The following is a 72,089-nucleotide window of genomic DNA, read 5'->3' as shown; positions in this document are numbered from 1 at the left end:
AGCATCATCAATTCTGAGTTTCTAAATAAAGAATTCACTATTTTCCCTGAGCTTCTCTGAACAAGAAAAAAAAAAAAGGCAAGGTTTTTTTTTCTACTTTCTGTGAAACTATTTTCAAGCTTTAGCAACAACAAAAAAAAATAAACTTGTTTTAAATTCCAGTTAGAAAATGGATATGGGGTCAACAGACAAGTTCCCTTAATAGATAAAATGTTATAATGAAAGAATAATTTCATGACAGCCTCATCCTTCACATGCAAGAAAAAGAAAACTACACTAAAATTAAATTCGGTAAAGTTCAGCTACAAGCTTCTTGGCCTTTACTTCCAAATCCATTCCACCATATGTACTGTAAATGGAAAAGTAGCAGGGGAAGTAATACTGAACAGCTGTCCTGCTATTAGAAAAAATTGTTGGAATGAGATTAACTCTAGCTTATGATTCCATCACACTGATGATGACGGGCACTGTGGTATATGAGAAAAATATAAATTCTTCATCGCAGAAAGGTGTCCCTTTCTCCTGCCTTTTTAGGGGATTTAGGGGATGGATGAAGTTACCTTGCAAGTGAAATGCCCTGTGCATTTATGAGATGACCACTTTGGGGATATATTTTAGCGGAGATTGTTGCTTCAAAATGAAATATGTTAAATGTCCTCTTGGCCTCTTCCCAGCTCTGAGATCCTTCTTTTCAGAGCCTGTAAAGCTATTGCCTTGTGCAAGTCATTATCTACCTCCCTACTTCCCTTCATATCTGTCTGTCTGCCTGTTGTCTTTCTTTCTCTCTGTCCATCTATTCATGTATTCATCTGTCTCTCTATCTTGTTTCTGTGTGTCATCTATCTATCTATCTATCTATCTATCTATCATTTATCTATCTATCTGTCTGTGTGTAAGTTGAGAGACATTAAAAAGCTATTGGCTAGCAATTGTCTTTCACCAGTCTAGAATGGTGCCTGGCATTTCCATTGTTCCTTCTCTTGGGCTAAAGCATCATGTATTGACAAGTTCCCTATTAAGATGAAATTGTATTAAAGTCTAACATTTATATAACTGTATTTATTATTGTGACATAGTCTATTTTGTATTTATATAGATTTTCATTGTTGGCAGAGGGATTTCATACCCATTGTTTCATTTGCTGCTCGCACCTTTGGGATGTGTATAGGGCTGGCATTATTACCCTTGTTTTGGAGAGTCGAGGTGGGGAGATGATACCTGTGATTTCTTTGGAGTTAGGGAATTCTCCATAGGAAATATCCTCTACTTATTCAGGTTGCAACTTATTGAGCAACTCAAAATTTTAGAGAGGCCTTTGGGGGTACTGAGAGGTTAAGTGACCTGTCTAGGGTCACACATCCAAGATGACCAAGGCTGAGTGAGATTAAAGAGAAAAATGGCTAACAAGCTCTGGTAGATTTGTGTGTGAGTAACATATACTATAGACCTTGAGTTAAAAGTGCCCTCACAAGCCACATAATCCAGGCTTCTTCTTTAACAAATGGAGCAACTGAGACCCAGAGAGGGAAAATAACTTGTACAAGGTCACACAAGTGATAAGGAACATGGGAAGGACTCCAACTCCAGAGCTAGAGATTTTCTCACTAAAACAAGCCCCAGGATTCCAGGGAACATGGCAAGGGCATTGAAATCCTGGTAAGGAGTTATCAAATAAGCTGAAGGTCCTTAAAACAAACTGTAATCTTCAAATCATTTCTCAAACCAGCCCTAAGTATTTGTGAATTTGTGTGTGCACACTCATCATTTCCTTATGCCCATGGTTTAGAAATCTTATTTTTATCCTAAAAGAAAATGAAGGAGATGGGGAAAAATTCTTGGTGATTTTTTTTTCCTCTCAGGAGAAGAAAAAATAATCTGCCCTTGGTATTTCTCTCTCTCTCTCTCTCTCTCTCTCTCTCTCTCTCTCTCTCTCTCTCTCTCTCTCTCTCTCTCTCCTCTCTCTCTCTCTCTCTCTCTCTCTTTCTCTCTCTCTCAGACAATTGGGGTTAAGTGAATTGCCCAGGGTCACACAGCTAGTAAGTGTCAAGTGTCTGAGGCCAGATTTGAACTTAGGTTCTCCTGACTCCAAGGCCAGAGGTCTATTCCTTGTGCAACTTAGCTGCCCCATTAGTATTTCCCTCAAGGATAAGCAAAAGTAAAATTTATCCTAATGATAAAAAAGAAACAAAAAAAGTTTTAAGTGGGAATGGAGGCAGTCATAGGTGGGATATATCTTCCCTAAGGAAAATATTGCAATAATTTTACTTGAAATCACTTTTGTCTCTATCTATTCATTTGCACTGAATAGCTTTTGGGTGCACACCCATGTCTCCTTCCTGAAATTGTAATATATCTTTCTCTACTTCCAGGCTACCATTGGCCATTTAGAGTGTTGAATATGTAACTGGATAGATTTTTTTCTAACTCAGTATAAATGAATGAAGACTTTTTCAGATTAAATTACTTGTTCATGAGTAACAGCAAGTAAATAAAAACAAAACAAAATTTTTGTCTATTTTGTGAACTCATCATTTCTGGCAGAAAAAGTCATCCTTTTCCAACAGATTCTCCATAGTACTTGCCAACAGTCTGGTGAAGATTATGGTGACACTGCTCAGTAAGTAGTTGGATGATTGATCACGATGGGACTAGGTCTGCAATAGCCATGTAGGATGTGCTTCTAAAATAAAATATGCAGTGGATAGAGCATCAGCCCTGGAATCAGGAGGACCTGAGTTCAAATCCGGCCTCAGACACATAACACTTACTAGCTGTGTGACCTTAAGCAAGTCACTTAACCCCATTGCCTACCCCCCCCAAGAAAAAAAAAGAGTTCCCAAATAAAATAAAATGTGGGTTTTTCTTCCTTTTGGTCTCAATGTTTGCTATCTCTATCAACATGCCTTTGTCCCAGATCTGGCCTCGGTGATACATCTTTCTCTTTTTATGTCATTAATAAGAAATTAGAACTGTGACACCTGAAGTCCTGTGAAAATCATCTTTTCTATATACATTTCATCAGAATTGTCTGTTTCTGAATATAAACACACATGACTGCAATCCTGTTCCTAAGAGAACAATGCATATATTTTCCATCTATGTTTATTGTAAATTCTCAAAAGCAAGAGACCACGCCTTATTTGTTTTTAATATCTCCCCCTTCCTCCCAGCAGCTCAGGTAGCTAGGTTGCTCAGTAGATAGAGCTGTTGATACCACAGTTCAAATCTAGTCTCAGACACTGACTAATGGTGTGGCCCTAGTCACATCACTTTTCTTTGTTTGCCTCAATTTCCTCATTGTAAAATGAAGTGGAAAAGGAAATGGCAAATCATTTCAGTACCTTTGCCAGGAAAAACTCAAATGAAGTCATGAAGAGTCAGATATGACTGAAAAATATCTGGATAATGGCAATAAATTCCTCCCACAGTCCTTGACACATACTGTCTCTTTGAAAGAATCAAAAAGTGTTAGATCTGCAAGGGCTCTTAGAAATCATCTATTCCAATCCCCTCATTTCCAGTAAGATGCATAAGAAATAGTTTAGTTTTTTTTTCTCACTATTCCATCTCTGATCTTCCTTTCTCTGGATTGTTACCCTGACTAGCTTTCAATGTTAGAACATACTGAGTGGAATTATAGTCAGATTTCAGGAGCATAAGGGAACAAAATCCTAAATGCCGTTAGATTGTGAAGTCCTTGAAAACAAGAACTGTCTTTTGCCTTTTCATAATAGGAACATCATAAATGTTTCCTGACTGAATGAATGACATACATACTTTTGTATTTTGTTTTGTTATTATTTCTAGAGGTAGTGTGCCATGGTGGAAAAAAAATGATGAGCTGGTCATGTTGAAGTTGGTGTCACTGGACTCAAATGCTTTCGCTGGACCTGCCACTCACTGACTTTGTTATTTTAAACAATAGTCACTTAATCTCTTTGAGTCTTTGGTTGCTCATCTCTAAACTGGCATATTTGGAGTGGATGTCGCATATAGTCTTTTCTGAGTCAAGACTGATGATTTGATGATCTGTTTATTTGTGTGTTTAAGAAGCAGTGTGGCATAGTAGAGAGCTGGCCTTAGACACAGGAAAACCCGAGTTTAAGTCCTAGTCTGAACCATACAGTCTAATTGACTCTAGGCAGTCAATGAATCTCTTAGAGCTTTAGGCAACTCTTTAAATCAAGGGTGGGGAACCTGCCACCTCAAGGCTACATGTGACCCTCTTGGTTCTCAAGTGAGGCCCTTTGCCTGAATCCAAACTCCACAGAGTATTTTATCAAGGGGATTTGTTCTGTGAAGTTTGGACTCAGTCAAAGGACCGCACTTGAGGACCTAGAGGGTCATATATGGCCTCAGGGCTGCAGGTTCCCTACCCCAGCTCTAAATACTATACATTTTAGAGAAGGTGCTAAATATCCTTGGTAGAAGGACTTACCTTGAGCCGAAGCATCTTATGCCAGTGAAGTCACAGATGCAATACCATCCTTATCTTTATATCAAGATTCCTGGGAAGTAATAGCTAAGCTAACACTTGTCCACATTTGGTACACATTCAATCAGGGTTTTTTTTTTCCTTTTCAATGTTTTATTGATGTGTTTTTTTTTACGTCACTGTCACTCCCTAGTGACTCCTTCCCTCAACAGAATCATTTTTGGTGACTACTAAGCATAGCCAAGCAAACCAAATTGACACATTGGCCATTTCTGGGGGGAAAAGGGCCCCTATAGTCTATGGTCCCTCTGTTCAGAGGCAAGAGACATGCTTCAACATCAGTCCTTTGAAATTGTTGTTTAACACTGAATAGACCTGAACTCTGAAGTCTTTTAGTGCTATTTTCCTTTACATCAGTCATTGTGATGACCATGTAGATGATTCTCCTTGCATTAGCTGCTGTTACATTCATACTGCATACCAGAGTTTTCAATAGGTGCTCATTTCCCTTCAATTTCTTTGCTAGTATAAAAAGTGCCACTAAAATTGTATCCACTTTTTATATCTCTGGCACCTCTCCTTCTGTCTTAAAATCTTGGAAGTATGTGACTAAAAGCAATATTTCTGTGTCAAAGGGTATTTACTCATTTATGACTTTTTTTTAAATCTAACTCCAAAATGTTTTCTCTAATATTTAGATCAATGTCCAGCTTCATCAATAGTGAAAAATCATGCCTATAGTCTCTCATAGTCCCTCCAAAATAGATAAGTTTTGTTTTCTTTTTAGGCTAGTTTATGATAGTTCAGAGTTATTTTAATTTATATCTAAAATATTCTTAGTGATTTGGAGAATTACACGATTTGTCTTTTCATTACTTGTATTTCTTCTATCATTTCTTTTCTATAATTTTGACAATTTCAGTCTCATGATCCAAACAATAGGCAACACATCATTTTAAATCACAGGACTAAAAAAGTAGAAATGGAAAGGAGAGCAGAAGTCACCTTGGCCATTCCTCAAATTTTACAGATAAAAAAAACCTGGGGCTCAAAGAACTAAAATGACTTGATGAAGTTTATAACTCCAGAGTTCAAATTCATCATCAGACTAAATGCCAGTCTCCTATCATTTGCATGACTTCAGTGTGTTCTTGTTTAACATAATATGGTGGATTTTATACTTAAAATTTGATTCATAAGTGGAATAAAGTTCATCTCATTTTAGGTTCTGAGAAATACAAGCTTTTTTGAGCAAACTTTATGAGTAAATGAATGCTTAAGAGAGGATAGACATTTTAATTATATGCCTCCTTCATATATCTCACTTTAATTGACTGAGAAAAGACTGAAACATTTATCCTAATGCTATTCTAGCATATTGATGTATATGGACGCCTTTATCAGAGATTTACGAAGTTTCAAAGACAATTGATTCTAGCCTAGCACATCTGATTCAGGGGGAAAATATAGATAGATAGATAGATAGATAGATAGATAGATAGATAGATAGATAGATAGATAGATAGATAGAAAGCTGGATGGATGATATATATCTTGTGAAATCACATATATATATTCTATATATAGTACAAAATTTATTTTATTTAAAAATATGCATATGTGCATAAACACACACACATATATAAATAAAAACTTATACGTATATGTGTGTGTGTATGTGTGTGTGTGTGTGTGTGTGTGTGTGCATCTAAAAAACTGACTTATCTTTCAGGTAACTGGGTGGCTCAGTGGATAGAGTGCTGGGCCTGGAATCAGGAAGACCTGAGTTCAGATTTAGTCTCAGACACTTACCAGCTCTGTGACCCTGGACAAGTTACTCAACCCTGTTTTCCTCAGTTTCCATATTTGTAAAATGAGCCGGAGAAGGTAATAGCAAACCACTCCAATGTCTTTGTTAAGAAAACCCTAAATGGGGTCATGAAATGTCAGACATAACTGAAAATTGACTGAACAACAGCAAATCATCTTTATATGATACTTAAGAGAAACTTTGAAAAGGAGATATTTTGTAAAGAAAACAGAAACAAAAATTTCAAATATATTTCAGTGTGTGCTGTTCCTAATTTCACAACTGTCTGAAGTGAGTTGATCTAAAATTCTTGACCCACTTTTAAAACCAGAATTTGGGAGAATTTTCTACTTTAAATGACTAAGTAAAAGCAAAAAAGAACCACTAAATTCTATTATAGCCTATCAGATAATCTAAGTTTAAATAATACAGATGATGCTTAAAAAAATGACTCCATCAGCAATAGTGCCTTAGCAACATACCTTATATAAATGTTATATAAATTCATAGTATAGGTTTCTGAATATTAATTTCTACTCAAGTTATAACTACAAGTTCTATTTCTTTCCTCCATTCTTCCATTTTTAAAACAAGGAAATATAAAATAGATCTAAAAGCCATAGAGAAATTTGTGAACAACAGTATGTAATAGAATTAAAGCCTTCTGCTGTTACATATGTCTACATTATTAGATTTCATAAATTTGCTTGAAATGTAACTTTTGCTTTTCTTTCTTTTATAGTAGATAGGTCAATTATTCTTTGTCTCTTTGACTCCTTCCTAATTATGTCAATATATATAATTACCACTAATAATAATAGTGATTATGATAATAATGATAATATGATTATTATGTTACTATGTCATACATTCTCTTAAACATTGGGAATACTAGAAGAAAATTACAGTAGTCACGGCTCTCAAGAGATCATATTCTAACTCAGAGAGAAATAATTCATGGAAAGGCCTAGTGATCCTTCAGTTGTAATAGAGTAAACAATAATGCCTAGAAGTTTTAGGGGCCAGGGACAGGGAAAGTGGTAAGTCCTAGTGATGTTGTATCTTTCTATGAGGTGGGTAGATGGTGACTCTTCCTGTAATAACTAATGGGGTATTATTGGCCATGTCTCTACTTTAGCTGATAGCCTATAGGTACCTAAGGTTTCACCATTGGGAAGAGGTAATACAGGTGGGCTTTTGTGAGTACAAGTTAGTTTGAGGTAGTTGAGAGAAGAATTCTCACTCCAGGCTGGTCAGCTCTGCCCTTTGGAGTGGATTTTTTTTTTCATTGATATTCTTTGTTTGTACCTTACCACAATTTTTCAAATATATGTGCTCTTCCCCTGAGAACATCATCTTGTTACAAAGGATATAAAAGAGGAGGGACAAAGAATTTCAGTAAAAGTAACTGAAATCAACTCTATGTGGAAGCATATATTATTTTCCATATCTATAACTTCCCTTGTCTCCACAATCTCTTCAAAGAAGCTAGGAAGGTTTATGTTCTGCTCTATTCTTCAACACCAAGTTTGATCATTAGAATTCCACAGATTGTTTTCTTTTGTCATTGTTCTTATTCTTGTTATTCTGTATGGTCATTATGTATATAGCGTTTTCCTGCTTACTTTACTTGTCATTAATTCACATAATTCCCTCCCCGTATTTATCTGTATACTTCATATTTATTTTTATTATGGTGTAGTAATATTCCACAATTTCTTTTAGGCATTCCCTGCTTGTTGGACATTTCTTTTTTCCACGTTCTTTTCCACTACAAAGATCATTGCTACAAATATTTTGGTATGTATGATACCTTTCTTTTTTGTACTTTTCTAATTTATCATAAAAGGAGATAATTAACTCCAGGCCAACCTAGGGGATGTAAGCACTTTACTCATATGTCTGAATTGTTACAGTTGCAGAGGCTACTGGGTTCTTAATACTTTGGGCCAGAATGATGGCAGAATCTTCCTTCAAATATATGCCCAGATTTTTGTAGTATGCTGTGCAACAAATTCTGTCAAATATCACTCAACATATAATCAACATAGAGCTGCTAGAGACCTGATAGATACTTTTCTCCAAAATCCTCAGAGGTGAAGTCAGTTGGTCATACATAAAAAACGTACCTCATTTTATTATGCTTTGTTTGATTGTTCGCAGATGTTCAAGGTTTGTTTGTTTGTTTGTTTGTTTTGTTTTTGTAATAAATTGACAGTTCATGGAAACTCTGCTTGGAGATAGATGCCTTTTTTTTCCAACAAAGTGAGCTCTTATTGTGTCTCTGTGTCACATTTGGGTGATTCTCACGATATTTCAAACATTTTCATTATTATATCTGTTATCGTGATCTTTGATATCACTATTGTAATTGTTTAAGAACATCATGATTCACACCTCTATAAGATAGTTAAATTAATCAATAAATGTATATATTCTGACTACTCCACTGACCAATTGTTCCCTATCTCTCCCCATCTCTTCAAACTTTCCTATTCCTTGAGATAGAATAATATTGAAATTGGGCCAATACATAACTCTACAATGGCCTCTAAATATTCAAGTGAAAAGAAGAGGCAATAGATGCAGCAAATTTCATTTTTGTCTTATTTTTAAAAATTCCTCATCCATCCCAACCTTTAGTAATAGCCAACCTAACCCTCTACCAGCAAAAGAATTATGACTTGCTGAACATTCAGATGATGGTTAACATTTTTAGCAACATAGTATTTTTAATTATGTACATTTTTAGAATAATAACCATCATACACATAATAAACTACAGTTTAGTGTAAATATAACTTTTATATGTACTGGAAAGCCAAAAAGTCCATGTGGCTCACTTTATTGCAAAATTCATTTTATTGCAGTGGTCTGGACCTCACCAACAATATATCTGAGGTATGTCTGTACTAGAAAGTGGCAAAGCTGGGATTACAATTCCAAATTCATTGATCTTTCTATTAAAATAAACTGATAATATCTGTTGGTATCTATCCTTTCATCCATCAAAGACATTTTTTAATTCAAATTCTATTAATTTATTTTGATTTATCAACAATCACTTCCACATGTTTTTGAGTTGAAAATTTTTCTCCCCCCTCTTCCCCCCCACCTTCCCCAAGACCGCACACAATCTGATATAGGCTTTACATTTACATTCCTATTAAACATATTTTCACATTAGTGAAGTTGTAAGTAAACATTAAAACCAATAGGAGGAACCATCAGAAAGATGAAACAAAACTCAAGAGAAGCTAAAAATAAGTGATAGCAATTAGACTTCCATAGTTCTTTCTTTAGATGTGGACAGCATTTTCTATCCCAAGGCCTCTGGAGATGTCCCAGATCCTTGCAATGCTGAGAAGGGTTCAGTTTAATAATATTAGGCATCACATAATGTGGCTATTATTGTGTATAAAGTCCTCTTGGTTCTGCTCACTTCACTCAGCATCAGACCATATAAGTCTTTCCAGGTTTTTCTGAACTCAGCCTGTTCATCATTTCTTATAGCACAATAGTATTCCATTACATTCATATACCATAACTTGCTCAGCCATTCCCCAATTGATGGGCATCCTCTCAATTTCCAATTCTTTGCCACCACAAAAAGAGCTGCTATGAATATTTTTGTTCATGTGGGTCCTTTTCCCATTTGTTTGATCTCTTTGAGATATAGCCCTAGAAGTGCTATTGCTGGATCAAAGGGTATGCACATTTTTGTAGCCCTTTGGGCGTAGTTCAAAATTGTTCTTCAAAATGGTTGGATCATTTCACAACTCCACCAACAATGAATTAGTGTTCCAATTTTCCCACAACTCCCAACATTTATCATTTTCCTGTTTTGTTATGTTGGCCAATCTGATAGGTGTGATGTGGTACCTCAGAGTTGTTTTGATTTGCATTTCTCTAATCAATAATGATTTAGAGCATTTTTTTGTATGACTATAGATGGCTTTAATTTCTTCATCTGAGAACTGTCTGTTCATATCCTTTGACCATTTATCAATTGGGAATGGCTTGTGTTCTTATAAATTTGTCTTAATTCTCTTATATTTTAGAAATGAGGCCTTTATCAGAGAGACTGGTTGTAAAAATTCTTTCCCAATTTTCTACCTTCCTTCTAATCTTAGTTGCATTGGCTTTGTGCAAAAACTTTTCAATTTAATGTAATCAAAATTATCCATTTTCCTTTTCATAATGTTCTCTATCTTCTGTTTGGTCATGAATTCTTCTGTTCTCCATAGATCTGGTAGGTAAACTATTCCTTGTTCTCCCAGTTTACTTATGGTATCAGTCTTTATATGTAAGTCATGAACCCATTTTGACTTTATTTTGGTATATGGTGTGAGATTTGGGTCTATGCCTAGTTTCTGCCATACTCTTTTCCAGTTTTCCCAGCAGTTTTTTTCAAAGAGTGGGTTCTTATCCCAGAATCTGGGGTCTTTGGGTTTATCAAATAATAGATTTCTATAGTCATTGACTACTGTGTCTTGCATATTTAACCTATTCCACTGATCCACCTCCCTATTTCTTAGCCAGTACCAAGCAGTTTCATCAAAGATATTTATTACAAAATCAAAAGGCACATCCCTTGGTATACAAAGATGAGTATGAAAAGTTTCCTACCCCCAGGATGCGTTCAGTCTACTAAGATATCAGAATCATTTCCTTAGAGCCCAAAGTGACCTCAGAGGTCATTTACTAAATCATTATACAAATGAGGAAAAAGACTAAGAGTCATTTGCCCAATATTACATAGCTAGTAACTGAATTGAAGTTTGAACCAAGGTCCTCTGACTACAGACCCATTTCTCTTTTGATAATGTCATACTACAGTGGACAAAATTTGTATCCCCATATGTCAGTGGATTGATAATCTCACTAAAGTTGATACTACCTCTGACAAACTAGATTGCAACCAGTCCATGCCAAAATGTCCATTATCTCCTGTAAATCTGCCACAAGGGGTCAATTGAACCTGATGGAGTTCTTGCTATTTTTCTGCTGATGTGCTTTTTCGACCACTTAATTATATAGATATGATAGCACACTGGTTGTTACCCAGTTATCTATCCTCTATTCTATAATTGACCCATCTTTTTTTTACTTTGTACGTTTCTTTCTCAGCATCTTTTACATCACTCACCTTGCCTTATTCCTCATTTGGAATACGTTGCAACATGCTTAGGTTCACCATACACCTCTCCATTGCACTTTGGATGAACCTACAAGTCAGTTCTTTGGAAACTGTAGCATTTCATTATTCACAGTCATACAACATCCCTTAAAGAATATTACTATTAAAAGAATCATGTTTATTTCAAGAAGAAACTTGGGGTTAAAAGAATTATGCAGTTTTCTAAAGATAATACAGCCTGTCATTCTCCTATTCAGTTCTGGATCCAATTTATTAGCCACTTACTATGTGTTTCTAAGATGTATGCACAGATAGAACAGCTTAGTGGATTGTTCTTCAAACTATATAACATAATCTTAAAGGGAAAAAAAAAGATATTCTTCGTCCCTGGCTTTTCCTATATGGATAGTTACATCAGTAACTCAAGGAACACCTCCTATTTGTAGCCTTTCTTCATTTCACCATTTTTACTCTCCTAGTACACACACCCATACATATACACACACACAACTTTATTCACCTCATATATTTTTGTATCTATGTATGTTTGTATATATAATAAACCTATACATGTGTGCATATACACCCCTACATATGTGTGTATGCCTATATATGTGTGGTATATGCATATGTGAGGTACCTGTATATATAAGATATTATATATGTATGTATACATACCTCTATATATGTATATAAACATACACATGTATACCTATATATATATATATACATATATATATATATATGTGTGTGTGTGTGTATATGATATACACACACATATGTAAATTATTTTCCATAGAGTTTAAGCTTTCTGTGAGCTGGGATTGTTTCATTTTTGTCTTTGTATTCCTAGTGTTTGATCCAGTGCTTGTCACTGAAAAGACACTGTTTGAGTGAATGAGGGATTATGCATCTCATTTAAGAAATACAGCAATGTTCCATGGAAGTTTAAAAATCCTTACAAATAGGAATACCTGAAGGACCGCAAGGTCCATAAAGAAGCTCTAGTTTTTCAGAGTAACACTGGACATCCTCTGGAACACTGGCAAATATCTTTGACATGCAAAAATTTCTTTGTTTTGTACCTTACTCAATTGCAGTGATCAAAGAATAGATAATAAAATGCTTGTGCAATTCTCTATAAAATATGACAAGTAACAAAAAATGTTCTAAGTATTTCCTTGTGTATTTTTTTCCAGAGGATGTTAATTGTTTTGAAGCTTTTTCTGATATAATTTCCAAGACAGGAAAAAAAATTTTTTTTTAGTCTAATTACTTCCAGGAGTCTGTTTTTAGTGCAGTTCAGAGAAAGAATAGATCTTGATCACTTCCAAATGATCTTTATTTCAGGAGCATTTTCTTAAACGAGCAAAATCAATTTGATTATTTTAACATAGGTGATTGTAGGGTTTTGGTATAGATCCAAAAACATTAGTAGGAAATTGTATCACTATAACAGTTTAGGGGAAATGTCGGAAGTAATATGCATATGTATATTTTATACCTGGGTAACTCATTTTTGGTGCACCATTTTAGGGTAGGCTATCCCTGCAAACATCTCCTCATATCACTGAATTTGTTTCTCTAAAACAACACCTGAGGGAAAGATTGGTCATGTTTTGTCTGTTAAAACCAATTTTCAGGTTCTAGATTGGATTGATACATAACAACAATTGTCTTCTAAATTTATTATTTCTAGCCTGGGCAGAAAACATTTGTCATAAGTTCTTTCTGAATCTTGTCACTCCAAAGACATAATGACCCTTGGCTAGCCCATCCTGTTTTTTTTTTTCTCACACCTGTTTATCATACTTTAAACTGCAAGGCAAGCCTATATCCACATAAGATTAGAAGGCATACTTGGAAGTAACTTAGGGGTTCCCCAAAGCTCTTCTATCTCTTTTGGTGAGTTAGTGAAACTCCAGTGTCAATGAATAAAGCTTTGCAGAATATCTGTCTTACTTTTAGGACATAATATATAAAGAACTCTGGCAGCTGGCCATATCTTAGGAAACCTAAGGTTTTGGAGCTGAGACTCATAGTCAACTAGGCTTCGGGGTAGGGGATCATTGGAGAGCTAAAAACATTCTTCCTACCTACAAGGCACCCTGACTCAGAGCCTTGACTATGATTTATTTGTACTTAGGGCAAGTAGCACAAAACATCTGGGGGAGTGCAACATGAAATCTTGGAACTTCAAATGAAAGAGGATGGACGAGGATCCTGACTCATGGTTTTGTTAAATTCTGCTTTTTTTTTTTTTCTGAAACATTGCCAGTGCTATCAGTGGCTTGTAAATTTGGTACCCTAGAGCAAATCCTCAATTGTTCTGTCTTTGTTAAAGCTTTCTTCTGACCTGTACCTTGTCCTACCCCCACCCTCCTTAACCCATAGGTACACATGTGTTATGGGGAGGTTCTAGTGCAGTGATTCTTAACTTTTTTTTTTTGTCATGGACCCCTTTGGCAGTCTGATGAAGCCTATGGCCTTCTCCTAGAATAATGTCTGTTACCTACTGTCCTAAATAAAGGAAATGATAAATTTAAGTGAGATATTAGTGAAAGTAAAGATGCATTTTTTTCCCCATCTGAATTAATGGAACCTCTGAAATGTGTCCGTGGACTCCTTGGTAAGGGATATGGTTAATGGACCTCAGGAGAAGAATTCATACTTCTGTAATTCCTAGGATCACTGGAGAGTTCCTAGTATAGAATAAGGCAAAATTAGAGAAGCTTTTATCCAGTTTAAGTATCACAGCTTCACGCCTCCTTGACCTCTCCTGAATCTCCCTTGAGATTGGAACTGTGGGTTAGTGAATAAGGTGGTAGGTGGGGATATGCTCATGGTGTTTGGCACCCTCATAAGCGTCAGAGAAATGTTCATAAATCATCACCCACACCATAAAAGAAAGAGGTTTATTGTATTACCAATAAAAATATAGATGTAGAATATCTGTATTTTCATTTAATAACCATTTGATTGATCTGTGAATTTGTGTTGTGTCCAATCGAATGCAATAAATATTATCAACAAAGGAAACAAGGTACACTTTCAGGTTACCATTCTGACCACTGATTTACATAATCTAGAATTAAAATAAGAGAAAAGTTGCATCTACATGATTTTAAAACAACTGCTTGATACTAAAAATAGAGAGAGCAAAAAAAAATGCTAAATAGCTAAAACTCCTATTGGCTGTTGCAAACAAAAGAATCTGGTGATTGATGATATTTTCAACAGCAATGTGTTTGACATTATTTGAGTAGAATTCAAATATGAATATGTATATCATAGCCTTTGGCATCAGTCTGAAGATTTCTGAGTATGACCAAATTTATAATCAACCATTTTACTGGGAATTCTGAAGGACACATTCATATGTTCATTTGCACACAAGAACTATTAACATTGGCAGATCATCTGAAGACATATTTTAAAAGAAAGATGGTTAATAAATAGATGCAGCTTCGTTAAAAGTGAGAAGATTCATTGAGATCCTCCAATACCATATTTTCCAAGGGAGAAAAGTGACTTTCGTAGTCAACTTTCTCAAATTTCATTCTCTTCATGCTCTGCCTTCACTGCAATTCATACAATTTCCTGGAAAATGTTCAGGGGGTGTTACTGTGGAAAGCTGCTAGCACTCTCCCCTAAAGACTTGGAATGACACTAAATTAATATGAGAGAGGGAAGGAAGAATTAATTAATGTGTGATAGCATAGTATTTAGATTTTGATTTATTAGCTAGAGCCAACATTAGCCCAGTTTACTTTATCAACCTCAAACCATAACCTCTATAGATTCATTCTCATTGCTAGTATGAATTGTCTATACTTAAATTGATAATAATTTGTCAAGATAAACCAATGTCTTGAATAAATCTATAGCTCCCAAAGATTTTTGGAAATGGTGAGCTTATCTCTTTGCATGGAGATGATTAGAACAAATTTTATTTACAGTTTATTATTTGAAATATAACCACTACTAATGAAGATTTGGTGGTAGTAGAGGTAGGTAGGAAGGTGTTCCCCTGTGCCAAGGGAGAAAGTAGGTCATACTGAAATCTTGGTCAAGTAGATTTGTAGAGGTTGATTAAGGGATTGAGGAAAACTGCTTTGTAACAAGGTCATTTTTGTAATTCTAAAGTTAATGTTCTTTGTTGTTGGCAAATGGCTTCCAGATATTAAATGTGATGAGGTGAACTGATATCCAAATTCATTCTAACTGATATGTGATGGTACTTACATGGTATAGAGTGTAAAGTAAGTATAACTGATACTTCAAGTTTTCTGTGATTAGATCTACTGGTCTGGTAAATTGGTTGATCAATCCACTCTTCCCATCTCCTCCCTGCTTCACTGCATGGATAAAGTTCCAAGTGACTATATCTGAGCAGTATGACCAGATTCTGTTTCAAATTTTTTCTGATTACCCAACTGTTGTTGCCTCTCCATCAAATTAACTTCTATATACATTGCATCTGTTTTATATGTTCTTATGTGTATACGTGTTGTTTTCCCATATTGAATGTAAACTCCTTGAATGTAGAGACTGTTTTGTTTTTGTTTTTATATCCTCAGCACTTGCCCACTTCCTATCACATTTATTATTGTTCAGTCATTTTTCAATCCTGACTCTTCATGACCTTATTTGGGATTTTCTTGGCAAGGATACTGAAGTGGCTGGCCATTTCCTTTTCCAGCTTACTTTACAGATGAGGAAACTGAGGCAAACAGGATTAAGGGACTTGCTTAGGGTTATAAATCTAATAAGTGTCTGAGGCCAGATTTGAATTCAGGAAGAGGAGTTTTCCTGACTCCAGCACTAGCACTCTATCCACTGTGCCATATAGCTGCCCTTCCTATCACATAGTGATTGCTTAACAAATGATTACAAATTAATTGGTTTGAGAAATTAATTAAATGAAGAGAAGTAGCATTCAACCTATTCAATAACAATACTGGATGTTAAGTTTACTGGAATTAGAAGGAAGCAGAAAAGACCCAAATGTAAACTATATATTACCTCTGCCAAAAGATTGGTTAAGAAATGCCACTGAACAGTGAGGAGAAGAATAATCATAAAAATGCAATTTATTTGTTCATCTAACACACAACAACAAAAATTGAAATTATCCCTGATCTCAAAAAACTTAGGTTCCATTGGAGAAAAAGAAAATGTAAACGTAAATGCAAAATTCATAAAAGATAAATACAAAATTTCCCAAGGAAAAGGTAGTCACAACTTCTGGAATTAGGATAAACCTATAGTAGGCAACACTTGATCTAGATCTTGAAGGCAGCTTGGAATTACAATAAGTGGAGATGATGAGGCAATTTATTGCAGGCATTCGGGGCAACCTGAACAATAACCTGAAGAGCTGACGTAGAACTCTGTGGCAATAACACATTGGCCAGTTTGGCGGGAACTTAGAGTACAGAAAGGGAAGTAATGTTCAATAAACCAGGAAGAAAGTCTAGAATCAGGTTATAGAATATTTTAAATCTCAAACAGAAGAAAAAAAACATTTATGTGGAGTAGTTTGTATTTTAGGCTTGAGTAAATAGGGAGCCACTGGAGCTTCTTGAGTGAGGGAATGATATATTCAAGCCTTTGCTTTAGGAATATTATTGTAAATTATACAGGGCAGAGCCAAGATGGCTGAGTGAAAGCAGTGACTTGCTTGAGCTCTCCCCCAAACCCCTCCAAATACCTATAAAAAATGGCTCTAAACAAATTATAAAGCAACAGAACCTGCAAAAAGACAGAGTGAAACAAATTTCCAGCCCAAGACACCCTGGATGGTTGATCAGAAAGGTATATTGCACAAGGCTGGTGGAGGAGCGCAGTGTGGCGTGGGAGTGCAAGCCACAGAAAACCTGGAGCAGGCCTCAGAGGACTGAATCATGGGCAGCTGTGGTGGTTTCTCAATCCACAAATGCCAAAGACAATTAGAAGGTCAGTGGGAAAAGTCTGTTTTGCAGTGCTGAGAGAGGAATGCAGGTCTCAGATCCAGTTCCCCAAGAGCGCGGCCCTAGGGGAGAAGCTGCCTCCTAAGCTTCCAGCCAGCAGACTGAGGGGGAATCCAGTGGCTGATCAGAGAAGGACTGCAGGGATCTCTTTCCCAGTGCTGAGGTAGGAATCTCTTGCTTTGTCCATGCTTGGATCTCAGTTACAGTTTTGGGCAGTGATCCTGGGGTGAGGAGGAGCACTGGCATGGTGGAGCTTGTAGTGGGGGTGCATAGAAAACCCTCCTCACAGTTACAGGACAGAAAGGAGTACTTGTGGTCACTAATAGACCAGAGCACAGGCCAGGAAAGCAGTAAACACCTCTCCCCTCATCATACCACCTTGGAAGAATTGAAAATTTACAGGTCCCTACGAGTATTTCTGAAAACAGCTGTACAAATCCCTGAAGCTTGGGACAGTACATTCTCCACATTGAAAGCAGACTCTTACCTTAACAAAGAGTTTAAAGCTGAAGTAATTGGCTAGGATCATGAGCAAGCAGCACAAAAAGAGTCAGACTATATTTCTTACTTTGGTGAAAAAGATCAAAATATACAACCAGAAGAAGACAACAAAATCAAAGCTCCTCCATCCAAAGCCTCCAAGAAAAATCCAAATCACTCCCAGGCCTTGGAAGAGCTCAACAGGGATTTTGAGAAGCAAGTAAGGGAAGTAGAGGAAAAACTGGGAAGAGAAATGAGAGTGATGCAAGAAAATCATGAAAAACAAGTCAACAGCTCGCTAAAGGAGACCCAAAAAAGTACTGAAGAAAATAACACTTGAAAAAATAGCCTAACCCAAATGGCAAAAGAGATCCAAAAAGCCAATGAGGAGAAGAATGCCCTAAAAAGAAAAATTGGCTAAATGGAAAAGGAAGTCCAAAAGATTACTGAAGAAAATACTTCCTTAAAAATTAGAATAGAGGGGCAGCTAGGTGGCGCAGTGGATACAGCACCAGCCCTGAAGTCAGGAGGACCTGAGTTCAAATCCAGTCTCAGACCAAACACTTGACACTTACTAGCTGTGTGACCCTGGGCAAGTCACTTAACCCGATTTGCCTTGATAATAAGAAAAAATAAAATTAAAAAAAATAAAAAAATAAAAAAATTAGAATAGAGCAATTGGAAGCTAGTGATTTTATGAGAAATCAAGACACTGTAAAACAAATCCAAAAGAATGAAAAATTAGAAAACAATGTGAAATATCTCATTGGAAAAACAACTGACCTGGAAAATAGATCCAGGAGAGAGAATTTTAAAATTATTAGACTATCTGAAAGCCATGATCAAAAAAAGAGCCTAGACATCATCTTTCAAGAAATTATCAAGGAAAACTGCCCTGATATATTAGAACCAGAGGGCAAAATAGAAATTGAAAGAATCCATCGATCTCCTCCTGAAAGAGATCCCCAAAGGAAAACTCCTAGGAATATTGTAACCAAATTCCAGAGTTGCCAGGTCAAGGAGAAAATATTACAAGCTGCCAGAAAGAAACAATTCAAATTCTGTGGAAACACAATCAGGATAACACAAATTTAGCAGCTTCTACATTAAAGGACCAGGGCATGGAATATAATATTCCAGAGGCCAAAGGAGATAGGATTACAACCAAGAATCACCTACCCAGCAAAACTGAGTATAATCCTTCCGGGGAAAAATGGTCATTCAGTGAAATAGAGGACTTTCAAGCATTCTTGATGAAAAGACCAGAGCTGAATAGAAAATTTGACTTTCAAATACAAGACTCAAGTGGAACATGAAGAGGTAAACAGGAAAGAGAAATCATAAGAGACTTATTAAGGTTGAACTGTTTACATTCCTGCATGGAAAGATGATATTTATAACTCATGAGACCTTTGTCAGTATTAGGGTAGTTGGAGGGAAAAATTATGTATATGTATGTATGTATAGATAGATAGATAGATAGATAGGTGGATTGATGGATAGATAGAGGGTACAGGGTGAGTTGAACATTAAGGAGTCATATCTGGAGAATAAAATTAAGGGATGAGGGAGATTATATCAAGAGAAGAAAGGGAGAGGTAGAATGGGGTAAATTATCTCACAAAAAAAAAAAACAGAAAAGAAAGGCTCTTACAGTGGAGGGGAAACAGGGAAGGTGAGAGGGAATGAATGAATCTTATTCTTGTAGGATTTGGCTTAAGGAGGGAATAACATACACATTCAATTGGGTATGGAAATCTGTCTTACCCTACAGGAAAATAGGGGGAGAAGGGGACAAGAGAGCAGGGGGATGATAGAGAGGAGGGCAGATTGGGAAAGGGGGTAATCAGAAGCAAATACTTCTGAGGAGGGACAGGGTCAAAAGAAAGAATAGAATAAATGGGAGGGCAGGATAGGATTAAGGGAAATAGAGTTAGTTTTTCACAACATGTCTACTATGGAAGTGTTTTGCATAACTGCACATGTATAACCTATATTGAGTTGCTTGCCTTTTCAATGAGGGTGGGTGGGGAGGGAGGAAGGGAGAAAATTTGAAACCTAAAGTTTTAAAAACATATGTTTAAAAAAATGTTTTCACATGCTACTGGGAAATAAGAAATACAGGAAATGGGGTATGGAAGTCTATCCTGGCCTACAGGCAAGGGGATGGGGATAAGAGAAGGGGGTGGGGAGAAATAGAGTTGAGGACAGACTAGGGGAAGGGATATTCAGAATGCATGCCATCTTGGGGTTGAGGGAGGGGTGAGATGGGGTGAAAATTTGGAACTTAAAATCTTGTGGAAGTAAATATTGAAAACTAAAAATAAATAAATTTATATTAAAAATGAATATTAGTTGTATTTTTTGAATTAAAATTAGATAATTAGAGTAATGAGAGATTATTTTCTACTGTATTTATGCACTTTCTCTTTCTCATTGAAGAGTTGAAAACTATCAGGAAACTAAATAGGGAAAGGAGAAGAAATTAAGTATGAGAATTAATCAATATCATTTTGGCAAAAAGCGCCTATGTTATAACTAAGTGTTGGTGAGAAAATACAGAGAATAGAAAACTGGGAGGAGAGGAGACTTTTTTCTGGGAATTTATGCATCTCAGAAGATCTTTCAAATTTATTACTTGATCTTTTCTGTGACCTCTTTTTATTGGAATTTTGCTTTTTCCTTTGAATCATAGGGAATTCAGCTTCCCAAGATTTTGATCCTAGAGAACTTTTTTCTGTATTTCTTTCCATTTTTAAGTAATTTCAATGCAGAAACTCCAAGAGCCAAGCTTGGAAAGGTATACCTTCATCCACATTTTATCTTCTCTATTCTATTTATGAATATGCTTTTTGAGTGGTAATTAGGGTTTTATTAAAACTGTTTCTCATTAAAAAAAAAAACCTTGGCATTCTTGCATATCAGTGTTTTAGTTAGACTTGATCAAAGACATACATACATCTTTTAGTCACAGTTCCTAGGTTAAGAGACATCATTCTTTCAAAGAGAAATATGGGATTATGTGAGCTGTTGCCAACATATAGAAAATCCTGAGAACACAATACAGTAAAAAATGTATGTAATAGTTGAACAAACTGGTATATGAATATAGTGGAATATTCATGCCATAAGAAATAAGGAAAAAATATAGCTTCAAAGGAAAATGGAAAGACTTATTCAAACTGATAGGGAGTGAACTTAGAAGAATTAGAGGAACAATTTATAATATTGTATCCATATTATAGAAACAATTTTGAAAGTCAAGAACTAGAGGACTGAAAAAGAAGAAAGACACCTATATCATAAGACAGATGATGGTCTAATACGCAGAATGAGAAATATATGAGAATTTATTTTGCATGACTGTAATTAAGGAATACCACAGTTTGTTCATTTCTTCCTTCCATTTCCTTCCTTCCTTCCTTCCTTCCTTCCTTCCTTCCTTCCTTCCTTCCTTCCTTCCTTCCTTCCTTCCTTCCTTCCTTCCTTCCCTCTTTCTTCATTTGTAGAGGGAAATGAGGGTTAGAAACAAAAATGCTTGATAATTGAAAAAAATAAAATAAAATTTTAAAAGAATGAATATAAACAGAACATACATCAATAGAAGGGCAGTCTTGTTAATAGTTTTATTGAGAGTGCAATTAGAGCTAATACAGAAACCACTTTTTTATGAAATTTTGTTCTAGCAAGGTATCTACATATTCAAGTAAATATATATATATATACATATATGCGTGTACATGTATATATGTGTGTGTGTATATTTATATGAATTAATTATTGGAATGAATCATGAGATAATAGATCTAGAATTGAAAGGGAAATCAGAGGATATCTAATCCAAGCACTTTATTTTTATACAAAAAAATTGAGATCTAAGGAGATCAAATGACTTCCCACGATCATGCAGGTAATGAACTTATAGAAACAGAATGTGAGGACAAGCCCTTTGACTTTAGAGCAAGGACCATTGCACTATAATGCATTCTTTATGTGCCATGAATAAAAAAATGAATGCAGTGACAATATTTGACATTAGTAGGCTATATTTCTCATCTCACTACAATTGCAAAAATTTTTTGAAAATATGATTTTTCCTAACTTCTAGTGAATATTAGACATTAAAAGATTAAATGTAAATTATTTAGGAGTTGCAGGCCAAATCCTACAGGTAAATTAGCTACTTACTAGGAATAGGTCAGTTATGATAGGGAATATGCACTCTCTTTTGAAACACTGCAGAATCATGTAGAGGACTGAATAATTCACAAAATTTCAAATAATTGAGCAGTAATATACTAAATGATAAGCTTTTTCATGTAATTGCCAACATTAATGACTAACTGTGGAATAACCAGAGATCATATAAATAATTCATGGTATTGGGCCTATTATATACCAGTAATGAACTATTTAAAAAAAATAACCTTAACAATACTAGAAATTAGAAAAAATCATTTTAGTTCAAATTATATAGCAATATTATGCATATACATATCATATTTCTGAACTATAATTCTTTTAAAATCCATTACAGGTTGAGGCAAGTATTACCCAACCTAAAAATTAAGGAATAGAACCACAGGAAGGAGGTTGCCTATAATAAATTTAAACTAACTTTTAATCTGCTAAAAGAAGAATTAAAATTTTATTCAATAGCATATATTTCATATATGAGACAACATATATGCAACACTTTGCAAATCTTAAATGACTATATTTATGCTATTATTATTATTGATGCTACTGTCATTGTTACATATTATTTTAAGCAAATAAACAGTATGCTTCATATTTTGATAAAATATTATGCAGGTGCATTCATTCTTTTTTTTTTTAATAATAAATACCTGAGAATTTTAACGGCACTATGATCTTTACAATGAATACATCCCTTCAGTGGGATAATCCATCCCTGCCCTGTTACATTCATCCTGTTCAATTCTTGTACTTATCCTCCCATAACTCCCCCAACAGGATGGTCTGGACGCCCTGGAAATATTCCTTGAGGTCTTTTAAAATTCTCTGAATAGTGGACAGCAGCACCCAGACTGTCTATGCCTTGTCTGTCCTTTATTCTTGCTAGATGACCAGCCTACATCCATTTCAAATATTTCCTGCACAATTTTTCCTGCCTTTTGCTGTGTTCATAAAATGCTGCTAATTACTTATTCTCCCTATTGATCTTCCAATTGCCTTTTGAGTTACTTGTAATTTTAATTTTTCAGTAAGTGGGGTAATATAAAACCACAGTGAAAATATTTTTGTTAAAAGTATAGTTTCTCCAGCTCATCCTGTTTGCCGATAACTCTGTGTGAATTGATGACTTTTCATCTAGGCCATATTGGAGTTTCTTGCTTATGTATGGGTTGGACTAGCCATTCCCTCAGGTCCCTTCCATCTCTTAGATTCCTTATTTTATTGTTTTTTTTCCTTTGTTTTGTGATTGTATGAATTCCCATGATACTATAAAACATCCTCAACAAGATCCTCATCTATTTAAAAGAGGTTGAGCTAACAATTCACATGGTAAAAACACACACATGCCGATTGCATGTTGTCCAGTCTATAATATGGGCAGCCCCTGAATTAGTCCATCCCTATATTTTTCTTGAATTGACACTCCTGATAGACAGGTAGGTGTAGAATTGGATAAGAGAAAATAATTAAGCCAGGTTCAATTCAGAAGAATATTTGGCTTTTCCAGAAACCAAGTTGTTTATAGATACTATGGGTAAATGTTGCTGAAATTCTCTTCATTTATTTTATCTTCTTGATATTATTTACTATTATGTTATATAAGATAAATCTGATATTAACACATTGGGTAACTATACCTATTTACAGCTATTATTGGACTATTCCCCAGAACTCAAACACCAAAACTCAAATACACACTATATAAAAGAAATAAAAAAAAAAACATATCATATTGAAACAAATTCAAAGAAAGAAAAGAAAAACAGAAGCATGTCATGTGTACAGCAGAAGATAAGAGAGGATTCAAAATATGTAGCAATGAATTCCCATATCAAGAAAGCCTGTGCCACAGATTGTAGTGAGAGCTGTCCATCTTTTTTTTTGTTTGTTTGTTTCCTTGTAAGTTTTGTTGTTGTTGTTGTTGTTCTCTGCTTTGCACTTTTTACTTTGTTCTTTTTTCCCCTTTCCTCTTCCCACCCACCAAGGCTACAATTAAGTGTGGATATATTTATATATAAATATAGATGTAGAATATACATATACATATACATACATTTATATATACATACATAAATACACATATACTTTCCCTAACAAATTCTACTTCTCATCTTTGATTTTGTATCTGTGCATACCTCTTATTTCCTATCCCTCCCAACTCTTCTTCTTTACTTCTATCTGCTACCTTGCTGTTCTATTACTAAGTCTACTCCCCCTCCAAGGATCCCTGCCCTATTCTCCAATGGCCATAAATATAAACACCCTTCTCTAACCTACCCTTAACTTATTCTCTCACTCTCACCTCTAAAAATACCTCCTTTATCCTAAGATCCCTCCCTTGTCTACCCATCCCATTACCATTCTACCCATAGCCCCCTTTAACCTATTCCCTTACTCTCCCTCTAGAAATACCTCCCTTATCATCTCCCCCTTCCCTATTCCCTTAGCAATTTATTTCTTCTAAATTTAGAAGACTTTTATACTTTTCTAGATACATATGTATTGTTCCCTCTTGAACCCATTCCCAATGAAAATAGGTTACCAGAACTACCCACCCTCTTCCCCCATCTAATTCCCCTGTGCAGTTTCTTCCTTTTGAACCTCTTTCATATAATATAATTACTCTTTTTAGCTATTTTGTATGGTTTTACTTTTTAAAGTCATATCATATTCAGGTCTATCCCAATCTTTCTTATGAACTACCCAATTACTAATGACATTTTTAGACATATATTTTATATTTTACACACACAAAAGGTAAATAGTGTCTGTTATTGAGTTGCTTGTAATTGGTCTTTGTTATATGTCTGATATTTCTCTTGGCTCTTGTATGTCAAATAATCTATTAAGTTTAGAGTTGTTGCATTTTTTTTAACAAAGTCCTTGAAGTCTAACTGTTGATCAAATATACATTTTTTTTCCATTCAGAATTCTACTGAACTTTGCTAGGTATGATACCTTTGGCTGGAACCCCAGTTCTTTTGCTCTTTGATGTGTAGTGTTCGAAGACCTACAGTCCTTTATTGTTGCCACTTCTAGGTCTTGCGTGATTCTAATTATGGTACCACCACATTTAAATATTTTTTCTAGTTCCTTTCAATATTTTATCCTTGATCTGGGAGTATCTCTTTCAAGTGGTGATTGATGGATTTTTTCTATTTCTACTTTCACCTCTTGTTCTAAATTCCTCAGTTTTCTTTAATTATTTCTTATAGTGTCAAGATTATATTATACTATATTATATTATATTATATATTATATTATATTATATTATATTATATTATATTATATTACATTACATTACATTACATTACATTACATTATATTATATTATATTATATTATATTAATTATCAAGATTCTCTTTTGGTCACAGCTTTCAGAAAGTCTGATTATTCTTATGTTTTCTCTTCTTGATCTGTTCTGCAGACCAGTTGCTTTTCTTATGTTTCATTTTCTCTTCTATTTTTTCATTCTTTATATTTTATTTTATTTTATTATTTCTTGGTCTCTTATAACTTCACTGGCTTCCCCTTGCCTAATTCTCATTTTCAAAGTGTTGTTTTCTACCTTAAGATCCTGGATCACTTTTTTGTAATTGGTTGACTTTCTTTTCATAATCTTCTTGTTTTTCTTGGATTGCTTTTATTTTTTTATTTATTTTAGTTTTTCCTCAATCTCTCTCATTTGATTTTTAAAGTCGTTTTAAGTTCTTCTATAAATTCTTTTTGGGGCAGGTGACCATTTGATATTGCTTTTTGGGGTAGAAGAGAGTTGCTTTGTTTTAATATCATTCTCTGAAGATGAACCCCAATCTTCTCTATTCCCATAATAATTTTCTATGGTTTGATTCTTTCTCCTTTCCCTATGCTTTTTTGGTGGTAGAAATGTAATTTTTGTAATTACCTCTAGTCCTGGGATACGGGGGATGGTGCCTCTCACCTCAGATCTTCAGTTCTCCCCTGTGGCCTGGAATAAAAGCCAAACCTCCAGCCTCCTGTGAGTGACCACAGCCAGCCCAGTGGTCAAACTGCTTTCACCAGGCATGTGCTGGTTCTTTGTCTCCCTGCCCCTCTCCAAAGCACAGCTGGGTCTGGCTGTTTTTGTCAGCAGAGATTCCCTAGATCTTCCCCAATTCGGATGCCCAGCTCCCCTCACTGTCCAGGGGGTAAAAGTTCCTTTGGCTGTGGTGGAGGTAGCCTCCCAAACCAGCTAGCTCCAGGACTTCCTGCTTCTTGTTAAAGCAGATCCTAGCCTGGAGGTGTTTAATCTTCACAGGAGCAAACCTCATCCTGGGATTTTTCTTCAAATATTCTCTGATTGTCCCAGGAGGACCCCCGTTGTTTCCCTAGTCTTATTTATTTTTTAACACTTTTTGTTTGCCCGGAGCCACTATTGTATCTCTTTTGTGGGGGAAAATCTTGAGAGCTTGGAATTTTCTGATCTACTCAGCTATCTTCCCAGAATGTTTTTGACTTTCGACCATTCTTAATGAAAACATGAGAGCTGAATAGAAAATTTGACTTTCAAATACAAGATTCAAGAAAAGCATAGCAAGGTAAACAGGAAAAGGAAATTATAAGGGATTTAATAAGGTTAAACTGTTTCCATTCCTACCTGGGAAGATAATATTTGTAACTCTATAAGACCTTTCTCATTATTAGGGTAGTTAGAAGGAGTATATATATATATATATATATATATATATATATATATATATATATATATATATATATATATATATATATATATATATATATATATATATATATATATAATATGACAGAGAGCATGGGTGTGAGCTATGAAGGAATTTTATCTAAAAAATAAAGTTAAGGGGTGAAAGAAGAATGTACTGGGAGAAAGAGAAAAGGAGAGGTAGAACGGAGCAAATTATCTCACATAAAAGAGGCAAGAAAAAGCTTTTACGATGGAGGGGAAGATAGGGAATGTGGTGAACCATACTATCATCAGAATTAGCTCAAAGAGGGAATAACATATACTCAGAGGGAATAACATGCTCAGTTGGGCATAGAAATCTAACTCACTCTACAGGAAAGTAGGAAGGGAAGGGGTTTAGACAAGAGGGAGTTGATAGAAGGGAGGACAGATTGGGGGAGGGAGTACTGAGTGACTTTTGAGGAGGGACAGGGTGAAAGGAAAGATAGAATAGAACAAACAGGGGAGGGGGAGGGAATAGGATGGAGGAAAATACAGTAAGCAATAGTAACTGCGAAAAAAATTTTGAAGCAAGTTTCTCTGATAAAGGCTTCAGTTCTCAGACATATAGAGAATGGAGTCAAATTTAAAAAAAAATAAGAGCCATTCCCCTGTTGATAAATGACCAAATGATATGATCAGCTTTCAGATAAAGTAATCAAAGCTATCTGGAGCTGTATAAAAAATACTTTCACTCACTATTGACTGGAGAAATGCAAATTAAAACCATTCTAAGGTACTACCTCCCAACTATTAGATTAGATAATAGGACAGAAAAGGTAAATGACAAATTTTGGAGGGGATGCAGGAAAAAATGAGACTTTAATGAATTGTTAGTGGAGTTGTGACCTGATTCAACCATTTTGTAGTGCAATTTGGAACTATGCCCAAAGGCTTATAAAGCCATGTATACCCTTTGACCTAGCAATACCACTACTAGGTCTGTGTCCCAAAAGAGATAAAAAACAAAAAGGAAAAGTACCTCTACATACAAAAATATTTATAGCAGCTCTTTTCCAGGGGTAAAGAATTAGAAGTTGAAGGGATGCCTTAGATACTTTCAGCAATGCAATGATCCGAGACAGCTCTGAAGAACATATGATGAAAAATGCTATCTATCCCCAGAGAAAGAACTGATGGTGTCTGAATACAGATTGAAATATACTTTTTAAACTTTATTTTTCTTGAGTTTTTTTTTGGGGGGTCTATCTTTTTTCACAATGTGGCTATTATGGATATATTTTGCATAATTACATATATATAATTATATATATGTTATATATATATATAACCTATATCAAATTGCTTGCCTTCTCAATGTGGTAGGTTGGGGAAGGAGGAAAGGAGAGAACTTGGGACTCGAAGTTTTAAAAACTGATGTTAAAAATTGTTTTTACATGTAACTGGGGAAAATGAAATACTAAATAAAAGCTAAAAAAATGAATATACTTAAGTTATCTACACCAACCAAAGGACAGAGTACAATAGTGTTGTAAATAATGTGGTTAAAATACAAGTCCACCTTAAACTAAATTCTAAAGCCCACTTAAATTTGGAATTTTAAATCATGTGCATTCTACCATTTACTCTTTGCCTAACTTCTATCCATTCCATCCAAATCCAACAAGCATTTATTAACTAAGTGTTTAAAATGTACAATATGTTGTGCTAGGAGTTAGAGATATGAAGGACAGGCCCTGCCTTCACGTTACATCCACTCATAACCAGGTATATACACACTTGACAATTTGAATAGGAGAGAGAGATCACTAATAATTAAGGGCATCGGAAAGACTTCCCTTAGGAGAAGGAATATGAGCTGAGCCCCCAAGGAAGATAGGTGTTTTGGTAAATCTTCTAGAATTTCTGTGCCAAGAAACATGCTAAGCTTAATATTTTCATTAAAAACAATTTTTTGAGCTATAGAATGTTTAGCTGAATAATGAGTTATCTGTGTTTGTGGTATTTTATGAATTGACAATGAAAAGAACACTGAGTTTGGCATTCAAAGCTCAAAATTCAACTCCTTGGCTCTGGTGTCTACTTTCTGTGTGACTTTGGGCAAATGGCTTAATCTCTCTCGGACTTAGCTTCTTCATTGGTAAAATAAAGATACTGAATTGGATGATCTCTGGTTGTTTAAGGGACTAGAAATATAATACTGTGGCCATATAAACATCATCACTTGAGTATAAACAGAATGAAGCTGTATTTAGCTGACCTATGCTATATTTTTAATCTGCCTGGGGATGGGTGAGGGGAAATCTCTGCTTATTTCCATTCATCTGCAGATGAATGTTGAGTAGTATTCTTGCATGCTAGGTGTGAAATTATTGCAGGGGGGAAAATGGATGAGCCACTAGAAACCAAAAGAGAACACAAAGGAAATAAAGGATATTAAAAAGTTAAGGATACAGGGGGGGAAATATATGAAGAGGCAGGATAAAAGGATTGACTTCAGAACATTAATTTCTAGACTTCTAAGATTTTGGCTGGGAGAAGCCACGACACATATCTCTATAGACAGTGACAGCTTATTTTGAAATCCTCCCACAAGTTGTTTTAGAATGGGAGTCAATAGCCTTCTCATTGAATGCCTAATAAAATGCCATTTACTGTGAAAGAATGTCATGTTCTGAATTATGACATGTAACTCTATTTCTCTCCCCAGTTTCTCTTCTCCAACCCAAAACAACTGAATCACAATGCTGAGAGTCTATGAGTTGCTCAGGGTCACTGCGATGTATATAAGTTTCAGGATCTGAAGCCAGGTATTTCTAACCTTGAGACCAGAATTCTATACAATCCTACCCTTGTATTATAAACTGCTACATTAAAATTACTAGAATATTTGAAAGAATCAAAAGCAGATTTCCAGTGTTTCAAATAGTTTTTCCAGGCACATAAGGAAGCATCAACCATGATAATTTGATGGGTTTCAGTGATAGTAGTATTGATTTTTGACCAGGCATCTTCCTTCTAGATGAGATTACACATATGCATGAATAAAGACTTGACATCTCAGAATTTTTCATTATTATCCCCAAAGGCAGAAAGGACTTCTGAAATGAAAGCTTGAATGTAGTTGTGATCCCACATCAAGAATCAATCAAATTATAAGCATTTAGTAAGAAAACCAAGCACTGGGCTAGATGCTGGAGATTAAAAAAAAAATGACATATCTACCCTTAAGGAGCTTATATTCTTTTTGATAAACACCATGTATAAATATTTTCAGTTTATTTTTTAAAAAAAGGTAAATTTGGGGACATGGAGGAGGGAATAAGAAGAAATCCTGGTTAGGTGGATCACAGAATGTTGGAAGAATAGAAAAGTATAACAAGGTTAGAAAGGTTGGAAGGGCTCATATTCCCTTTTGTAAGGAAAGGATAAAAAAGGAATCACCCTTACTTAATGCATGGTTTTGAAAAAAAACAGAAAAATGATCTTTGCAATTTACTCCCAAAATTCATCAGATAAGTCAGGCTATAATAGGGCTATTTTATGTGTCCTGCCCCACTCCCTGAAACACATACTCACGCATACTCACAGACACATACACAAGACACATATACTCACACACAAAGTTGTAATTTCTACTTATCCATGAAGATTACTTTAAAAACTGAGTGCTCTCTCTGATTTATTTCACATGAGAACAGAAGTTATACCTTGCTTTCTGTTACAGTACATTTCTAGAAATTACCTTGCTATCACTGGACCATTAGAGTTAGAAGCAAAAGTGATAAGGAGGCCTGAAGTTGATCAGATTGCGATCTCCTTGAAGGTAGGGGCTACTTTTTGCATCATTTTATATTCTCGGAGCTTTTGTCATGCCTTGATGACTCAGGAAACGATAACCTTGTCTCCCTCAGCTACACTTTATTGTTGGGTTCAGTGGCTTAGTACTATAGATGCAAACATTTGGAGAAATGGTTCTAGGTACTTCTGAGCATTCATTCCTGAAAGCACTACTGTGAAGAGTTTGTGGCTGGAGGTCAAAGGATTAGGTTTGAATGACTTTGGAGTGTTTCTATACATTGAAGACCTTATTCTAAAAAGTCCACAATTCACAAGATCTGAGACTTCATCAGTGTGATTAATCTTTGCCTTCATACAGAGCAAAACCCATCAAATTATCATGGTTGTTGCTTCCTTATGTTTTTTGACAAGTGCCTGGAAAAACTACTTGAAACACTGGAAACCTGCTTTTGATTCTTTTAAATATTCTGGTAATTTTAATGTAACAGTTTACAATAGAAGGGTAGAATTGCATAATGCATAGAATTCTGGTCTCAAGGTTAGAAACACCTGGGTTCCGATTCTGAAACTTACATACATCAGCAGTGACCCTGAGCAGATCATGGACTCTCAGCATATCAGACAACTTTCTGACAGCAACAACAGCAACATTTATATCTCCTTAATATTTGCAAAGCACTTTATGAATATTATTTCATTCAGTCTTTACAGTATCCCTAAGATGCAGTTGCTATTATTATCCTCATTTTATGGATGTGGAAACTGAAGCAAACTTGCCTGGCATCACACAGCTCGTTAAGTGTCCACAGCCAGAATTGAACCATGGTCTTCCTGAATACAGGGTCATTGCTTCATCCACAATGCCAGCTAGCTTTATGAAAGTACATTCTGCAACATACAGTTTCTAAGAGTATAATTTGCAGCACAGGTGTGGATCATGGGATTTAGAAGAAATTCTGTCATCAGTTGTTCTTTGTATGAATGAAATGCTAGGTCAAGGTAAAAAGAAAATTATTAAAAAAGGAATTTAATAAAACTGATCATCTGTTATCCCTCACTCTTGCAATATAACTAAATTATCTCTGTTTTTCAGTTACGCAGTGTGATCTTCATGTGCATAAAGCCTCACTTGTATGAAAATGAGGCCATGATAAAAAATACATATGATAACTGCATGTAGTTTATTGAAGTAGAAAAAAGAGAATAGGGAGACATATTCTATTCATTGTAGAAGGTGTCCATGTGGTCTAATAGTGAGTACCCTTCAAATTTCTCCAACCCAAGGCCCACAGTCAAATAGTTGTTTCTTGATTTAAATAAACTGAAGGTAATTTATAACCAAGGAAGTTTGATAAAAAAAATCTAATTTATTATTTTTTTACATCATTGTTTGAGTCCTTTGCTTGATATCCAATTGCACAGTGGTTTTGGTTATGAGCACATTTTCAAGAAATCCAATAAATGTTATTGGATTTCCTTTCTCTTTTAAATTTAAAAATGCTTTCCTCCCCGTGTAGTTTGTTTCCTATGATTAAAAACATGTCTTTTAACTAGTCTGTTTATAATGTGACACAAAATCTGTCTGTGGAATTTCGTAATTTTTCTTATTAATAATTTGATACCATCCATCTGCCCATGGCTGCTTTTCTCTTAGGTTCCTCAGGCTGATGATTTGTTGCCATAAATGGCACCTCTGAGAGTTTTCAGGATGCTGGAATGGTTTTTTGGACCCTTGCTGGGGTTTTACTGCCAGCAGCATACTTCTTTATTAAAAAGTAAGAGTCAGCTTCCAGCAAATTTGATCACTGGGAAGGTAAAAATGACAAGATATTTTTAAATAGAGCTTTTATTAGGTATTATTTTAACCTGAGTTATTGTTGTTATTCAGTCAGTTTCAGTCATGTGTTACTACATAATCCCATTTGGGTTTTTCTTGGCAGAGACACTGGAGTGGTCTTCCATTTCCTTTTCCAGCTCATTTTACAGATGAGGAAACTAAGGCAAACAGACTTAAGTGACTTGCCCAGGATCACCCAGCTAGTAAGTGTCTGAGGCCATATTTGAACTCAGGTAGCTGAGTTTTTCTGACTCTAGGCCTAGCACTCTAGCCACAGCTCCACCTAGCAGGCCCTTATACCTGAATTATAGAAACATGGCAAATGGAATTCTGCAGTTCAGGTGATGTAGTGAGCAGGGTATATGCATATTTAGTACTAGTTATTCCAACCCTTTGATGAAACTAATGCAAGTTTAGATTATATGAAATTAGACAAAGAAGTCAGTACTAGATAAGTGCTGGTTTTGGCCTAAGATTTAGGGAGGTAGTGTGATACAGTAAAAGAATTACTAAATTTGAAGCAAAGAAACTGGTTTTGAATCCCAGCTTAGTCAACTGTCTATTAGATATTGAGCAAATTATTTAACCTCTGTGTTTCTCAGTTTTCTGCCCATAAAATTATAAGCATAGACTCCATTGGAGGTGTCAAACATGCTTTCTACACTCCTGTGTATGGCTCGAAGTAGATTAAAAAAATGATTGAAAATATTTAATAAAGTAGATAATGTCAATATATGGTTTTCTAAGTCAATATGCCAACTACAGGGATTCTTATGTATAGTTTAGTGGTTTTGTTTCTAGCTGAATTTGATACACCAAACTAGATGATTCTAACAAATATTGTGCTTTTAGGTTTACAAAGTTTGTTACGTACATACAGATAGACACATGCACATGGGCGCCTATGCATGTGCGCACACACACACACATACATACATACATACATACACACACACACTGTCATTTAGTCCTTACAACAACCTTGTGGGGTGTACATTTTTCATATTTTATATTTTATTTTATAATTTTTTTATTTTTTTTGTATTTTATAAATAAGGAAATAGGCTGACAAAAATTAAGTAACTTGTCCAAGGTCACACAGTTAGTACATGCAGAGGAGGGATTTAGAATCATGTCTTTCTGATTCTTAAGTCCAGCATTCTACCTACTGTGCCACTTAATTAATTGCCTATAAACACGACCTCTGAAGAAGTTTTCCAGCTGTAAATCAGTGATCTTATGATCATTTGGAAAGATTGGTAGAACAGCACTGATGGTAAAATGAAACCAGATATTGAATCTGTAACTGTATATATGCCTACTTTTGCTAACACAGCAAAGCCCTATGCATACATGCACATCTCTGCTCCTGTCCTCATCTCTCCATGATGACACCCTCCCTAGCACACAAACGCATCCTCTGCTGACACAGGTATATGCCAGTATTTGTGGCTACTCACTCAGGAGGCAACAAAGGACCCTATTTCCTCTCTCCACTTTAGATTTGTTATGCTTGCCTCCAAAGAGCGGTACTGGAAGGTGGGGTTTTTCCCTTATATGGTGACTATTAAATATATCTTGAGAGACAAGGAAGTACATAAGTAGATTTTTGTTCTATCAAAGACCATATCTGATGGATCTAACCTTATTTCTCTACCCCTGTGGTTGATCCTGTCCTTGTATTTCCTCATGCCTCTTCATTCATGGCTTGAGGACATAGGGTAGCTCTGAGGGCCACACAGATCTCTCTCTCTCTCTCTCTCTCTCTCTCTCTCTCTCTCTCTCTCTCTCTCTGTGTCTGTCTGTCTCTGTTTGTCTCTGTCTTTCTCTATCTCTGTCTGTGTCTCTGTCTCTCTCTGTCTCTCTGTATCTGTCTCTCTCACTCTCTCTTCTCCTCTCCCTTCTTTCCTTCTTCCCTTCCTCCCTCCCTCCTTCCTTCCTTTCCTTCCTTCCTTCCTTCCTTCCTTCCTTCCTCCCTTCCTTCCTTCCTTCCTTCCTTCCTTCCTTCCTTCCTTCCTTCCTTCCTTCCTTCCTTCTCTTCTCTTCCTTCCTTTTTCTTCTTTCCTTCTTTCCATTTCTTTCTTTTTTCTTTCCTTTTCATTCTCTCTCTTTTTTCTTTCCTTCCTTACTTTCTTTTCCTTCCTTTCCTTCTTTTTGTTCCTTCCTTCATTTCTTTCTTTCTTTTCCTTCCTTTCTTCCTTCCTTTCTTCTCCTTTCTTCCTTCCTTCCTTCCTTTCTTTCTTTCTTTCTTTCTTTCTTTCTTTCTTTCTTTCTTTCTTCCTTTCTTTCTTCCTTCCTTCCTTCCTTCCTTCCTTCCTTCCTTCCTTCCTTCCTTCCTTCCTTCCTTCCTTCTTCCTTCCTTCCTTCCTTCCTTCCTTCCTTCCTTCCTTCCTTCCTTCCTTCCTTTCTTTCTTTCTTTCTTTCTTTCTTTCTTTCTTTCTTTCTTTCTTTCTTTCTTTCTTTCTTTCTTTCTTTCTTTTCTTTCTTTCTTCAAAAATGAGATCCTAAACCCCAGTCCACTAGTAGAAATTTTTCTCTTTCCAATTGGAATCATCATCATGAGAAATTTGTATATTTTATAACTATACTTCCAAAGGCAGAGTTACTACAAACATGGGATCTTTTAAATCTTTCTCATTAAACCATGATCCTAAAGTAGAAATTGCTAAGGTTACAATACGACCTAACTTATCTAAAATTAGAAATGTGGAGTGGTATATTTTTAGTTTATTTCACTCTTCTTTCAAGCTCAGCCTGTTTCAAACTGAACTCATCATTTTTCTTTCTCTCTCTCACATCAGCTTTCCGAGCCAACTTCTCATTGGGTCTGATATCACTTATTGAGTTACTAAGTCCAAAAGTTTTATTGTCATCTTTGTCTCCTCCCTTTCCTCTGTCTTCCATATCCAATCAATTACAGAGACCTCTAGATTGTTTTTCCTATAATATAGTAATCAGATTTGTTACTTTATTTCTATTCCACTGCTTCTAAATAATGTTAGATCTTCATAACTTTAATTGTTCAATAATGAACTATCCTTCTAGTTGTATTTCTTCTTCTTGTTGTTGTTCAGCCATTTTTCAGTCATGTCAGACACAGTGACCCCATTTGGGTTTTTCTTGGCAAAGGCACTAGGGTGGTTTACCGTTTCCTTCTCCAGCTCATTTTACAGGTGAGGAAACCAAGGCAAACAGGATTTAGTGAATTGCCCAGGGTCACATAGCTAATAAGAATCTGAAGCTGAATTTGATCACAGGTCTTCTTGACACTTAGCTGCCTAGTTTGTATGCTATTTCCAGGTTAACCTCCATTCTTAACCTTAAAAACTGTTTTCAATTGGATCAATAGGATCCATTAAGCATTTATTAAGCACCTGTGTTACATGAAACAGTATATTAAATTGTGTCTGGTGATCAACACCTAGACCTTTGATTTCAGCACAATGGACACATGAAGAATGCCCAAATTAAAAAAAAAAAAAGAAACAAACAAACAAAAAACTTCCTCTGTTAATTCAGGCTGGCACCTTCTCTTTAACTGATAATCTTTGAAAGCTGTTTAGGTTCTGAGAAGTCAAGTGACTTCCCCAGGGTTACACAGCCAATATGTGTCAGATGAAATACTTGAACACAAGTCTTCCTGACTCTGAGCAGTTTTCCATCTAATTCATCACATTGCCTCTCATACTGTGGATGTAAAGGGAAAGAAAATAAAAAAGCATCAAAAGAAGTTAACATACTGTTACAGAAAATACAATATGTAAAAAGAGATGTATGATCTCATGATAATATGAGGAGCTAAGGCAAAATTCTGTGGAAGGTGGCATGTTAGCTGAGTTTTGAGGGAAGCTCAGGATTCTAAGAGCCAGAATGTAAGAGGGTATCGTGGAAAGGCCAAAATATCTCTTTCAGCATGTCACCTATTATACTCAAAAAACCATCTTGCCTCCAGATTGCTTACTGCATCAGTTTCCTACCTTATTTAGCTACCTAAGTACTCCCTAATGTGTACCATTTCTATAAGCCAGGGGATTTTTTTTTTCTTTTTCTTCAATACTAAATGACAATTTCTATGCCCATGCTTTTGTCTATGCAGTTTTCCTTGCCTTGGAGGTCTCCTAATCTTCTCTGCACCATTCAACTTGAATGTGTACTTTTTAAGGCCTCTCTCATGTAAACTTTTTTCTATTACTTCTTTTATTAAAAACCTTATAGTCTCATATTTGGAAGGTACTTCAGAAGTCTGCATAGGTGTAGTGGACAGAGTGGAAAACTTGGAGTAAGGAAAATTTGTTTGAATCCTACCTCAAACACTACATTGTTTGTAGTCCTGGGAAGGTCATTTAACATCACTGTGCTTTAATTTCCTCATCTGTAAAATGGGGATCATAATAGTGCTTAACCTTTATAAAACATTTTGCAAACTTTAAAGTATTATATCATATTATTACATTATACTATGTTATACTATATCATGATGTTCATTCATTCAGTCACGTCTGACTTTATGACCCCATGGACCATGGAATACCAGGCCCTTCTATCCTCCATGATCTCCCAAAACTGTACAAGGTCCTGTTCATTGCTTTCATGACACTATCCCATCTTATTCTCTGCTATTCCCTTTTCCTTTTGCCTTCAATCTTTCCCTACTTCAGGGTATTTTCCAATGAGTCTCATCTTCTCGTTATATGGCCAAAATATTTAAGCTTCATCTTCATTATTTGTCCTTCCAATGATAAGTGTGAATTGATTTGTTTAAGTATTGACTGATTTGATCTCTTTGCTGTCCAAGGGACTCTCAAAAGTGTTCTCCAGCACCATAACTTGAAAATGTCAATTCTGTGGCACTCAGCTTTCCTCATAGTCTAATTCTCACAGCCATACATTACTACTGGAAAAATTATAGTTTTAATTAAATGGACCTTTGTCTGCTTTTTAGTATGCTGTCAAGATTTGACACAGCTTTCCTTCCAAGGAATTAGTGTCTTTTTAGTTTCATTGCTGCAGTTGCCATCTACAATGATCTTTGAGCCCAAGAATATAATATCTAACACTGTTTCCATTTCTTCTCCCTCTATTTTCCAGGAAGTGATTGGAGCAGTTGCTAAGATCTTAGTTTTTTGATGTTAATCTTCAAGTCAGCTTTTAGATTCTTTTCTTTCACCCTCATCAAGAGGCTTCTTAATTCCTCTTCATTTTCTGCCATCATATTGGTATCATTGATATTTCTTTTGGCAATCTAAATCCTGGCTTTTAATTTATACAGCTTGGCATTTTGCATAATGTACTCTGAATATAAATTGTCATATTTCTTTCCCAATTTTAAATTAGTCATTTGTTCCGTGTTTGGTTCTAACTGTTGCTTCTGACCCACATACAGGTTTCTCAGCAGACAAGTAAGATAATCTGGTACTCCAATCACTCTGAGGGCTTGCCACATTTTGTTGTGATCCACACAATCAAAGGTTCTTAGTGTAGTCAATGAAGCAGAAGGAGCTTTTGTTTGTTTGTTTTCTGGAACTCTCTTGCTTTCTCCATAAGCCAATGGATGTTGGCAATTTGGTCTCTAGTTCCTCTGCCTTTTCAAAAATCAGCCTGCACTTCTGGTAATTCTCAGTTTGTGTATTGCCAAAGTCCAGCTTGCACAATTGTAAGCATAACCTTGCTGGTGTATGAAATGAGTGCAATGGTTTGGTAATTTGAACATTCTTTGGTATTGCCCTTCTTTAGGATTGGACATAAACTGATCTTTTTCTAATTCAGCAGCTACTGTTGAGTTTTCGAAATTTGCTGGCATACTGAATACAGTATTTTAACAGCATCATCTTTTAGGATTTTGAGTAGCTCATCCTGAATGCCATCACCTCCACTAGCTTAATTGTTAACAATTGCTTCCTAAGACCCATTTGACTTCATCTTCCAGAATAGCTGTCACTAGATCAGGTTGTCAGTGATTTTAAGATCTTTCTGAGGAGCTCTTCTGTATCTTCTTGTGACCTCTTCTTAATCTCTTCTAAGTCCCTTCCATTTTTGTCTTTTCTCCTGCCCAATTTTGCTTGAGACATTCCCTTGATATCTCTAATTTGCTTGAATAGATCACATCTTTTCCCATTCTATTGCTTTCTTCTTCCTTTACATTGCTAATTTAAAAAAACCTTATCTTCTCCTGCTAGTCTCTGGGATTCTGCATTCAGTGGCGGTGTATTTTTTCCTTTCTCCTTTGCCTTTCACTTTTTTTTTCTTTCCTCAGCTAATTGTCATGCCTCATCAGACAGCCATTTTGCTTTCCTGCTCTTCTTTTTCTTCGGGATTTTTTGTTTGTTTGTCTTTTTGTTTCTACCTCAGTTGTACTACATTGCAAATCTCTGTCCATAGTTCTACAGGCACTCTGTCTGCCAGACCTAATCCCTTAAATCTATTCACCACTTGCACTTCATATTCATAAAGGATGTTATTTAAGTCATACCTATATGGGCTGATGGTTTTCACTACTTTCCTCAATTTAAGTCTGAATTTTGCAATAAGAAGCTCATGATCAGAGACACATGCCTTACCTGGTCTTGTTTTAACTCACTTTTTAGAGCTTCTCCACCATTGGCTGCAAATTGTATAATCAATCTGGTTTTGATATTGACCACCTGGTGATATCCACATGTAGAGCTGCCTTTTGGGTTGTGGAAAAAGTGTCTTCCATGATTAGCGAGTTATCTTGATTAAACTTTATTAGTTTCTGCCCTACTTCATTTTGTACTCCAAGGCCAAACCTACTTTGTTATTCCAATTATCTTTTGATTTATTAAGTCAGTGTCCCAGTCACCTATTATCAATGTCATTTTTTTTTTTGAGGGGGACATTATTTCTAGAAGGTATCATAGGTCTTCATAGAACTGAGCAATTTTGGTCTATCCTGTATCAGTGATTGGAGTATAGGCTTTTATTACTGTGATATCAAACAATTTGCATTGGGTTTGAACAGATATCATTGTGTCTTTTTTGAAATTATACCCTAGTACTGCTTTTCTTACCTTTTTATCAACTATGAGGGCTACTCCCTTTCTTCTAAGGGATTCTTGCCCACAGTGTTACGTGTCTGTGTATGCATACACATGCATATATGTATATCAGTAGAAGCAAATTCCTCCATTCCATCCATTTAAGTTCATTGACACCCAAGATGACAATGTTTAATCTTTCCATCTCCTGTTTGGCCACATCCAGCACACCTTGTTTCATAGGTCTTACTTTCTAGGTTCCTGTGCAATATTTATCTTCCCAATATTGGAAATTTTTTTTGTCACTAGACACATGCACAGCTGCCTTTCCTTTGGCTTTGGGCCAGATGCTTTGTTTTTTTGTACCTATTTGTGGTTGTCCTCTGCTCTTCCTTAGTAACATGTTGGATACCTTCCAACCTGAGAGGCTCATCTTCCAGTGTCATATCTTTTTTTTTTTATCATTTTAATACTGCCCATGGGATTTTCTTGGCAAAGATAACTGAAGTGGTTTGTCATTTCCTTCTCTAGTGGATCACCTTTTGTTAGAACTCCCCACTATGACCTATTCATCTTGTGTAACCCTACATGACAAGGTTTTGTTGAGATACACAAGCCTCTCTGCCACATGGTCCAGGAGGGGATGCTATATTATATTATAATACTGTATTCTATCCTATGCTATCACACCCTTCATTCCTCAGCTTCAGGCTGATAGCCATCATCTGTGCCTATAATGCTCTCCCTCCTTATCTCTGGCTCCTAACTTTTCCAGCTTCCTTCAAATCTCAACTTAAATGTCATCTTCTCTAGGAAGTCTTTCTCAATCCCTCTTAATTTTTGTGCTTTCCTTCTCTTTATTTTATTTCCTATGTTCATACATTGTTTGCATGTTTTTATTCCTTGAGAGTAGGGTCTGCCCTTTTTTAAAAACTTTTCTTTGTATCTCTAGGACTAAGTACAATGCCTGGCTCATAGTAGGCAATTAATAAATGTTTGATTAAAAAATATTTATTGGTATAATGACCCTGATTCATTGAAAATAGATGAGTTATGTTTATAAAATACTTTTCAGAAATAAGAAATGAGAGAAATCAAAGATCTTTAGGCTTCACAAAAGCCTCAAGCTTTTGATTCAGCAATATTTTTGTTGTGAAATGGGTTAAGATACAATGGATCAGATGAAAAACACATAATAACACTTGGAAATCAATTATATTTTAACTGAGTGAAAATGACTGATTACTAATCTGGCAGTCATTTCTGAATCAGTGGTTTGTATGCAGAAAGAGCATTAATTTGTTAGAGCAAAGATTCAAAATAAATAGCAAATTGTTGTTATTTGTTTCGGCCGTGCTTGACTCTTCTGGACCCATTTGAGGTTTTCTTGGTAAAAATATTAGAGTGATTTGCCATTTTCTTCTCCAGCTTGTTTTACAGATGAGGAAACTGAGGCAAACAGAATTAAGTAACATGCCCAGTGTCAAACAGCTACTAAATGTCTAAGGCCACATTTGAGCTTAGGAAGCTGAGTCTTCCTGACTCCAGGTCCAGCACTCTATTAACTGTGCCACCTCACTGCCCAATAATAGTACGTTCCTGACAGAGCTTTTGAGAAGATTCAATGAGTGAATACATGTAAACATATATAAAGTGAACATATATAAAGCAATTCTGAAAATAGATATAAATGCTATAATGACAATAAAGATTGTTGGTGATGATGATGATGATGATGATGTAGAGTAGTGTCAGACTTCTCTGTCTTCAAATATCAAAGAACAGGAGTGGTGTATTCTGCTCCTGGTTTGTACTGGTATGAGGGGCTGGTGGTGAAAATCTTGGCATTTTTGTGGTTACCAAGGGTTGAGACATTATCAGTGACTTTAGGAACAGAAGAATAACGTAATGGTAGTGTGTGAGTGAATGTTTTTAAATTTCCGAGTCTAATTAAATAATAATTTAGAGGGCTTGAGCTATTTCTAGAATCCCATTAAGAATGAAGCATTGACAATGTCTATCAAAATATGAACATTTTTCTTTAAGGAAAGCAGAAAATGAGGAGACTATAAAAGGAACATTTACAAAGTAGCTGAGAATAAAAAAAAAAAAAAGAAAACTCAATAATTTAAATACTAGGCCCAGTCAGTATCAGTAGGAAACAGCTGGGAACAATATTTATGGCCTCAAACATCTTCATATCAATGGGCAGAGAATATGTCATGAATAAGATGACTTGCAATTTTGGAAAGAAATAACATATGCATTAGTGACACTTAATATGATGGGACTCATGGCTAGAATATAGCAAAAAAAAAAAAAAAAGTAAATGCCGGCCAGAAACATGTTAGAATATGTGGAAAAGTAGCATCATATAGTAGATATTGAACTGTAAGGAACATCTCAGACCATCTAGTCTGGCTCCCTTATGTGAAAGATTAAAACACTCAGAGAAATTAAATTACTTTCCCATGGCCATATAAGTAACAAGTATTAGAGGTGAGATTTAAAGCAAGGTTCTCTGACTCTTGAACTAGTTGTGTTCTTTCCACTATACCACGAAACCTTCCTCTGTATGTCATACATATATTTGAAAATCCATGAATCACAAGGAAGAGAAGGCTGAAATAGAACATTTGAATGATAATATAAGGGAATTTAGAAGTAATTAGTCAATCAATAGTGCTTCTTATGTCTCAGTCTTGGCTCTGGGTGGTGGGAATACAGAGACAGAAGTTCCCAAGAATGAAGCTGGCTGTGGGAGCTATCTTTTCTTCTGCTGTGTTCTCTCTGATCCCAATTCCATCTCCTGTTCTTTAAAGTCCAAAGTCCAAAATCCTGTATAGTTTCAGTCTTGGTAACTTATGACAAGCTTTCCTCGATGCTCAAGTGGTCACTTCTTTAAAGGGACAAACTCAAATTGTGCATTCCTATGATGACAACATGCAAAATGCTTCTTTATAATCTACTTGTCTTCCAGAGTCTAGTATAGTGGTACACTGGCAGATACTTATTAGATTCCACCTGACATTTAACCTTTGGGTTTCCTTTTGCTTATCTGAAAAATGGTGAGAAGAGTAGGGTTGAACCAGATGGCCTCTGAGCTCTACTTAGTTCTAGATATCTATGATATTCTATGATGATATAGTCCTGTATTATACATTGTTGTTTTGTTACTAAGTACTGTTTGTTTGCTTATCAATTTCATGCTATGAGCAAAAGCAGCTGCATTCTTAATATCCAAGTATGTTTGTTTCTTTCCATGGAGAGGTAACTATATTACATCCAGATGTACTGGAAATTCTCAGAAATTCTGAAAATTCAGGAAGGTCATAGGGTTTGCCAGTGGGTGAGGAATTTAAAGCTGCTTTGTTGTTGTTATTGTTTGCTTGCTTGTTTGTTTTTCTAATAGGTAGATACAGGAATTCAAATATGCCTTAACCACTACTCCCAGAAATCCCCCAAAGGGAGTGGATAACAATTTCAGTGAACAGAATATTTGATTTGTAAATATCATGAATTATAGAAATACAGTAAAAGTAAACAAATACTAGTACCCAGAAAAAATATAGTAATAGAATTAATTACTTTCACCTCTAGGTAATTTTTTTTAAAAGAAAAAGAAAGGCTTTCCTAAGAGTTTTTTTTTTTAAGGAGCTATTAACCTTTTTTGTCATGTTGTTTAGTTATTTTTGTTTTGCTTTGAAAACAGGGGAATTATGATAAAAGTGATATTTAAAGAAACAGGGGGACTTAAAGAACATGAACCAAAATCCATAACTCCCTTACAGGTGAATCAAGGTCTTATTTGAGGCAAGATTTCAGAATGGAGAGTGTATAAAAAGAGATTAGGAAAAAGGAAATAGAGGGAATGTACCCTAAGCAAGTCCATAAATGAACAAAGGAGGGAAGGAAGATAATTGCTATAGCATCTCAGCAAAGAGAGGGACTCACATTATAATAGGGGGTGGGAGGGGCAGATTGAAAAAGTAATGATTTTTTTACTTAAAAAAATCCTAGGGAAATGGAAATTGAGACAAAACCTTCAGCAAAATTTCAGGCTGAAAAAAAAATAAATCCACAAAAATCAAAACCATCTGATGTAATGTTTTGTATTATAAACAAATCCAATACGCAATAATCAAAAGGGAAGTCCCTTTCAAATAATTACAAAATGCATACGAAGTTAGGGAGTAGGAAGTAAGTGAGCCAAAGTGCACTAAACACTTGCATACTTTAGTTTTAAAATGATTTTTAAAATGATAAAGAATGACTTAAGTAGCTATAGGACTATTCAGTGCTTATAGTCAGGCTGTGGTATAACAATAAAAGTGGCAGTACCACCAAGGTTAATTTACATATTTAATACTGACAATCAAACTACCAAGGGGATGCTGTACAGAGATAGGCAAAATAATAGCAAAATTCATTTGGAAGAATAAAATATCTAGAATAGCAAATGAGGGGTCAAAATAGTAGTAAAAAAAGGAGGAAGTACATTTCCATACCTCACAGTATATTATATGGCAGAAATTATCAAAACTATTTGACCCTGACTAAACAAAAAAAAGAAAGTAGATCAATTGAACAGATTAGAGAAGAAAGAATCAAAAGTAATAGAACTCAACAACACATTGTTTGATAAATTTAAAATAAAAAGTTACCTAGGTACAACTGTTAGATAAAAACTATTAAAAAAAAAACAACCCTCAAAAACCATCTAGATTAGTCAGGTAGAAATTAGAATTAGACTATGTTATAAACTATTTAAAATAAGATAATAAGAGACCCTACCAAATTCCTCCTAAGACACAAATATAAACATGATGCCTAAATCAGGCATAATCAGAACAGATAAAAGAAAATATAGAACAATATCCCTAATGAAAAATGACTCAAAAATTTTAAGTGAAATATGAACAAAGTGACTAAGGAAACATACTAAATGTTTTCATATTGTAATCAGGTTGGGTATACACCAGAAATGTAGAGTTATTAAATAGTAAGTAAACTATAAACATAATAAACTATATTAATAATAAGAACATCACAAATCATACAAATGGATTAAAATTTAAAAACCCTTTAAACAAAGTATAATACCTATTTCTGTTAAAAGAAAACACTACTCAACATAGGAATAAATAGATTATTCCTATATATGGAAAATGTGTTAAAACCAAGAGTCAGCATTATATATAAATGGAATAAATTAGGGGTCTTTTCAATAAACTCAGGGATAAAGCAAGGATGTCTATTTCCACTACTATTTGATATAGTGTTAGAAATTCTAGTCTAGCAATATTATAAAAAAGAGAAATTGAGGTAATGTAGATAGGTGAAAAAGAAAGAAGATGATATGTTGGTTTATATGTGTGTGTGTGTGTGTGTGTGTGTCTATATAACAAGGAATTATATGATTGTAATTACAAAGCATTCTTATGGGAAAAAGCCAGATTTTGATGATTAAAGAAATGGCAACTGTTCTTGTGCAGGCCTATATCATAAAAAATGACAGCGCTACTCAAATTAATTTGCTTACTCATTTCTGTATCAATCAAACTACAAGAGGATTACTTTATAGCTAGAAAATAATAGTAATGAAATTCATTTAAAGAGGAAAAAATCAAGAATCTTCAGGGAATTAATGCAAAAAAAATGTGGGGAAAAAAGGTCTGCCAACCACATCTCAAATTATAATACAAAGCAGCAATCTTCACAATAATTTGTTACTTTAAAAAAATAGTAACAATGATCAGCAGAACAGATTAAGTACACAAAATACGGAGGTGAATTAACCTCGTTTCCTAGTGTCCAGTAAATCCACAGATCCCAATTATGGGGTTAAGACTCACTATTTACTAGAAACTTACAGAAAACTCAAAAACAGTCTGACAGAATTAAGTGTAGAACAACACTTTATACAGTATAGCATGATAAGTTCCAAACTGATACATGCTTCAGATATAAAACGCCATATCACTAACAAATTAAAAGAACAAGAAAGAAATTACTTTCATATCAGATAAGGGAAGAGTTCATGAACAAAGAAGGAATAGAGTTCAACAGAAGACAAAATTGACAATTTTGATTTTATCAAATTTTCAAATGTTTTGAACAATCAAAACAAATGCAGCTGAGGTTGAAAGTAAAGCACTTAATTGGGTCAAAAAACTTACAGCAAAGGTTGCATTTTTTTTAAGTGAGACAGTTAAATGACTTGTCCAGAGTCACACAGCTAGTGAGTATCACTTGTCTGAGACTGAATTTGAACTCATGTCCTTCTGACTCCAGGGCTGGTGCTCTATCCACTGCGCCATCTAGCTTCCTCAAATGTTGCATTTCTAATATAAATAAGGAACTGATTCAAAATTATAATACAAGGACTGTTCTTCAAATTATCAATCATTAAAGGACATGATGTGCAGTTTTCAAGGGATGAAAGCCAAAGCTATAAATAGCCTTGTGAAAAAAGCTCAAATTACTCACAGTTAGAGAAACACAAATGAAAGTAATTCTGATGGTCTCCCTCATACCCATCAGACTGGCGAGTTGAGAAAAGAGAATAAATGATAATGTTGGAGAGACAGTGGGAAAAGTAGGCACATTAATGTACTGTTGGTATAGCTGTGCATTAGTATAGCCATTCTAGAAAGCAATTTAGAATGATGCTTACTCTATCTTTTGACCCAACAGTATCAGTAAGAGGCTCAGAAGCCAAAGAGTACACAGAAAGAAGAGCCCATACGTAAAATACATACACATGTGTGTATGTATGTAAATCTCTCTACAGATATCTTTGTCTCTCTCTCTCAGATATCTGAGTTCAATACCAGTTGTCTTGGATCCAAAATCAAAAGCCATTGAGTGAACTACATGGGTGGCTTCTGGGGAAAAAAAAAAAGATTTCTGGAATATTCACATCATTCCTAGGGAGTCATTTCATTACCTTTATTATTTTTTTCTCTATTAATTTATTTATTTTTAGTTTTCAACATTCACTTCCACAAGATTTTGAGTTCCAATTTTTTTCCCCATTTCATCCCTCACTCCACACCAAGACAGCATGCATTCTGAACATCCTTTCCCCTGATCTGCCCTCCCTTCTATCACCCCTTCCTTCTCTTATCCCCTCCCCTTTTTATTTTCCTGTAGAGCAGAATAGATTTCTATGCCCCAATGCCTGTATATCTTATTTCCCAGTTCCATGTGAAAACAAGGAGTGCCACCCAGAACTGTGACCCAGATCCAAGTAGGGCAAAGCAAGAGATTCCTGCCTCAGCACTAGCAAAGAGATTCCTGTGATTCCCTTCTGATCAACCACTGGGTTCCCCCTCCATCTGTGGGCCAAGAGCTCAGGAAGCAGCCGCGGCTCTGGGGCTGCACAAGGACTGGAGCTGGGACCCCGCGCTTCTCTCTCACCGTGGACACATACCTTTCCTACTGACCTTGTAAGTTGTCTTTGGCGTTTGTGGGTTGAGAAGTCTGGAAACTGCCTCAGCAGACCATGATTCATTCCCCTGTCGCTTGCTGCAACTTTGTTGAAGCCTAGTCTTTGCCTGAGGAGCCCATGCTGAACTGTGTTCCTCTCCTAGCCTGGCTCAATAGACCTTTTCAATCAACCATCCAGGTTTTCTTGGTATGGAAATTTGTTTCATTCTGTCTTTGTGTGGGTTCTGCTGCTCTAGAATTTATTTAGAGCCATTTTTACAGCTATTTGGAGGAGTTTGGGCGAGAGCTCAAACAAGTCACTGCTTTTACTCTGCCATCTTGGCTCTGCCCCTTCATTACCTTTAAATGAAGTAACACATTTCCAAAAATTATCTAGTGATAAAAAGATACAATATATTAAAAAGTGGCCATTTTTTTTAATCACTAGAGGCTTTCTTAGTCAGGTGTATGTCTTTATCTTTTCAACAAACAGCCTGATGATGTACTAGCTAGACCTTAAGGGATTAAATAGATACCTCCCCCACCATATGATTCAGTCGCATGCTCTTCCCAAATGGTACCAGAAATGCTTGCAAATAATCTATGTTTTCTTTTGTGCTCTTTACGGGGAGCCTTATTAACCTATATACATTAAGCAACAATTTAGATTCAGATGTCACATTTAGATTTAGATGCCATATTAAAAATGCCAAGCAAAGTATCATCTAAATTGGCAATAGAAAAACAAATGTTTCTTTCAATGGTTATGTACCATGGACTGGGTATGAATGATGAGCAAAGACTTTTTCAATCTAGTCTTGCTACAGATGAAAAAGGTAAATCAATGAGTCAACAACGCAGAAGATGTGACTCACTGACGGTAGCATGACATAAGCAAGAGTGATTTGTTCCCAGTAAAACTAATCAGCTTTTTTTTTCTTTTTTAACATAGTACTTTGGTGAATTTTTAATTTAAAAAGTCTTAAGGCAAATTTCTCAACCAGATACCACCAAAGGCAAGGCAAATTGTGAGGTATGAGGTTCTATGTATACACCTTTATAGTAAGTAGCAGGCATACAGCATATGACTAAAATTAGATACATCTATATTATATTCTGACAAGAAATATTCCCAAGACCCTTTAAAAAATTAAACAATATGTTTTCAAAGTAAAAACAAATACATTACATTGACAAAGATCAAATGAAACATGGAAGTAGATAAATTAGATAATAAATTAGATGCTAGACTCATAGAAATATATGTATAAATATACATATCTAAATATATGCTCAAACATGTATGTGGCTTCTATGTAGGAACTGAAAAGAACTAAATGAATGATAATAAATATATACATGTGTGTATATATATAACACATTGGTATATGAACATATATATATATTTAGCACATATTTATGTGTATAGATATTCATGTATATATGTGTATATACCTATACATGTACATATATAAGATAATAAATAGAATATTTATTATTTGTTTCTTTATTTTCCTGGAGACTTACAAATCTGATCAAATGATTTAAACAGAAAATAGGAGGGAGGGGAAAAAAAGTTTTTAAACATTTGCTAATTTATATACCACAGAGATATAGAAAGAAAAAGAATAGATAAATCCAGTAATTCACAGGAGAAAATTCACACAAGGAGCCCATGCAGTGCATGTACATGCACAAATGCATCAGAGAAAAAAATAGAGAAGGAAAGAAAAAAGAACAAGGAATCTTAATTCACGAAATCAAAATCAACCTCATAGGCATTCACTTAGATGTAGGTACTTCAAAAATTTTTCTATCTTTCAAGAAATCATGTTATTTTTTACTGATATTAGAAGAGGTCATATTGCTGAGGGAAAGCTTTAATGACACATTTTTCTTCTAAATTGTATGTTTTTTTAGTCAACAAATAATAAGTGCAGCAGGTATTATATGTTTTATATTCATTATATTTCATTCACTTGTAGGATTGTAAAAAGCTCATTGAATCCAGACTCAGGCACTTAACTAGCTATATGATCCTAGAAAAGTCACTTAACATGTTTGCCTCAGCTTTCTTAATGGTAAAATGGGAGCAATAATAGCACCTACTTCACAGTGTTGTTGTGAGAATCAAATGAAATGTTTTTAAAAAGTACATAGTAGACTGCTTGACACATAGTAGGTACTATATAAATGTTTTTTTTTCCCTTCCTCTCTCCCCTAAGATAATAGATCTTGAACTGGAAGAGATCTCAGAGGTCATCTAATTAACCTTTACATTTTACACATACGTACATCATTCCTTGGAGCAAATTTCATCATATATGTGGTGACATATCTATTTTTTTTTCAATCTCATAGAGGAAACTTTAATCCTCTACTGTTGTTAAGAAAACATGCGAACTCATTTTTTTAAAATAGGTGATTAGGATAAGTCTTTAGCCTCTCAAAGCTGTTGAATCATTAGAGTTATACGCTAACTAGCTGGAAAATTGAATCTTTTCATATGTTGTTTTGTTATTCTATGAGTTGCAGAACAAGAACAAAAAGCTATTCTACACACTACGTTTTGCTTAACAAATCTATAAAGGATTTCCTCAAAGTTAAACATAGTACAAAAAGTTCAAAACCAATATCAGTATTAAAGGAAGACTTTTGGGTCAGCACCACCAGAACTTGCAATTCAAATGAAAGAGATGAACTGGATAACGAAAATGGTAATGATGAGACTCAACCTGACAAAGTTGAAAAACAGCAAGGTGGAAATTCCCCATTTGAAGAAGACTTTCTACCTGCCCCTTATTTAACTTCTCATCCAGATTTAAATGACCTTGTTTGTGATCTTAGTTTATCTAAATATCAAACTCAATTTTTAACATCCAGACTAAATGTAATCTCTTTCAAGATGGTACTAAAATATGGTTAAAGTAGGAACTTTGAGAAGCAGTAAGTATGAAAAGAGTTCTTGGCATATTTGAAGGGATATGAAAGTGATTTCTCTTTTAGTAGTATTATAAATAATACATGATAAATATGGCTACTTTACTTGTGAATGGAGCAGCAGAAACAGAGCAAGAAAAAGAATACATTAAAAAGTGACCTCAAATTTAAGGAACTGATTCCAGTAAATAAAAGTGATGTAAACCAAACACTGGTTAACATCAACAATTTCCTTAGCACCCTCGCACACTAAGTTAGTTGTAATGAAAAACGTTGTAAAGGTGACAGATTAAAATACTTTAGACTTTCCTAATCTAAAAAATACATTTCCAAGGAAAAGCGAAAACTGAAATCAGTGAGAGTATATGCCTGAGTGTTCAAACAATGGAAGTAATGAAAGACAAGCATGTTAAAGAACAGTGGAATGAAGTTGAAAGCTTCATGGAAATGCTTTAGAAAATGACCAAAAATCTTCTGGGAGACATCAAGGCAGAAAGTTACCAAGGTATTATCAGTGATCTTCTCAAAGCACATAAAAATAGGGGATGTGACATGTCATCTAAGATCCATTTCCTGGGCTCACATTTGGATTCTTTCCATGAAACCTGTGTTATTACTGTTAAACATGAGGAAACTTTCTATCAAGAATTCTGTCATGGAAAACCAGTGCCACAGCAAGTAAAATCTAAGCAGGATGGCTTATAGAACTAATGGATACTAAAGAAGGATGACCCAGAGAAGAAAGGAAATGCAAAATCGTTAATAGCTACATAATGATGATTAGAAAAAAATTGATTTTTAAAAATAAAAAGTATTATTCCCACGAAAATGAAAGCTAATGGATAAAGTCTTATATAGTATTCTAAAGCTGTACAAGGCATATAAAAACTATAAAGCTTACGTATTTTTATGATATTGACAGGAAAAAAAAATTTAGCTCTTGGTAGTTTGCAATATTGTTGATGCTTCACTGTCCAGTATGTAAAGTAGGTCTCTTTTCTTTGCTGACAATAAGGATATTTTCCCCAAGCCTTTCATATTCTCCCTACCTTGAGACTTTAAGAATTGTTTCCTCAGAGGTCTCAAAAGTGCAATTCCTAAGAACTTTTCTATGTATACTTAGACTAGTTCAATGACTCCTATCATCTAGATCTTCTTCATTGCCATTTTATCCTCTTCCAATGGCTCATTTGGGAATTTGATGTTTGAGTACGAAACATGGTGGTTATCCTGTATTTATCGGAAAGAGTTTTACAGATCTTTTCCATTTCTTGGCATTTATTGTCTTCCTTGTGATTTTAATTGTTGGGTCAATGATTGAGGTTTCATTTTAAATTAACATATTTTTCTTTTTCTTCCATTATATCTTGCTGTTTTATCAAGGGATTTAAAAATATCCAAACCCGTAATATTGAATGGGTGGAAAATCTCCTACCGATGCCAAGTTTGTAGTTTTAGTTTTTCACATTTGTTTGCAGTCATTACCACATTAAATGACTGGTCCAGGGTTGCACAATTAATGTGATTCAGAGGAGGAAATAAAATGAGGGTCTTCCTCACTTGAAGACTGCCCTTCTGTACAAAAGGCTACATTGTTTCACCTTCTGAAGTGACGCTGCTCACACTCTTCTACCATCCAGCTTTGTACTATTTTTTGAATGATGATATTGTATTCCAAACTGATGATGGCCTTGGCTATCATTTCTCTCTACTTGTCAATGAGATAAGAGTTTGCTGATTATAACATTATTAGCTTCTTTTTGAAATATCATTTCATTTTCTAAGATGAGATGCAATAAAGCATTTTGCAGACTTAAATGCTGGCAATTAGTAGTACTTGTAGTGGAAGTAGTAGTATTAGTTGTAGTAGCCATAATAGTCATCATTAGTAGTAGTATGCATAGTATAGATAGTAGCACTAGTACTAATAGTAGCCAGATTTAAACTTCCTTAGGAAATGGCCATAGTCTGTGTTGGTTTCTGTTTTGCACTATCTTATTTGTATTGTTAAGGTTAGAGTTGTTTTGTGTCCCATAGCTTCTAATTTTAATTCTTGTAACTTGCTATTGGACAGTAGATGGAGTGGATAGAGTCCTGAAGTTTAGGAAGACTCATCTTCTTGAGTTCAAATGTGACCTCAGACCCTTGGCAAGTCACTTAACCCTGTTCACCTCAGTTCCTCATCTGTAAAATGAGCTACTAAAGGAAATGGAATCCACTCTAGCATCTTTGCCAAGAAAACTCCATATGAGGTCATGAAGAGTCAGACATGACTGAAATGACTTAACAACAACAACAAAGTATTATTATCACCCCCAATGCTCTATCCATTGTACAACCTAGCTGCCTCCATCATCCAAGAACCCTGAAGGTTAGAAGCTTCAGTTAATTATTATTTCTCCCATTCTATGATTGGTAATCTCCCACCTTCTTTCCTCCAATCATTGTGATTCAGCATTCCTTCCTTTGGCTGTGATTTCCAAGACTTCTCTCTTCAGGTTCTCCTCCACCTGTGTCATGTCTCCTCAGAAACCTTTATTGTTATTGTCTTGCATCTCCTTCCCATTAAGCATGACTATCCCTCAAAAATTTCTTCAGGATACTCTTCTCTCTTGATTCTTTTTCAGGGTGTGCTTATCTCTTACCAGTTCAGTTAGCAACTCTGTATAACTAGCTCCAAAATAATTAATCTATGACATAGATGCCAATATAATCCTCCTAAGGTAGATTTATCACTGAACTTTTTTTTAAAATTTTTTAAATGTATAGAATAAAATAAGCATTTCTATAACATAGTTATGGATGATTATACATGAAACTGCAAATCTACTATGCACAATTTGCTATTCCTTTCAAATATATAACATATACTTATATACATATATATATAAATACACACATATGTATGTATATATACACATATACATATACACACATATACACACACACACATACACACACACACACATATATATATATATATATATATATATATATATATATATATATATATATATATATATATAGTTCTATATATACTTTTATTTATCAGTTCTTTCTCTGGATGCATATAGTGTCTTTCTTCATATGCCTCTTATAGTTAATTTGGGTATTTATAATAGACAAAATAACTTATTTGCTCAGTCATTCTTAAAACAACATCACTCTTACTGTATACAGTGTTCTCTTGGTTCTGCTCATTTCATTCTTCATTATTTTGTGCAAATCTTTCCATGTTTTTCGAAAATCATTGTGCTCATCATTTCTTGTAGCATGGTAGTATTCCATCATAATCATATGCCACACCTTATTCAGCCATTCCCCAAGTGATGAGCATCCTTGCAATTTCCAGCTCTTTGCCACCACACAGAAAGCTGCTATAAATGTTTTAGAACATATAGGTTCTTTTCCTTTTTTCCTGGATCATCTTTGGAAATGGATGAAGTAGTGGTATTGCTGAGTCATAGAGTATAGATAGTTTAATAACTCTTCGGGCATAATTCCAGATTGCTCTCCAAAACTGTTGGATCATTTTACAATTCTACCAACAGTGAATTAGTGTACCAATTTTTCCATATCCTGGCCAACATTTGTCACTTTCTCCTTCTATCATTTTAGCTAACCTGGTAGGCATAACATGATATCTCAAGTTTGTTTTAATCTGCATTTCTCCAATCAGTAATAATTTAGAGCATTTTATATGACTATGAATTATTTTGATTTCTTCATAGGAAAACTGCCTGTTTATATCTTTTGATCATTTATCAATTGGGGAATGACTCAGATTTGCATAGATTTGACAAAGTTCTTTATATATTTTACTTCTATCTGATAAGCTGTCTATAAAATTCCCCCCTCCCAATTTTCTGCTTTCCTTTTAATCTTGGCTATACTTGTTTTATTTATACAAAATCTTTTTTAATTTAATGTAATCAAACTTATCCACTTTAGAACTTGCTATGTCTTGTTTATTCATAAATTGTTCATCCATCCATAAGTCTAATAAGTAATATGTTCCATGTTCTTCTATTTTTTTGTTTGGTAAGATCTCTCTTTATATCTTAGTCATGTATCTATTTCGACCTTATCTTGATAAATGGTGTGAGATATTGGTCCATGCCATCTTTCTGCTGTACTGTTTTCCAGTTTTCTCAACAACTTTTACCAAATAATGAATTCTTATTCCTAAATCTTAAGTCTTTACATTTTTCAAATACAAGGTTATTATGTTTATGAGCTGCTTTAAATTGTATGTCTACTCTATTCCATTGATCTACCTTTCTATTTCTTAGTCAGTACCAGATAATTTTAATAATCACTGCCTTATAATACAGTATTTATCACCCAGCTCTTGAAATTTCTAGATTTCATAATATACAGTGTGCCAAACTTAGACTCCAGAAGACCTAAGTTTGAATCCTACTTCAGGCACTTGCTAGGTATGTGACCATTGTCAAGCCACTTAACCTCCTCTCTGCCTCAGTTAGTAGATGTATAGAATAGGAATAATAACATCTCCTAAATTTCAGAGCTGTTAATCAAAAGAGATAATATATGTAAAGCACTTTGCAAACCTTAAGATACTAAGTGAGTATTATTCAATATTATTACCAACATCATCATCATTATTAACCCCAATTGCTTCAGGGACTAAATGCAAACTCCTCAGTATGACATTTAACACCGTCTACTATCTGGCTCCAAACAACCTTTCCAGATAACTCGTATTACTCAATTTCATGTTCTATATGGTTCATTCAACCAGACCTACTAGCTTAGCTTTTCTCTGAACTTAGAATCCCACCAGCTATCTCTGTTGTTTTCTATAGGCTACAGCACATGTTTAAAATGTTATCTCTCCTTATCTCCATCTTTTAATATCATTGCTATTTTCCTTGAAGTTTCCTCTCAGGTGCAGTTTCCTAAGAGGAACTGTTATTCATCTTCTCAGTTCCTGTTCAAATTATCTTCTTTCTTTTCCTGTGTACTTGTGTAAGTTCCCAGGAGAAGACAAGTTGTGTTTACTTTTTCTTTTTATCTTTCTTATTCTTAAAACTTCACACACAATTTTCATTTAATCAAAGTTTGCTGAATAAAATTGAATCTCAATCATCCTCACCACAAATATATATATATATATATATATATATATACACATACACATATATATGTGTGTGTGTGTACACATGCATACATATGCATATATACACACACACATACATATATAAATACATACATACATATGTGTTTGTGTATCCATTGCTATCTTTACAATGACTTTTCCTTCATATGAAGCAGTTAAGTCAAGATTCAAAAACCGTCACAACTACATGCTTTGAAATAGAGATGACCTTATGAGGATGGGGCACACATCTGGAGCAACATTAAGGATACCAACAAAGTCCTTCTCAACAAAATAACTTCTATGCTTTCCTGAAATTGTACCATGAGAAATATATGTGTTTTTCCCTGCATCTGAAGATATTTCACCCATTAAAGTTAGAGTTAGGGAGAGAAAGGGAGAGACAGGAAAAGAAGTGGGTAGAGAGAAGAGAGAAAGTAAGGGGAAGAGAGAGGGAGAGACAGAAGAGGTGATAGAGGAGGAAAGGGAGAGGGTAAAGAGAGATAGAGGGAAATATACAAATATCTCAGGTAGGGATAAGATTTTAAATCTCACCTTAGGAGAGTTCAGGTCAAAAAGAAATGAAACATGATGTCATTTCAGAGGGGAATCAAAAATTTTGTTATGGAAGAATAATTTATATTGTTATATTTGAGTCCAGGAATAAATTTAGACTTGGTGTCAGGGAAAACAGAACAAAACAAACCAAAAACAAAGCAAAACAAACAAACAAACTTAGAGCTGTACCAAAATTGAATGTACTACTTTAGACATGGATCTACTTCATCAGAGACCTTTAAGCATAGACATGACGATTCCTTGTCAGATATGTAATTATAGGGATTCTTTTTTTGTGTACCAGTTAACCTAGATGGCCTCTGGGTTCCATTTTGACCCAGAAATTCTGTGACTTTGATATTTTTAAGAAGACTGGGTTTGGAGGAATGTGAGTACAGAAAACCTCATCTGTTTCACAGTTTTATTTGTCTCCACACCATCTAAGGTGATTTTCAATAAGCTAGAAGCACTCATACAAGAGATCTTGAAATTTCTATGCAAATTCACCAGTCTAATAAACCTACATAAAATTTTATGACACTTATCTGTTGGTCACTAAGTAAATTTCCCATTTATAATAATTCATCTTATTTCAATAGTTGTTTGAATTGATCACATCACTTTGAGTGTTCCTTCCAGTAAGGCAGCGCACAACGAATTTGTGTCTTCTCATCTTTCCTGGTTCTTGTATATGTGTTGCCATCAATCATCCCACCATACTAGTGTCCTTTTTCTAGCTTGACGATGCACAGAGCCTGTCTATAGGTTACCCATTAATATTTCTATGAGACTATCTCATCTTCTTTTCTTTTTTTTGTAAATAGTATTTTATTTTTTAAATTACATGTACATTCATTTTTATGATATTTTGACTTTCAAATTTTCCCTCCCATCCCCTCTCCCCAAGATGGCAAACAATCCAATATAGGTTATAGATGTCAATCATGTAAACATATTTCCACACTAGTCATGTTTTGGAAAGAGAAAAAGAACAAAAGGGAAAGCCACAAAAAAGTGAAAATGGTATTCTTTGATCTTCATTTAGATTCCATAGTTCTTCCTCTGGATGTGCATAACATTTTCTATCATGAGTATTTTGGAATTGTCTTGGATCCTGGTATTGCTGAGAAGAGCTAAGTCAATCATAGCTGATCATCACACAATGTTGTTATTACTGTGTACAATGTTCTCCTGCTTCTGCTCACTTCACTCAGGATCAGTTCATACAAGTCTTTCTAGGTTTTTTGAGATCTTCCTGCTCAACATTTCTAATAGCAAAATAGTATCCCATTACATTTATATACTGCAACTTTTTCAGCCATTCCCCAATTTCCAATTCTTTGCCACTACAAAAAAAGCTACTATAAATATTGTTGTACATGTAGGTCCTTTTCCTTTTTTAATGATCTGTTTGGGATACAGACCTAGTAGTCTTGATTAAAGGGTATATACTCTGTGATTTATGATTGAGCACAGTTCCAAATTGCTCTCCTGAATAGTTGGATCACTTCACAATTCCACCAAAAATGCATTAGTGTCCCAATTTCCCCACATCTTCCTCAACATTTATCATTGTCATTTTCTGTCATATTAGCCAATCTGATAGGGGTGAGGTGGTACCTCAGAGTTTTAATTTGCATTTCTCTAATCCAGGCATGAGGAACCTGTGACCTCAAGGCCACATGTGATCTTCTAGGTCCTTGGGTGCAGCCTTTTGACTGAGTCCAAGTTTCATAGAACAAACCCTTTCATTAAGGACATTTGTTCTCTGAAGTTTGGATTTAGTCAAAGCGCCGTACTGATTTTTTAAATTTTTTTAGGTATTTGAGGCTAAGTGACTTGCCAGGGTCACACAGCTAGTAAGTGTCAAGTGTTTGGTCTGAGGCCAGATTTGAACTCAGGTTCTCCTGATGTCAGGGCCGGTGTTCTATCCACTGTGCCACCTCGCTACACCAAAGGGCCACACTTGAGGACCTAGAAGGCCACATATGGCCTTGAGGCTGCAGGTTCCCAACTTTTGCAGTAATAAATAGTGATTTAGAGCATTTTTCATATGACTATAGAAAGCTTTGATTTCTTCATCTGAAAATTTCCTGTTCATATTCTTTGACCATTTATTCAATTGGGGAACGACTTATATTCTTATAAATTTGATTCAATTCTCCATATATTTGCGAAATGAGGCCTTTGTCAGAGATACTGGCTGTCAAATTTCTTTCTTATCTTTCTGCTTTCCTTCTAATCATGATTGTATTAGTTTTCTTTGTGTAAACCCTTTTTATTTAATGTAACAAAATTATCCATTTTGCTTTTCATAATGTTTTGTATCTCTTCTTTGGTCATAAATTCTTCTCCATAGATCTGACAGGTAAATTATTCCTTGCTCTTTTAATTTGTCTGTAGTATCACCTTTTATGTCTAACTCATGTACCCATTTTGACATTATCTTGATATGTATCCTGGTGTGAGATGTTGGTCTCTGCCTAGTTTCTGCCATGCTCTTTTCTAGTTTTCCCAACAGTTTTGGTCAGTGAGTTCTTATCCCAGAAGATGGAGTCATTGAGTTTAACAAAGAGTAGTTTACTATACTACTGTGTCTTGTGTACCTAATCTATTTCACTGATCCACCACTCTTTTGCTTAGCCAGTCCCAAACTGTTTTAATGATTGCTGTTTTATAATATAGTTTAGATCTGGCACAGCTAGGCCACCTTCCTTTGCATTTATTTCATCAATTCCTTTGATATTCTTGAACTTTTGTTCCTCCAGATAAATTTTATTATGATTTTTTCTAGCTGTATGAAATATTTTTTGGTATTTTGATTGGCATGGAACTGAATGGGTAAATTAATTTTAGGTAGAATTGTCATTTTTATTATATTAGCTTAGCCTATCCATGAGTAATTGATATTTTTCCAGTTGTTTGGATCGGATTTTGTGTGAAAAGTGTTTTGTAATTACATTCATATAGTTCCTGACTTTGTCTTGGCATATAGACTCCCAAATATTTTATATTGTCTATAGTTATTTTAGATACAGTTTCTCTTTCTGTGTCTTCTTGCTGAGCTTTGTTGGAATTATATGAAATGCTGGTGATTTAGGTGGTTTTATTTTATATCCAGCAACTTTGCTGAAGTTGTTAATTATTTCAAGGAGTTTTTTAGTTGATTTTCTAGGATTCTCTAAATATACCATCATATCATCTGCAAAGAGTGATACTTTTGTTTCTTCATTGCCTAGTCTAATTTCCTCAGTTTTTTTTTTCTTCTCTTCTTGCCACAGTTAACATTTCTAGTACAATATTGAATAACAGTGGTGGTAATGGGTATCCTTGTTTCACCCTTGATCTTATTGGGAAGACTTCTTTCTTACCCCCTTGCAGATAATGTTTGCTAATGACTTTAGATAGTATCATTTTAAGGAAAATTCCATTTATTCCTATGCTTTCTAGTGTTTTTAATAGGAATAGGTACTGTATTTTGTCAAAAGCTTTTTTTCTGCATCTATTGAGATAATCACATGCTTTCTGTTAGTTTTGTTGTTGATATGGTAAATTATGCTGATAGTTTTCCTAATATTGAACCAGCCCAGCATTCCTGGTATAAATCTCACTTGTTCATAGCATATTATTCTGGTGATAAATTGATGTAATCTCTTTGCTAATATTTTAAAATTTTTGCATCAATATTCATTGGGAAAATTGGTCTATAATTTTCGTTCTGTGTTTTGGCTCTGACTGGTTTAGTATCAGAACCATATTTTGTCATAAAAGGAATTTGGTAGGACTCTTTCTTCACATATTTTTTCCAAATACTTTATATAGTATTGAAAATGTTTTTTCCTTAAATGTTTGGTAGAATTCAATTGTAAATCCATTTGGCCCTAGAAATCTTTTCTTAAGGAATTAATTGATGACTTATTCAATTTCTTTTTTTTTTTTCTAAAATGGGGTTAAGCATTTTATTTCCTCTTTTATTAAACTGGGCATTTTATATTTTTATAAATATTCATCCATTTCACAGTTCTTAAGCATTACAAGTACCACCTTCCCATGTAAACATTTTAAACTGATGGAAAACTCTGTGTGTGTGTGTGTGTGTGTGTGTGTGTGTGTGTGTGTGTGTTTTCCTTACTTTTGATATTTTATACTTGAGTCTTGTATTTGAAGATCAAATTGTCTGTTCTTTTCATCAGGAAAGTTTGAAAATCCTCTATTTCGTTGAATATCCATCTTTTCCCCTTAAAAGAGCATGCTCAGTTTTGCTGGGTAGTTCATTCTTGCGTGTAATCCAAGCTCTTTTGCCTACAGCAACAACATATTCCGAGTCCTCTGATCCTTTAATGTAGAAGCTACTAAGGCCTGTGTAATCCTGACTGTGGTTCCTTGGTATTTGAATTGTTTTCTTCTGACTGCTTGCAGCTTTTTCTCCTTGAGGTGATAGTTCTGGAATTTGGCTACAATATTCCTTTGTGTTTTCATTTTGGTATCTTGTTCAGGAGATGATTGGTTGATTCTTTCAATGACTGTGTTACCCTCTGGTTCTAGGATATCATGGAATTTTTCCTTGATAATTTCTTGAAAGATGCTTTCTAGACTCTTTTTTTGATCATAGCTTTGAGGTAGTCCAATAATTCTTAAATTATCTCTCCTGAATGTTTTTTTCCAGGTCAGGCATTTTTCCAGTGAGGTATTTTACATTTTCTTCTATGTTTTCATTCTTATGATTTTGTTCAACTGATTCTTGTTGTCTCTTACAGTCATTAGCTTCAATTTGCCCAATTCTAATTTTTAAGGAATTATTTTCTTCAGATAGCTTTTGTACCTCTTTTGGGCTAATTCTACTTTTTTTAATTTTAATTTTGTTTTGTTTTATTTTAATTTTATTTTAATTTAATCTACTTTTTAATTTTATATATACCAATTCATATTTCCCCTTTGAGGCTTCATTTGTAGGCATTTTGACATTATTGTTCTCTGAGTTTGTGTTTTGATCTTCCCTGATGCCATAGTAGCTCTCTATGGTCAGGGCTTTTTTTGTTTGTTTGTTTGTTTCTGTTGTTGTTGTTGTTGCTCATTTTAAAAAAACAAAAAAAAACTTGAGTTCTTTTCCTAGGGTTGAGGGATACTGTCCCAAGCTTCTTGTCCTGAGGGCCAAGGACCTGGTAACTGGCTCTCTGTGTAGGGACCTCTGTGGCTGGCAGCTTGCCCATTCTACTAGGGTATTGTCCAGTCCTAGTCACTCCTGTTGTGCCTGTGGTTCTGGGGCTGGAGGCCTCACAGCTGGCTTGCTGTGCCACTGTCCTGCTGAGCCAAGACCAAGGATCCTTGGTTGCTGATCTGTGCTGTGGCTAAGAGAATCCTGCTGGCTTGCCTAGACACCATGTGTGGTAGGCTGTGCTCCCCTTTTACTCAAGTGAGTCAGATCTTTTCTGACTTCTGTTATCTTGGGCTAGAAAATTCTTTCACCAGCATCTTTTTATAGATGCTATTGCTCCAGAATTCTTTTGAAGGCTTGATTTAACATTGTTTCTGAGAGAACCTGGGGAGAGCTCAGGGAACTTCTTTGCTTCTCTTGCCATCTTGACTTGCTCCCCCCATCTCCTTTACTAGGTTTACTTTCCTACTGGTATCCTTTTGTTTTCTTATTTAAATTATTACAATTATTTTAATATTTGAACCAAAGTTTGTTTTGTAGATCTATGGTAAACATCTCCCAGTATGAGAGTGCTCATCATATATTGTATTACAATGATATAATCATGTGGAACCCAGAATCAGCTTCATACCATATGTGACAGAGGAAGACTTCATCATTTTTTAAATTTTTCCTTCAATTTGTTTTTTTAAATATTACTTTTTTCCTTCAAAGTCAGCATTATTGCCTTGAGTGAAAAGTTTTGCCATAAGCTTTTCTACAATGTACATTTTAGTTCAGGTATTAAAATTTTAATAAAGAGCTTATGCTAGGCTTTTTGTGCAGCTGAATATAATTAAATTCTATCACACAAATGAAGTACATATATTTGTTGGTAATAGAAATGATTATTATGCAGGTGATAATATATAGGCCCTTGCATTCCGGAATTCCAGGTGATTCTGACGCAAGCATTTCTTTAATCAGGTGAGTTCTCCTGGGAATGCTATTTTATATTCAAATTCTGGAAATACTTCATTCTGAGAAAAAAAAATTCTAGATGTGCATACGATGAAGAAACATGCTACCTTACTTTAGAAATTATAAAACAGAACTATGGATGTAAGCCAGAATCTTCATCTAGCACAGAGAAAGTCGAATCAGTGGTCTACCTGGGACCTGGGGCAGTTAATGTTCCTAATGAAGTAGGTCATTACAATGTATACTCTTATGGCTAGTGAAACCCAATTCCTATGATTTGACAAAATTCTCTTGGCCTGCTGTACTAGCTCACTCCTTCATCCTTATTTGTTCCATTCTACCACTTCAGTGTTCCCATTCTGCTATGCCGTCCACCTTCCATTTTGCCTTCTGGAACCCTTCTGGAAACCTTAACTAGGTACCCCTAATATTAAAACTCTTCCTCTCTTCTTACAGTCATGGAAATATGGATTCCCCCACTAAGCTGTTGCACTTTAGGCTTTCCTTTGGTACAAGTTCCCCATCACACTGGGTCAGTAGGCCAACTCCTTACTCCTTACTTCTAGTCCCTCCCCCTTCTACTCTCATTCAGTCATTTCTCCATTTTCAGGGTTCCTTCTATCCAGGCTTGTCATCTTATCCATCCCCTGTTGGCAGTTACCTACCAGCTTCCAATCATTCTTATTTTCTCAGAATTCACTACATGGCTCACAGTTTTGGTTTCCAGTCCATCCCCTCCTATTACATTTAGGGACATTAATACACATGTTAACAAACTTCCAAATACCTAGTCTTCCCACTTTTATCATTACCTTTGCCTTCATCACCTTTTGAGCTTCACTCAACCTAAACTTCACTCAAGGCTATTCATAAAAATTAAACTCGAATCAATTCCTTAATCCAGAACTCAGCAATTCCTCAGACTAGATTTTGAAGCCTCTTACAGCCTTGCTCCTTTTTACCTTTCCAGGTAGATTGCATATTACTCTTTTTCAAACACTCTACATTCCAGCCAAACAGCTGAATGAGTGTTCCCTATACACAACATTCAGTATCATTTCTGTGCCTTGGCATAGGCTGTTTACCATACTTGGGTTGCTGTTCTGCCTCAGTTCCACCTTAGAAAACCTTAGCTTCTTCAAAGTACAGCTCAGATACCACTTGAAAGAAAGGTTTTAATGATGTCCTTTCCTATGGGTTACTGTTCTCCCTATGCCCCATCCCCATATTTGAATTGCAAACATAATGTGTACATATTTTTTTCCCCTCCAGTAGAATATACACTTTTCCAAGTCAAGGAGTATCTCATTTTTTCTTTGCATAATAGTAGTAGCAGTAGTAGAAATAGCAGCAGCAGTAGTAGTAGTGATAACAATAATAATAATATTGTCAGTTGTTTCAGACTCTCCCATTTTTGAGTTTTCTTTGCAGAGATACTAGAGTGCTTTGCCATTTCCTTCTCCAGATCATTTTACATTTGAGGAACTGAGGCAAACAGTGTTAAATGACCTGCCCAGGATCACATAGCTAGTAAGTATCTGAGGTGAGATTTAAACTCAGGAAGATGAGTCTTCCTGATTCCAAGCCCAGTGCCCCACCTATCTGTCAAATAATAACTAACATTTGTACAGAGTTTACTATGTGCTAGGGAGTGTGCTAGCACAATTTACAATTATTTTCTCATCTGATCCTTATAATAACCCTGGCAGGTAGATGCCATTATTCTTTCTGTTTTAAAGATGAGGCAACTGAGTCAGAGAAAGGTTAAATGACATGCCTACAGTCACACAGCTAGTAAGTGTTTGAGTCCAGATTTGAACTCCGGTCTTCCTGACTCCATGTCTAGTGTTGTTCTATCCATTGCACTAAGTGGGTAGAGCAGTATTACAGCTTAAAAAAATTCAATATCTTCAACTTAAATTGAACCTGCCTTATTATATCTGTCAAATTGTGAATTTCTAAGAATTTTACCTTATGTAATAAATGTATCATTTTTGTTGGTTTCCTTTTATCTTAAAAAAAAACCTGTTACTTTCAGCATCGCCATTATGAGTGATTAGCTTGAATAAAAGCTGCCATTTAGATTCACTGTAATTTGTATTGAATGCACAAATTATGACCGTTGTACTTTAAAAAAAAATACTCTTTGAAAATTATTTTGTAACAATTGGTTCATTCTAAGTGAGTTAAAATTAGCCCATTTGCATTTATATTCACAATACAAAAAGGAGTTTTCTCTGCCTAATTATACAGAAAGCCCAGGAGAGGGGGCTAATTTGGAGGTATGCATCTCCAAGTCAGAAATTTTGTAAAATTTACCATTATCTTTTAAACCTTCATGTAACTGCATTTCCCCGTGGAGATGAAGCTCCATCATCATCTAATATTGATATTTTTGTTTCTTTTGGAGGGAGGATGGAATGTGAGAATATAATTATTTAATTATACAGACCATTATGACCTCTTTTGCCCAACAGCTTTTCCCAGGAAAGTTTGTCTACTTTTTTTCCCCCTCCCCTAGCTAGGACTCTTCATTGCCATTTCTCCTGTTTTCACAAAGCACTGTAATGGACAGTAGTAAGGTTATTTAGACTCAGCTAGGAGGTGAATACATGGCTGTGCCTGGGTCAGGAAGACCTGAGTTCTAATATAGCCTCAGAAACTTACTAGCTATGTGATACTTGTCATGCAGTTTAACCTGTCTGCCTAACTTTCCTCAACTGTGAAATGGGGATAATAATAGGACCTACCTCCCACTTTTATTGTGAGGATCAAATGAAATATTATGTGGCAAGCACTTAGCACATTTCCTGGTATATAGTATGAACTTAATAAATCAATCCTTCCTTCCTCCCTCCCTCCCTCCCTCCCTTCTCCCCTTCCTTCCTCTTCTTCCTGTTCCTCTCCTCCCTTTCTTTTTATCCCCCCCCCCTTTTGTAGGAGGGCAGACTGGAAGCTCTTATTTTTGTGATATGAGGACTTCTACCACTGATATAGATGAACATAATGGTGTTACGGAGTTTTCTGAAGCAAACGACTTATTCCATGGTCACATAGCTAGTACTTCTACAAGTTAGGGCTTGAACTCAGCTCTTCATAACTCCTAATTTAATACTCTCTCTCCACTGTGCTCCACTGCTTCTCATGTCCTTTCTTAGCTCACACAAGACACTCCATATCCGTGACTTACCACCTCCTTACTTTACCCATGCCATTTTATCTCCTGACGTCATGTGTTTTCAGTGGTTGTCTGCCATGCCTGGAGTGCTTTCCCTCCTCACCTCCTTCACCATCTGCCTTCCCAGAATTCCTTCAAGTCTCAGCTAAAGGCTAATTTCCCAATCTTGCTGAAATCTAGTGTCTTCCCTTTGAGATTATATTTAGTTTGTCCTGCATTTTTCTTTTTCATTTATAGTATATTGCTGTTGCCTCCTCCACATTGGTCTGTGAGCTCCTTGAGGACAGGGACTATCTAGTTCACCTTTCTTTGTAATATTGGCATTTGACACAGTAGCTGGCAAGTGGAAGGAACTCTACCAAATCCTTATTGACTTATTGACTTTCCTATTAGTTAAAGGTCTAATTTTATAAAAAGAATTATATCAAACAAATTATTTTCAATTAAGAGGTTAAGAGGTGACTCATTGTCACCCAGAGAGAATCTGTCCAAATAAGAACTGAACCTAGCTTTTCCTGACTCTAAGGCTAGTTGCCCATGGGCTCCACCTTGCTGCTTCTCATTTACTTTCTTACCACCCAGTTAAAAGGATCTGGCTTTGCCAGACACTGATTGGGTCACACCACAGGACATTCATTTTATTTGATTTTCTACTTAAATCGAAGTAGTTCCTCACATAGCAACTTCACAAAGCTCTGACACTTTAGCTGCCATTTCATACCTGACACTTTCATGTTCTTTTTTGTTGGTATTCTAGGGTCTGAATATGCTGAGTAAAATTGTTTTTCTGTCTTCCAATCCCTTTCATCTTTTAGCACACAATTTTTCAGTCTAAGTTCTGCAATCTAATTATAGTGACTGATATTAAATCTAAATCCAAAAGGTTCCATTGAATTAGATCAATTAGAACTATAGGCACTTGACTTACTTGAGTTTATTCTCTTACTGGTTCATTCTTTCAATGAGGATTTATTCGGTATTTACTCTATGCCAGCAACTGGACTAGGTATAGGGCATGGAAAAGATGAAAAAATAAAGTAGTCCCTGCTTGTCAAGGATCTTATGTTATATTGGGGAGAAAACATCATGTATACAAAAAGGCCAATACAAAAACCAAGTGGGGGATGGCAGTTAGAGAATGTAGGGAGAGGGGTTTTCTATGTAGATAGGCCTCAAATAGGGAGAGGAACTTGAACTAAGCTTTGAAAGAAGCTAGGGATTCTGTAGGTAGAAATGAGGACAGATTGCATTCTAGGCATGGGAGATAGCCAGTGAAAGGTCATGGAGAGAGAAGGTAGAATGTCTTGTATGCTCAGACATAAGTAGGTCAGTCAGTATCATGCTACAGAAAGTTAGGCAGACTTTCAGACAGTGGGATTTGCATTTTATCTTAGAGGCAAGAGGGAGTCATTGGAGCTTCTTGAGTGGGAAAGTGACCTTGTCAGACCTATAATTTAGGAATATTAATTTGACTGCTCTGTCACAGCTAGATTTGAGAAGGGAAACATTGTAGGGAGGGAGACCAATTAAGAGGAAATCTCCAGGATTGCAAGTAAGAAATGATAAGGGCATGAACTAGGCTGGTGCCTGAGCTAGGAGAGAGCAGTGTCCCAAAACAATCAGGGAGGGAGAGAGTATGGGGGAACACGAAGCAGGCAGCAATGGCAAGAAGGTGGAGAAGCTTAAAGACTGAAAACAAAAGCTATTGGATTTGGCAGTTGTGATGTCATTTTGGTTCACTGCTAGATCACATGTAGAATATGCTTGTTTCCATAACACTGGAAAACTGATGCATGCATGGATGAGCTGCAACTGGTGTACTACATAGTTGAGGACAGCCTTCTTCCATTGGCTGTATGGTGAGAATTGCCTGCATCTTTAAAAATGCCTGACTGAACATGGTTCCTGACTTTTCCTTTGTTCATATCTGAAGGAGAAGAACTCCTTCTCTGAAAACACATAACACTATGTGGTAAAGGGGAAGGGCTTATGGGTTTCCACCTTCACCTTCCCCCACTTTAAGTCCTTGGGGCTTATGAAGTAGGGACTAGGAAAAGGATTTTGGCCTTTTTTTTTTCTTCTTTAAATCTTAATAGTTTAAAGCTACCCTAGGATTTTTGGGACATTGTATGTATTCCTTGATGGGATATTTCAATTTCTTTCACAACCCTTAATTGTTATAGAAATATAAAAGAAATTGGACAAAATATTCAACCACACACCATGACAAATTTTTCTTAAATTGACATTTTTATGGCATAGATTTCTAGATCTTTTAATAATGTACATGTCTGAAACTTGGAAGCATCCAAGAGTTTGAAGCAATTAACACAATATCATGCTAAAACAAACATATTTGGATAACCTCATCATCTGTAAGAAATCACTCTTGCACTTGGATTTTGCACTGGGCCTCCATCATGAGACTGACTAACTTGTTTGTCAGACACATGCTCACTATTTATACTTGCCTTGATCAGACAGCTAATGAACAGAGGCATCTATCAAGTAATCACACATGACTTTAACAAATGCATATAAAATATTGCTTGTGCCTCTGGCACAAATTGTTTATGGGACCATCAGTACCAGGCTCTTAACCTCTCAGTGTTCCACTCAATTCTCTGGAGATCTGCTCTAGCAGCATAGCAAGTGTCCTCATCAAGAGTTCCTTCCACTGATGTAATGACAGGTCTGGACAAAAAAAAAAATCCTTATTGGAAGAAAAGCCATAAGAGATCTATAGGTCTGTATTTGGACTTACTGACCCAAAAATTTTTGACTTAGTAATCCATAAGAAATAAACTCAGTGGGATTTTGTATTTTCTATAGGTCTTCCCTAATCGTGACACTGGAAAGATAGGGTCTATAACAGAAAATCATCAGGAAAAACGTGCCTATTTTAAATAATACCGATACCTAACATTCATGTAGAGCTCACTACATGCCAGAAACTGCTTAGCACTTTAGAAATATTGTGTCATTTCATTCTCACAAGAACCCTGGGAGGTAGGTGCTCTTATCATCCTCATTTTACAGATGAAGAAATTGAAGTAAACAAAGATTAAGTGACTCGCCCAGGGTCATAGAGCTAGTAAGTGTTCTATCTACTGTTACCACCCAAAATGCAAACTGCTCGAGATAAGGGACTGCTTTCATTCTTGTTTCTTGCTTACAAGACCTAGTAAAAATAGCTTTCACACAGTACTTAATTAATTTCTAAATTAATTAATGGCTGAATTAATTAATGCTTATTGGATTAAATTGGAATACATGCTTCATATTTTCAGGGGCTATTCCTCGGCTCATTTCTTACCTAGCCTTAATCACTGAATAGACATTGCCTCAGTCAAAGTGAGAACTTGGAAAGACCTTAGCTTAAAAAGGCCAAGATCTCCCACTACATCCTGACCATCTCCAGTCATCCTGATTTATATCTTGCCACTGCACCCGCATGGCTCCAGAAAAGAAAGTGAGGCTGGTGATTTTGCACAGCCCTCCCTCCCTTAAATCCAATTCACTTGCAAGTCATAGCATCACCTTCCTGATGTCATGATCCTCTTTGAGCATAAAGGACAAACAAAAAACAACCTTCTGAGTAATTTATAGTTCATGGCCTTCTTTACTTTATTATTATTCCCTTTAAATAATTATTATTTCTATGATTTATTCATTTGCCAACTCATTATTTAGAATATGTTCACTTAATCTCCATTTGGTTCCATATATTTTGTCTCTATTTCCTTTATTAAGCACTATTTTCTTGGTTTATGACATGAAAAGATGCATTTAATATTTTTAACTCTGCCTTTCAACATTTATTTATAATTCATGTACTGCTAAATGGTCAAATTTTTAAAAAATACTGTGTGACCCTGTGATGCTGAAAAATTATCTTGGTCTTGCAGGGGAAAAAAAATCCATTAAGTAATCATATAGTTTCAACAATTCTAGTGTGTCTAACACTTTTTTCAAAATTATTTTTTAAAAGATATTTTCTGTTTGATTTATGAAACTCGAAAAGAGAAACACGAAAAGCCTTTCAATTATCTCTTATCAATAAGGAATTTTTGTAGTCATATAATAATAAGTAAATATAGAAACATACATCCATATATATGTACATGTCAAAGTGATATTATTTTATCATCTTTGGTACCTTTAAAATGCAGTATAACTTCCATGGGTACACACACACACACACACACTATATATATATATATACACACACACACACACACACACACACACACACACACACATATACACATACATATACATATACATATACATACATACAGATATACATATACATGTACATACATATATACATATATATACATATATACATATATATACATATATACATATATATATACACATTATATATATATATATATGTCTCTTTTCCATATTGTCTTTAAGATATCATGGTTGCTATTCCTGTGGATTTTTTTGGGGGGGGTTAATTGTCTGAGGGATATAATGGGTATTCTAGTAAAGTCTCTTGTTTTTAATTTGTATATTTTAAATTTTTTTATATACCAATTGCTTTTCTTTTTCTTTTTCTATTCCTTCTGCAATTCTGTTCCACAGTATCGATGAGTTAAGTCTATTCATTAACAAGTTTTATTTTTTTTTAACATCCTCTAAATTCTATTATATTTCCTTTTCTTTGAAATCAGCACCAGGTCTTTGGTAATATTATTTTATTTTATTTTTTATTTTTGGTGATGCCAGTCTGACCTAGGCTCTTCCTTCAAGCTTTCCCTCAACCTTTCCATTACCCAATCACAGTAAGGCTCAGTTCCTTGATTCTACTTGTAGAGTCTTTGTATATCTATCTATCTGGAATTGAAGTTTTTTTTGTTGGCAATTTGTAGATTCTTGTGCTCTGTACTTTGACTTTTGTTTACAAAACCTCTAAGCAGTTTTTTGGGGTATAATTTCCCAAAGTATAATATTTAGCTTTTTTATTTCATTACGGATTTCTTTTTCTGTGAAATAAATAATTATCAATTTTCTATCTTCAAATCCAGATGCTTGGTTTATAGAGAACTTACATTATTTCATTTTTTTTTCCACTTGGTTCTAATATTTTTTTTCACCCACAACTGATTTTCAGTTATAAATCAGTTAATGTCTTTATTAGAGAATCTACTGTTTTAGAGTTTTTCTACCATTTGACTAAGTTAGGTTTTTTTTGCATATTCTCTTTTGTTTGTTCATTGTGAACAAATGCATTTTATAATATTCATATTCCTTCTTTTATTTATGTACTGAAGTTTTCAAGAAGTTTGTGTAGTTCTTTCATTATCATTTTGGACGGAGGAGGGTTTTATTGTTTCAATATTTCTACTCTTTGCTGGACATTTTTCTTTGCTTCCTTTTACTTTATAGTATTTATTCATTGTATTAGGGATTATTTTTCTTTGTTTACACAATTTTTTCCAGACTGTTTTCCTGTGAGGTTTTCCTTGTGATGCTTTCTTTACTGTCACTTGTTATTCTTTACTGTCCACTCTTTAGTGTTTGCTGTTCCTTTGCTTTATTTGACTCCCTTCTTGCCTTTTTGTGGTCAAAAGGAGACCTTAGGAGCTAGACTTTGTGGATCTCTCAGATGTATGACTGCAAATTTACTCTTCATTCTCTTTACATACAAGTTCTTTATTTCCAATGGTAAAAATGGCAATGTGAATATGATTAAGTTGCTCATATTATTTGTTAAGTCTGGGCAAAGAGGTCATGGTCTTCTGGGAGATCTTTGTGAACCATCTAACTACTACCAGGACAAAGACATCCTCCCTCTCTTCTTAAAGGGAGCATGTCTAATAAAATACTATGATCATGCTCTTAGGTAACACCAGTCAGAGTCATAGCTATAATTTGCAATCTAGAATTTCCTTGGCTACATTTTTCTCCTGCATCCCAATACTAATGGAGACTAACATTTCCTATAGATGTCAAAGAAATTCACAAGCTTGTGTAGGTAAGAGATATGTAATTTTAGATGTGTTCTGAACTCAATTAAAATCTTAAAGGAATTGACAAAGTTTATAAGAGACCACGGAACCTTCAGTGGAATAGGGCTTCTTAATACGTTAAAATTTATTAGTCCCCTTCATATAATTTTTTAACGTTATCCATATAACCTAGTAGTCTATAAATAATTGCTAGTGGACTAATGATCTTATCCAATTTTCTTCCTTCTGTTAATATAACCCACCTCCTAGTATGTCCACCAATCGTGGTTGATTGGCACCCCTTTGAAACACATACTCTTCGAAGGACATATAACCCTGTACCCCCAAATCCCAAATCAAGCCAATTCTGAACCGGTCCCCTTAGTGTGGGCCAGTTTTGGACCAAACTCCCATGCAATGCATGTTGCCAGCTTGAGAGAAATTAAACTGTGGACAAATGCACCCTAATTCATTTGTCTCTTTCTTAGAACAGACTCTGTAATAAATTGAGGTTGTACAAGATATATCATCAAGATATAGGTCTATGATTCAATGAAAGTATTGCTAACAGAAGGTAATGCTGAGTCCATATGACCTCTCAGCATGGTTGGAACATCACTGCCCATCCCTTGAAAGATTGTGACCTCCATTTTCCTAATCCCTCAACATTACTGCAGCAATACCTGAGGCAAAAATTATGTCTGCTTCTTTCTCTTTCAATAGATTGTTTTAAGTCTATGCCTCATTGTGTTGCATCCATCCAAGAATTACTGATATTTCACTTGGAAGGAGAAATAATAAAAGAATAGGCATTTTCATTTTGCCTGATGCCCATACCAGATAAATTCTTCTTTAAAAGTTATTAAAGTTTTATGATTAGTGAGGAAGAAATGGTGCCACCATAATTTTTTGGGGCAGCCTCATTTGCCAATAATTTTCTATCATAGCAAAACTTATTTTCATAGGGGATAATCATCACATGATGAGCAAACATATTTCTAATAGTTTCAGGTCACTTCCTTACTGGTGTCATAAAAGCTATATAGAAGGAATCCATGTCTACATATATACAGACATAAGGCTTGCCTATGGCTATCATGCTTTAAGCATAGGCCCAAAGTACATACATAATTATTTTTTTAATCCTTTCCTGTTCTAATCCATAGCTGACTTGAACCTTATTTTAAATAATCCAAATCCCCTGAATATCCCTTATAAAATGGTTCTCTCATCTCCCAGGGCTTAATTTGATCCATATGATCTTATTATCTGCAAATGGGATTATCTGGAAGACCTCACCATTAATAGAGACTTCATCTTTGATTTGCACTTTTACACTGTGCATCCTATATGACAGTAGTGGCCATCTTTGGTGAGCATATTATGCTGCTTTGGATATTAATAATTACAACATTCTTGAACAGACATATCTG

Source organism: Phascolarctos cinereus, unplaced genomic scaffold (assembly GCF_003287225.1).
Source record: "Phascolarctos cinereus isolate Bilbo 61053 unplaced genomic scaffold, phaCin_HiC Scaffold_1;HRSCAF=81, whole genome shotgun sequence".
NCBI classification, from domain to species: domain Eukaryota; kingdom Metazoa; phylum Chordata; class Mammalia; order Diprotodontia; family Phascolarctidae; genus Phascolarctos; species Phascolarctos cinereus.
This window is presented reverse-complemented; position numbering follows the sequence as displayed.